Raw genomic sequence first — 72089 nt, 5'->3', positions numbered from 1 at the left:
ACCCCACTCTGACTCATCCCAAACCCATTCTACTACTTTCATCTCCAAAATAACCCTGCCTCAGCTTTTCCTTCCTCTACTACATCTAGCTTACCCCAAACCTCAGTTTACTACCATGGTCTCCCAAACAACCCTACTAAATTCTACCTCATTTATCTCACCTTTGATTCATCCAAAACCCCTCCTGCTACTATTATCTCCCTAACCCTTTCTACAGACTCTTCCCTCCTCCATCTCTCCTTTACTCATCCCAAGCCTCATCCTATTACTATAAACTCCCAATTAACACTTCTGGATTCTTCCTTCCTCTATCCCTCCATTACTCTAGTCAATCCAATTAACAAACTCACACACACTCTGCTCAAATTAACTCATACTAATACTAATACTGTACTCATAATTCCTCATACTAATCCGCTAATTCCCCTTGGGTTCCGGAGTAGCGTGCTACTCGCCGAAAAGCACTTTGACACCTTGTCTGGGGTAGTAAGTGCTATATAAATATAATTACAATTACAATTGACACCGTAAAACTACGAGTCCCTAGTGCTGGTAAAAGGATGATTTAAAATCTGGTTGATGGTGTCACACACTTGACATGGGGCTAAATGCAGGGCTTTAAGTAGGATGAAAAAACTGAGGGGTCTTTCAAAGGGGCGAGGCCCATGTAATTAAGGGCATGGCTTTAAACATGTATGCTCACTGGTATTTTGCTGCTTCTGTCATTGCAACACAAGTAACATTGAAATGCTCACTCTCTAAAGTAGCCACTTGGCAGCAAGCACTGTGTCTTTTAAATACCCAAAATAAAAGCTCTGCGTCTTTTAAATGTCCAAAATAAATGAATAATATCATGCAATAGTGCATCAAGAGGTTGTACCCGAAATACAGGTTTTAGATGCACCTTGAAAAGTTGCCTTGTTGTGTCATACTATTTACATATATGCTTCTTTTTTAAGTCATTGTTAACACTTGTGTCGTCTTATCTAAACGAAATGGACATTATCACTTTTGTACATTTTCTTTTGTGTCAATTCTGTTCTTCTGAATTGACGGTCACAGATATTCACATATATTTCTCAGTCTATCAGTCGTTATGTTTTTTAAATTGTACCACGCGCGCAGAGCCTTGCCCCCTTCCCTAACCACGTACAATGTTTGTTTCAGTATTTCCAAGAGCAAACACGATTTCGCAGGCCATTTTCTTTCTAGTTGAGGTAACCATGTTGGGTCTTTGAAAAAACTTAATTTTTGTGTCAGTGAAATGTGTTTCATTACACAAACGCACTCTACATATATATTTATTCCCCGGTCATTTCACGATTTACGTATGAGTGTTGGTTGTTGTAAATGAAATAAACCTCAGGTCACTGTATCAACGCGTATTTTGGAGCACTGCGTGATCTGGGTTTTCATGTTGATACCTGGAGGTAGGAGGCAGACCTTCAGATGGGCACTGGCAGCTTTTTAGGTTGAGCGTTAGCGTTCGACGTGTGGTATACTTTTAGTATACTTATACTGTGAAGAAAAGCTATTTGATTTGTTAGTTGCAGTGTCGTTCAAAAATCCTTGCTTGCTAGTGGTCAGTTCTGCCTCTTTGTCCTGCCTTTTTTCACTTTGGGAGCAGCACAAACTACTGTGCAATTACGCTATGTCCTGTTTATCTCTTCTGTAAGGGACTTATTTTTTTAGTATTTGCCTGTTTGTCTTGCACTGTGGGTGCTTGTTCAGTCCCTACTCCCCACCAGCTCCCTCTGTAAACATAAACCAACAGCAGAGGGGGGCTTTTTCAGGGCCAGCTCGCTCTCTTCCTCTTGTTATTTTCAGTCTGTGTGGCAAGAAACGTCCAATCAGTAATTTACAACTCTAACAGCTCTAACTCGAGCAAACACGATACCATTGCATTCTAAATGCTTTTTTTTCTTTGTTGCCTGCTCGTGTTCAGTGAACCTTCAATTTACATTTGCTTTGCTTCAAAACCCCTCCAGACGGCCCATTCCCGCAATGATAACACCACAGTTGGGTATGTGTTTGGAAAATCTTTTGGCTGCAGTTTATTGAACAGTTAGTTTACAGCATGCCCGCCCTGCTGTTATGAGGGCCATACATCATTCTGTCAAGTTATTGTTATGAGCGATAAATTTGCCATAATGCTATATCTCTTCTGAGATTAGCCGACCTAGGGTTTGTGATTCACATTGGTACATTTGTGTCATACATCACTTTGCATTTCTGAGAACTTTAAACTTGACAATAAATTCTTGTTACATGCCGTTCATTCCTTTGCTTTCAATCAATCTCCCGTTTGGTCCTTAGCCGTTATTCTTTTTCAAGTAGGAAGGTACTCCTTTCTCTTTAGGCTTAACTCGCTACCTTGTTTAGTTCTTGTGTCCAGCTCTCCGGCGGACCCGGGCTGCGAGTGCTGTGTTTTCAGAGTACCTCCGCTGGCTGCCTTACCCTGCCGTGAGGCATCCCAAGGTAAGTAGCCCTGCCACCCCGCTGCGTTGGGTGTGGCCTTTGTAGTTCTTTTTTATCTCTCCTTTCCGCCACGCCGCCCTTTGGGCTACCACTCGAGGGCAGCTCCCCCACTTCTTCTGAGTTCATTCGCAGCCGGCCAACTGCAGGGCGGCCCACAAGTTGTTCCAGAAGACCTCGGTCCCCTGGCGGGACAGGTGTACCCCGTCCTTCGCAAAGTATTCCGGCCTCTGTAGGTTGATCAGCCCATGTCTGATGCTCTCCCAGCCATTTTGGATACAGAATTTCTTGGCAGCCACATTCAGCTTTTTTCTTGATCTGTCCAGCGCACCTGCTGACACGGCCCCTCTCCATGTCTTCCTGGGAATGATTTCTGACCACCTCAAAGTCGCTTTCCCTAGCCGCCTAGCTGCTGACCCGAGGTTTGCCCGAATGCTTGCCAATAGTTCCCTCCTGCCGAGTTGTGCTAATTCGTTTCCCCCTAGGTGGATAATCATTACGTCGGGTTCTGGGTGTTGTGATGCCAAGAGCTCCCTGAGTCTGTCTTGAAAATGTTCCCATTTCATGCCCGGGAAGCCGAACCATTTCACCTTTGTTCGATGCGGGCGTTGCGCACTCGTGGGGTCGCCCGATTCCCACCATGCCCGTGCTCTGTGCACGAAAGAATGTCCCATTATCCATGCCGTTCTGTGTTTACCTGTGTGTGTAAGGCAAAAAAGAGTGTCTAGTTTTGGCTAGCACCGTTCCTCCTTGTGCTGCCCCCTGATGTAGGCGTTGGAGCTCCATCTCCCGATTGCTTTGATGCCATGCTCCGGCATGCCGTGGCGCGCTGCTGTAGTTGCCGCCCCTATTCTGAATGAGTGGGTGCCAAATTTGTTAGCGGGGCGCCCCACACTGGTCAGTGCCCTCCTGAGTACTGCTTTGAAATGGAATATACTCAGGCTGTCTCCATTCTCGTGCTTCAGTAGTGTGCCCTGCCCCTCTGGACTTAATTGGATGAATTCCCGGGTGCTGCATACTGGGCATAGCTCGTGGTCATCTAGGCACTTCAGCTCTATTTTTTCCCCTTTTCCCAGCTGATCAGTTTTTGATTTCCGTAGTAGGATTTGCATGTTTCTTTTCCCTAACTGAACGTCTTGCCTCTGGATGCATGTATCTGTATGCCCGCTTTTTGCTGGGGCCACCAGCTCGCTTACCCTAAATGCCCCAAAAAAGGCCAATGTGAATGCTGCCTTGAATAGGGTATATTCGAAGATCTCGTGGCAGATGTGCCTGAGGGCTCCCACCAGCTGCCTCAGGGTACTAAGTTCGATCGGGCGCTGTTGGTCCCGTGCTGGCTCTTCCAACCGGCGCCACCCCTTCATTGCTGTCTTTATGTAATGGGAGTTCGCAGGGTCTCTGCCCGTTGTCAGTTTGCTGTAATGAGCTACTGCTGTCAAATGTGCTTGTGCCCAAGACTTGGTTTTCTTCTGTGTGTAAGCCCATTGTATGAAACACTCGTTTGCCCTTTGGGACTCCTCATGGTCCTTAAAAGACTGTAGACCTGTCACGGCTAGCACTCTGTCTGCGTATGATGCATAACGCCTCGCTGTCTTGGGTGCCAGGGCGTGTTCTATTAATGTTGTTAGGTCCCCTCTACCAGGCCAAATAAGCTTGTGGGGAATGGCGTCATCTCTTTCTCTGCTCCCGGGGCCAGGCTCCTGAATTTCCCCATCTGGAATCGAGAGAGGGCATTGGCTTTAGTGATTACTGCGCCCTGCACGTGTCTCGCTCTTATGTCTAGGTTGTTTTCAAGCTGCATAAACACCATGTATCTCAGTAGTTTTAAAACTAATGCGCACTGGGATGCCCCTCTATTGATGGCGTGCACGACCGCTTGGTTGTCAGACCATAAGGTGAGTTTCATGTTTCTCAGTTGCTCCCTCCAGATGGTCAGGGACACTGCGATGGGAAATAATTCTAAAAGTGTGATGTTCCTTGTGAGACCTCGGGCTGCCCAGGACTCGGGCCACTTTTTGGCGCACCACTTGTCCTTCAGCAGGGTCCCGAACCCTAAGCTGCCTGCTGCATCGGTGTACAATTCGATCTGTCTGGCAGACACCCAACCCTCTCTCCAGATCAATGTGCCATTAAAATCTGCAAGGAATGCCTGCCATGTCTGCAGGTCCTGTTTAACCCCTGGGGTCAGCCTGACGTGGTGGTGTTTCTTCCCTAACCCCTGGGTCAGCTGGGTTAGTCGTCTGGCGAATACCCTTCCCACTGGGATTACTCTTGTGGCAAAGTTGAGTTTTCCTATTAGCTCTTGTAGATCCCCGAGGGTGGCCTTCTGTTTGCCCAATAGCCTCTTAATGTTTCTTTGGAGGTCCTTAACTTTGTCTAACGGCATGCTGGAAGTGCCTGCTATGGAATCCAGCTCTGCCCTTCTGCTTTCACCTTTTCTGTTGTCTTGTTCTACCCCCTCAGTAATGGAGTTCGGAGGCTGCTGGCGTTTTCCATAGTGGTCTCCTACTGTATTTGAGTAATGTATCTGGGCTGAGTGTTCTATTTTTGTAGCTGGGAGGTACTTATCGATGCTGGTACTTGATTTTGATGTTTCTGGGCTCCATTTGGGATTTCCATTGACTAAGGAGTCGTTTGCCTCATTTGTCCCATGATTTGTACCAGGATCTTTTTCAGACCTCCTTCTTTTATCTAAGTCATGCCCGAATGCTTGGTATCCCCTGGGGCCAATGGGTATACGGTTTATATGGGAATGGTGAGTGCAACTTTTGTCGCACAGTAATCCAGGATTTTTATTTATGAAATTAATGACTTTGTCAGTAGGTTTCTCGAGACTCTTGAGACTCTCAAACTTGATTTTTTCATCTCTATGCTGCTGTTGGGCAGGCTCAACACCTATGTTCCTGATTTCCGCTATTAGGCTTATCTGTTGTGGCATGTTTGAAGCCTTTTTTGCTAGTAGTTTTTTATTTCTTCTAGCTTTTTTCCATGTGTTTTTCCATCTGCCTATTGGTTGAGACCTTTTACTCGGGGTCCTTTTTTCTACTGTATTTGAGGCTTTGATTCCAAATTCAGGACTTCCGTTGGTTCTCTCCATCTTGTCTGACTGGTTTTTTGCATCTGGGCAATTCTCTCGTCCTGGGCCAGAGTGCCCTTCTCTATCTACTCTGTCTCTTGGCTTTTCAGTTAATCTAGATTCTGTTTTTCCTGACTCGTGATTGCACACCTCTGTGCTTTTAAGGCTATGTTTGCAATCTTCGATTATGTCTTTGATTACTTTCGGGACTTCCAGTAATATTTCCGGCAGTGGTCCACAGGCTTGTCTATCCGTCTTGTCCATTTTGTCAGCCACTGCCTGATGCAACAGGTTTTCCCTTATTACGCCCTCTACTAGGGCCATCCTGTAATCTATAGTCTGTATTGAGGTTGTAAATTGTTTAGTCAGCTCAAGTTGATCGTCAAATTTTTGAGACTGGGCCATGATCGTTGTTGCAATTGAGCCCAGTGTTGTACATATAACTTTCATGATGCTAAGAATTGGTTGATCTAATGAGAGATCATCTCTGTTTTCCCAATTTTGCCCACTTTGCTCGTTGGTTATCTGGCCTTCTAAATTCTTGTCGTCCTCTCCTCTGTGGCCTTTTATTATGCTGCCTTCCAGGAAGTTTAGATCTTCTGACGTTATACTGTTTAGTTGGGGGTCTATATTACCAATAATGGAGTTGTCAGGCGAGGACAGCTCCAGACTAAAGGAACTACTATTGAGTCTGCACAGCTTTAAATTAGTTTTTACAGTTTGGCTTTCGCAGTGAAGCTGTGGCTCTGAGAGTTTATGGGTCTGTTTAGGTGGTAATTGTTCTGTTTCAGGACCCATTATGTTTTGGAGTACTATAACTTCTGCTTGGGCACTTCGTGGAGGGAGTGTTAATGAGGAATTCCCGAAGTTTAATAGTCCCATTTGGGGTTCAGGATAAGGTGAATCATTGCTTTTTCTTTGCTCTCCCGGAAAATTGCCCCACTCTGGGAAGTTATTTGACTCCACTTCGCCGTCCCGAGGGGGTTATTTATTGGACAGGATAGTCACGATAAACCATCCGATCACTGCTGGAATAGGCGAGTATCCTGGTGCCCGGTCTCTGAGAGCTCTAGTTCACCCCCCCCATGTTATTGCCACCCTTTTCCCCCGATGACTGTAATGGGAGGTCACTAGCTTTGGAACTTTGCGTTTGCAGCTGTTCAGAGTTTAAGTTCACTTGGTTATAGTAGTTAGTAATGGTGTTTATCATTAATTTAGTTTTCCTTACTCCCGCGGTCCCACCCGGGCCCAGGTGCATCGGTGTATACTGTTGTCTCCTGCACAGAGGACTTACAAGGCCCCCCGCAGTTTATCCTGCAGTTTCTCCTGCGTTCAGTATTGCACACTCCATATCATCGGAGTCAGTATGGGCTGGCAGCAGAGACACTGACACCGCTTCTGGTGTCCCACCCAACTCTCCTCCTGGTTTGTTTTCGTCGCCGGGAATCCCGATTTGGACACCCTCTGCTGTGACCTCTCCTTGGTTTGTGAATCCCCCCTGGGATATCTGGACGATTCCTGGTCCTGGTCCTGGCCCTGATCTAACCCCAGATCTTGTGAACTGTTGAGTTCCTGCTCCGAACTTTGGAATTTCACTGGGTGAACGAGTGCCTCATTGGCCTCCCTGGCCTTCTTTGTTTTTCCTCTTGTCCCAACCATCTTCGAGGGCTTTGCCGTTCTCCGTTCACCGTCCGCCATCCCCCCCCTTGGTTCCTTACTTACTACCTTACTTTAGTCTTAGTCTTTAGGAGAGACCACCAACCGGACCACCAACAACACCGGGTCCGAGGCCGAGGCTAGAGCGGGGGCTGGGTGTGGCGACGCGACTAAACACCGGCACCAGGGCCGGGACCGTAGCTGAAGCAGAGGGTAGAAGTGGGGTGGGGGGATCAAGTGGCCAAGGAGTGGCCAAGGAGTGTCCCGCACGACAAGATCCGACCAGGGAGCCCCCAGAAACAGCAGGAGTAGCTGCTCACCCGGTCTCTCCCAGTCTCTCCCGGTCTCTCCCGGTCTGCTCACCTGGTCACCTGGTCTGCGGGGGTCCACCGGGGAGGGCAGCAAAACTCCCTCTGACTCTCCTTCGGGTTCCTCCTGGCTCCTCAACCCGGGTCAAAACAGAAAAGACAGCAAATCTGGCGCTGGAAAGGAGCAGGGGAGGCACCCTCAGCCGGAATGCAGCCGGGACACACAACGGCAAAATAAGCAGTCCTCCCCCGGCTTGCATCCCCCCAAAATCGCCACGGCAACAGCAGCAGCGCGTCCGCGTCTTGCACTCCGCAGCAGATCCGAGACGTGACCCACCCGGCACCAGCGGCACCAGCGTCCACCAACCAAGTGGGGATTCTGATGATACAGAGTGCATAGGAAGCAAACAAAGTATAAGAACAACCAAGTGCGTGGACAACACAACGGCCCCGGTTCCCGCACCCCGGTCAAAGGTAAAATACTGCTCTCAGGTTAGCGCTGGAAACCTCAATTTCAGTAACCAGCCTGGGTGGATCACTGATTCGCTTGCCCTACCGCGCCCAGCGCTGGACCTGGAAACTAAAGGAAAAAGGGATAATTGGCCCCCAAAAAGGCAACCTTATGAAGAACATAGGAACAAAGAGTTGCAACTTGGGAGGGAAAAAGGCCAGGTAGAACGAACACTGACTGGTCGGGCAGTTACCACTCATAACAGACAAAACGAAGACAATCAGCTCCAAGGAAGACGGTTGCAGGGAGGTAGCGGGCATACTGAGATCCGCACTGAAATGACTAAAGACCTTGAAGCCACGATCACGTTTATCCCTGAGTACTCCTCAATAGGAAGTCATGACATCCTGAACAGGTCTAATATCCTACATTTGGTCAATTCCCTGCCAGCCGTACAGAATGTAACAACCAAAGACCTCCTCTCAGTAAGATTCATACCAAAAAAAGAATTAGAGAACGGGGAATCAACAGAAACAGTCTGGGCCTCACCTTGGATAGCAGAACAGATCTTAAAATGTTCTAACATGATGAAGACCTGGGGAATATCTATTGCTATTCCACAAAAGGAACCATTTCCAACAATATTTCTTGAAAAAGCTTCAAACCAAAATATGTTGGGTAGGCAAGAGGTAAAAGGCAATTCTGGTTCGATACTCCAGGGAGCAATTAGCTCCAAACAACAACTCCCTGAACGAATAAATCTGAGCAATATGAGGTTCTGCCTGTCGGCCAATTCCCCTAGAAACAGCAGGGGCAATCCCTCACAGTCGCAGAATTACGAAGATCAACCATCTAGAAGCTTATAGCAAAAAATGGACAGCTTGAACATAAAAGATAAAACTAGTCCCATATTAAAAATTCTAAGCTGGAACATTGCAGGCCTAAAAAGCAAAATGGAAGATAAGGACTGGGTTGAATTCATTAAAAAACAAGACATCAACTGTTTCCAAGAAACTTGGTCTATTAATGCTATTGACCTAGACGGGTTCTCCACTTTCCACTCACCCGCTATCAAGCAAAAAAAAGGAAGACCAACGGGAGGCCTGATCATTTGGATCAGAACTTCACTACTGGGAAACTCCGTAGTAACCAATGCTGTATTAAGCAAGGAAATCCAGAAGCTTGCAGTAAAATATGAGGAGTGGTCACTCGAAATAGTAAATGTGTATTTCCCTCCTATTAGCCGGGTCCAAGTCATGCCAGGTGTGCGGCTCCTTAAGGAACATATCCTAAATAAAAGAACTACGGGTTGGAGGAACCCAGCACTAGGTCATACGAACAACTGCTCTCCCCAGCCTTGTAAAACCTTTTTACTGATATGCGGTGACTTCAACACTAAACCGCATTCTATCCTCTGGGATGAACAAGTAGTAGAGGAAGACCATGCTTGGAATATTCCAACGCCCCGCATCCAATGTTGTAAAGACTCCAAGAAAGGAGAACTAATCTTTGAAGCATTAATAGAAGGAGGAATCTGCACCTTAAACGGAAGAACAAATTCAGATAGAACTTTCAAATCTACCTTTCGAACTGGAAAAAGGCAAAGTGTAATCGACTACATGGCAATAAACATCGAAGCCTGGCATTATGTCATCGATATGGAAATAAGGGACAGGATTGAGAGTGATCACGACCCACTGCTAATGGAGATAGTCCATCCGGACATGAGCCCAGGGAAGGCCGAGTCTCCATTCAACGGAAATAGCTTAACAATAACTATGAGACCAAATAGGAAAAACATATTAAGGTCAAATGAGGATGAACCTTATACGAGCACACCTAGTCAAACCTGGTTGCTATTACTTAGCACGTTTTTAAATCTACCAGTTAACGAAGCCTTACCCCTCCTGCATAACTTTAATAATCTGCTATTACAAACAACAAAGGAAAAGACCAAGCATCTTCAAATTAATCCTAAAACAATGGAGGGCTGGTTCGATGAAGAGTGTTTGAAACTAAAAAAGACCTTATCACAAGCACTAAAGAATCGGCATTTGAATGACTTTAATGAGCAATATTTTCATGAATGCAGGCAACAGTCCAACAAATTACTGAGACACAAAAGGAAGACATTCCCACATAAACTCTGGAAAATTCTACTGCAGGCAATATCGGCAGGGAACTGCAAAAAGTTTTGGGAGATAGTCAGGTGGGGTTGCGAAGGTCCTTCGAAAAACCTAGAACTGAATATCAACCCACAACTTTGGGTAAAGCATTTTACCGCCTTGTACCAGGAAGTTGCCAAGACGGCATCCGGGAGTACCAATAACCCAAACAGTCTTATTCAAGGGCTGGCAGGCAGAAATAAAAAATCAAGTAAGGTACTCCCACTTCAAAAGACCTATGCAGTACCTTCAAATCGGCTTGCTAGATCAGTAAATGAATCCCAGAATGAACTAGTCCCTAACGAACTCCCCAGCACAAATTCCATGCAAGTAATCCATGCCACTCCACGTACAATGGAGTTAATACCGGAATTCAGTGAGAAAGAGATTAAACAAGTTATTCTCCTCCAAAAGCCGCACAAGGCTCCAGGCCCAGACAGTATTCCTTCAGACGCTTACCGTAACCAGCTAACGTTATGGCTACCTGCTCTAGCCCGTCTATTCAACAGTGTTTGGCACCACGAGGTAATCCCTACTTCCCGGAAGAAATCAATAATTGTTCCAATTCACAAAAAAGGTCCTCGGGACATGGTGTGCAATTACAGGCCTATCTCACTGCTTGATAGTGTTGGAAAGATTTTTGCCAAAATGATTCAGTCGCGCCTAGACCAATGGCTAGAGGATGGAGACTTAATATCAACACACCAAGCTGGTTTTAGGAGAGGCCAAAGTACAACAGATCAACTTTTTAAGTTAAACATGATCTGTGCTAAATACGCCACCCTAAAAGACTGTCCATTATATCTGGTCTTTGTGGATCTTCAAACAGCCTTTGACAGCGTAAACCGCCAAACATTATGGCAGTTATTGTCGGAAATGGGCACACAGGGAAAAGTTTTAAGGCTGTTAATTCTACTGCATACAGGAAATACTGCCAGGGTCAGATATACTACGAGAAATGATTATACGGCAGAAATTCCAATCGAGCGAGGCGTAAAACAAGGCTGTGTTTTGGCCCCAACCTTATTCAATTGTTATATAAATGAAGTAAGTCAAGACCTGAGGGAATTAAATCTGGACGTACCAAAACTAGCCAATGAAAGTATACCTATCCTGCTCTTTGCTGATGACGCTGTACTACTGGCAAGAACGGAGATAGCAATGCATCGACTACTCAGGGGTTTCTAATCATTTTGCACCTCAAGGAGCATGGTAATTAATGAGGGGAAAACAAAGTTTATGATTCTTAACCAAAAACAGACGATGCAATCGACCTTTAGGGCAAACAACAAGCCTTTGGCCCGAGTGGCTACTTATGATTACCTGGGTTGCAGATTAGACGAAAAACAGACATGGAAACCACAAATTTATAAAAGTAGCATCTCCTTGGCCCAACAAGCTGGAGCAGTACTCAGATTTGCAAAAGCTACAGGCAACCATTCTGTGAGTTCTGCACTGCTCGCATACAAAACAAAAGCAAGAGCCGCAGCACTTTACAGTGCAGAGATCTGGGGATTCAGTAAGACTCCATCAATACAAGTAACCGAGAATAAATTTCTACGCCGATTACTTTGTCTAGGCAATGCCACAACAATGAACGCAATAAGAATTGATCTACAAATGAGAAAGGTTGAGGACTACATTGCTCTGGCTCCAATAAGATACTGGATCCGTATTTGGTCAAAAGAGGAACTCAAACCATACAGAGACGTACTTAAGGACATCATGAAGCTACAAAGCCATCTGAAATTGCCCTGGTTCAAACACATCTCAACTACCCTGGCTGCTATCGGCCAGGAAGACCTCTGGCTCCATCCAGAAAAAATCAGAAGGCCTAGTTTAGCTGTCATAAAAAAGGCATATTGGGAGCAAAAGACTGAGAGTATGTGTGAGACACTTAGCCCCTTATTTAAGCGCTATATTTTGTTTAACCAAGAGCTTAACCTCTTAAATGCGGGCGTCGGCCACTGGCCGACGCCCACACACCCTCCCTGGTGCGGGTCACGACCAGTGGCCGACACCAGGAAGGGCATTAATAAATCCTCGGGTGCGTCGCACCCGAGGATTTATTTTTTATTTTTTTTCCCCCCCCGGGAGACACGGAAGCTACCGTGTCTCCCCCCGCCCCCCACCCGCCCCTTTGTGACGTCAGCGCGCCGCGAGGCGCGCTGACGTTGCAAAGGTGTTTTCCCCATGAAAGCAGGAAGCAGCCTTGCGGCCGCTTCCTGCTTTCATGGGGAAAACGGCCTTTTTCACGTTCGGGAAGGCCTCGTAAGAAAGGGGAGAGTCTCCCCTTTCTTACGAGGCCTTCCTGAAAGTGTTTCCTGGCCCCCGATCGCAGCACAGCTGCGATCGGGGGCCAGGAAACACTTTCAGGAAGGCCTCGTAAGAAAGGGGAGACACTCCCCTTTCTTACGAGGCCTTCCTGAAAGTGTTTCCTGGCCCCCGGTCGCAGCTGTGCTGCGATCGGGGGCCAGGAAACACTTTCAGGTTTCCTGGCTCCCCCGATCGCAGCACAGCTGCGATCGGGGGGGTCAGGAAACATTTTGAAAAGGCCTCGTAAGAAAGGGGAGACTCTCCCCTTTCTTACGAGGCCTTCTGAAACTGTTTCTGGCCCCCGATCGCAGCTGTGCTGCGATCGGGGGCCAGAAACAGTTTCAGAAGGCCTCGTAAGAAAGGGGAGAGTCTCCCCTTTCTTATGAGGCCTTCTGAAACGGTTTCCTGGCCCCCGATCGCAGCACAGCTGCGATCGGGGGCCAGGAAACCCCACTAGACACCAGGGATTTCACTTTTGGGGGGCAGCCCCCCCCCGGAAAACAGGCCGCCCCCCCCGGATAATTTTCCTAAAAAAATAAAAAGGTAGGTGCCCCCTGGGGAGGGGGGGGGGGGGGCGATCGCACCCCCCCCCCCCAGGGGAATTTTTTTTTTTTTCAAAAAAAAAAAAATAATGAAATGACAGGGGGTCGCCCGTGGGCAGGGTGACCCCCTGTGGGGGCATTTTTTTTTTTAGATGTTGTAGGGTTTCCCTGGGGGGCATTTTGGCCCCCAAGGAAACCATACAACAACTAAAAAAAAATATATGTATATATCTATATATCTATGTAGATAGATATATCTAGGTACATGGATATATCTATAGATATATCTATGTAGATATATATTTATATATATATATATAGGTAGATCTGTATCAAAGAGATTTATAAAGCGCGCTACTCACCTGTGAGGGTCTCAAGGCGCTGGGGGGGGGGACGGGGGGGAGGGAAAGGGGCTAGGAGGTTCACTGTTCAAAAAGCCAGGTTTTGAGGCCCTTCCTGAAAAGAAGTAGGTTTTGGGTCTTGCGAATGTGGGTTGTGAGTGCGTTCCATGTTTTGGGTGCAATGTAGGAGAAGGATCTGCCCCCGGTGGTGGTGTGTTTGATGCGGGGGTCAGAGGCGAGAGAGAGGTCAGCTGAACGGACGTTTCGTGTGGGGGTGTGGAAGGTGACTCTCGTTGAGGTAGGCAGGGCCTGTGTTGTGGAGTGATTTGTGTGTGAGGATGAGGATCTTGAAGGTGATCCTTTTGTCAATGGGGAGCCAGTGGAGGGATTTGAGGTGTGGAGAGATGTGTTCGTGTCGGTGGAGGTCGAGGATGAGTCGTGCTGCTGAGTTCTGGATGCGTGTAGTTTGCACTTGAGTTTTAGAGTGGTGCCGGTGTAGAGGGCGTTTCTGTAATCAAGCCTGCTGCTGATGAGTGCGTGAGTGACAGTTTTTCTGGTCTCTGTGGGGATCCATTTTAATGTTTTTCAGTATACGGAGTTTGTTGAAGCATGAGGAGGTAAGAGCGTTGATTTGTTGGGTCATAGAGAGGGAGGAGTCTAGGATGATGCTGAGGTTGCGTGCGTAGTTGGCGGGGGTGGGTGCAGGGCCTAGCGTGGGGGGCCACCATGGGGGGTCCCAGGTTTTTTTGGTGAGGGCCAAAGAGGATTATTTCGGTTTTGCTTGAGTTGAGTTTCAGGTGGTTGGCTGTCATATATACATCACTTTTGTCAATATGTGTGTGGTTTCCCTGGGGGGAAAAGGGTCCGACTTGTCTAGTGGCAGTTTTAGTGCCATAAAGAAGCGCAGAAGGTTTATATGCCTACTGCAAAGAGCACATCTGTATTTTATGTAAATAGCTGAGTACATTAGTAAAGTCTATGGAGAGATGAAGGGCACTTTTGCTGGGTGGTAATGAGGGAATCCGAGGAGGAGGGAGTGGGAGCACCAATAATGATTGTTGGACTGGGCGCAGGAGGTGCTAAAGACTGTGACGAATGGTATGTGACAAGGTGTTTTTTGAGTGTCTTGAAAGTACATGCTGATTGAGGGAAGAAGCGCAGGTAAGGTGGCCTCTACTGTTGCACGTATCTCACACACACCATCGATTTTGTGACTGTCTACGTAGGCTAGTGTTTTAGAGCAACAGTTTAGCCAATAGCAGAGATGGCATCTTGATGGATGACTGCTGCCTGCACTCGGGTTATAGAGGACCGCTCTGACATAGGATCAGAGACTGAGACATCAGATACTGAGACAGCATCTGAGGGATAGGACAATGGCGCAGACTCTGGGAGTGATTTTTCAGTCAGAGGAGTCCCATTCGAAAACTCCTCTTCCAGTACATTATGAGGGAGGTGATGAGGACAGTCCTGCTGTCCCTTCGCAAGCTGTTCGTGCAACTGGGTAATAGTGGGTTAGGCCAACCCAGAGAGCAGGTGAATGCGGCGGCAAGCAGAGAGAGAGTGCTCTCTTGGGAGCTCACCAATTTAGTTCAGCCCCAAATTCCACCACCCAAATCATATTGTGGAGACATCAAAATTGTCTATGGCAAAACAAACTGGTTTTGTAAGGCAGGCACCTGTGTTTTTGGTCCTGGATTCGGCGGCCATATAGAGAAACACACTAAACCCAAACATTTCTGGAAACTAGACATTCGGGGGAGTCCACAGAGGTGTGACTTGTGTGGATTCCCCAAAGTTTTCTTACCCAGAATACCCTGCAAAGCTGAAATGTTGAGAAAAAACTCTATTTTTCTCGCATTTCTGTCACACAAACTACAGGAATATGCTGGGATCCACAACATTCCTACCACCCAGTGACTCCTCACCTGTCCTGATAAAAACACTACCCCACTTGAGTGCCTACACCTAGTGCCTGTGTCAGGAATGGATCACCCCAGGGTCAACAGCTGCCTCACGTAAGGACCAACATTGACCGTTGTGTGATCTATTCCTGTCGCAGGCACCAGGCCTAACCACACAAGTGAGGTATCATATTTATCGGGAGACTTGGGGGAACGCTGGGTGGAAGGAAATTTGTGGCTCCCCTCAGATTCCAGAACTTTCTGTCACCGAAATGTGTGGAAAACGTGGTATTTTAGCCACATTTTGAGGTTTGCAAAGGATTCTGGGTAACAGAACCTGGTCCGAGCCCCACAAGTCACCTCATCTTGGATTCTCCTGGGTTTCTAGTTTACAAAAATGTGCTGGTTTGCTAGGTTTCCCCAGGTGCCGGCTGAGCTAGAGGCCAAAATCCACAGGTAGGCACTGTTTTCTATGAAAAAATGTGATGTGTCCACGTTCTGTTTTGGGGCATTTCCTGTCGCGGGCGCTAGGCCTACCCACACAAGTGAGGTATCATTTTTATCGGGAGACTTAGGGGAACGCCGGGTGGAAGGAAATTTGTGGCTCCTCTCAGATTCCAGAACTTTCTGTCACCGAAATGTGAGGAAAACTTGTTTTTTTAGCCACTTTTTGAGGTTTGCAAAGGATTGTGGGTAACAGAACCTGGTCCGAGCCCCGCGAGTCACCCCTCCTTGTATTGCCCTAGGTCTCTAGTTTTCAGAAATGCACAGGTTTGGTAGGTTTCCCTAGGTGCCGGCTGAGCTAGAGGCCAAAATCTACAGGTAGGCACTTCTCAAAAAACACCTCTGTTTTCTTCCAAAAATTTTGATGTGTCCACGTTGCGCTTTGGGGCGTTTCCTGTCGCGGGCTCTAGGCCTACCCACACAAGTGAGGTATCATTTTTATCGGGAGACTTGGGGGAACGCCGGGTGGAAGGAAATTTGTGGCTCCTCTCAGATTCCAGAACTTTCTGTCACCGAAATCTGAGGAAAACTTGTTTTTTTAGCCACTTTTTGAGGTTTGCAAAGGATTCTGGATAACAGAACCTGGTCCGAGCCCCGCGAGTCACCCCTCCTTGGATTGCCCTAGGTCTCTAGTTTTCAGAAATGCACAGGTTTGGTAGGTTTCCCTAGGTGCCGGCTGAGCTACAGGCCAAAATCTACAGGTAGGCACTTCTCAAAAAACACCTCTGTTTTCTTCCAAAAATTTTGATGTGTCCACGTTGCGCTTTGGGGCGTTTCCTGTCGCGGGCGCTAGGCCTACCCACACAAGTGAGGTATCATTTTTATCGGGAGACTTGGGGGAACGCCGGGTGGAAGGAAATTTGTGGCTCCTCTCAGATTCCAGAACTTTCTGTCACCGAAATCTGAGGAAAACTTGTTTTTTTAGCCACTTTTTGAAGTTTGCAAAGGATTCTGGGTAACAGAACCTGGTCCGAGCCCCGCGAGTCACCCCTCCTTGGATTGCCCTAGGTCTCTAGTTTTCAGAAATGCACAGGTTTGGTAGGTTTCCCTAGGTGCCGGCTGAGCTAGAAGCCAAAATCTACAGGTAGGCACTTCTCAAAAAACACCTCTGTTTTCTTCCAAAAATTTTTATGTGTCCACGTTGCGCTTTGGGGCGTTTCCTGTCGCGGGCGCTAGGCCTACCCACACAAGTGAGGTATCATTTTTATCAGGAGACTTGGGGGAACGCCGGGTGGAAGGAAATTTGTGGCTCCTCTCAGATTCCAGAACTTTCTGTCACCGAAATCTGAGGAAAACTTGTTTTTTTAGCCACTTTTTGAGGTTTGCAAAGGATTCTGGGTAACAGAACCTGGTCCGAGCCCCGCAAGTCACCCCTCCTTGGATTGCCCTAGGTCTCTAGTTTTCAGAAATGCACAGGTTTGGTAGGTTTCCCTAGGTGCCGGCTGAGCTAGAGGCCAAAATCTACAGGTAGGCACTTCTCAAAAAACACCTCTGTTTTCTTCCAAAAATTTTGATGTGTCCACGTTGCGCTTTGGGGCGTTTCCTGTCGCGGGCGCTAGGCCTACCCACACAAGTGAGGTATCATTTTTATCGGGAGACTTGGGGGAACGCCGGGTGGAAGGAAATTTGTGGCTCCTCTCAGATTCCAGAACTTTCTGTCACCGAAATCTGAGGAAAACTTGTTTTTTTAGCCACTTTTTGAGGTTTGCAAAGGATTCTGGGTAACAGAACCTGGTCCGAGCCCCGCGAGTCACCCCTCCTTGGATTGCCCTAGGTCTCTAGTTTTCAGAAATGCACAGGTTTGGTAGGTTTCCCTAGGTGCCGGCTGAGCTACAGGCCAAAATCTACAGGTAGGCACTTCTCAAAAAACACCTCTGTTTTCTTCCAAAAATTTTGATGTGTCCACGTTGCGCTTTGGGGCGTTTCCTGTCGCGGGCGCTAGGCCTACCCACACAAGTGAGGTATCATTTTTATCGGGAGACTTGGGGGAACGCCGGGTGGAAGGAAATTTGTGGCTCCTCTCAGATTCCAGAACTTTCTGTCACCGAAATGTGAGGAAAACTTGTTTTTTTAGCCACTTTTTGAGGTTTGCAAAGGATTCTGGGTAACAGAACCTGGTCCGAGCCCCGCAAGTCACCCCTCCTTGGATTCCCCTAGGTCTCTAGTTTTCAGAAATGCACAGGTTTGGTAGGTTTCCCTATGTGCCGGCTGAGCTAGAGGCCAAAATCTACAGGTAGGCACTTTGGAAAAAACAGCTGTGTTTTCTATAAAAAAAATAGGATGTGTCCATGTTGTGTTTTGGGGCATTTCCTGTCGCGGGCACTAGGCCTACCCACACAAGTGAGGTATCATTTTTATCGGGAGACTTGGGGGAACACAGAATAGCAAAACAAGTGTTATTGCCCCTTATCTTTCTCTACATTTTTTCCTTCCAAATATAAGAGAGTGTGTAAAAAAGACGTCTATTTGAGAAATGCCCTGCAATTCACATGCTAGTATGGGCACCTCGGAATTCAGCGATGTGCAAATAACCACTGCTCCTCAAAACCTTATCTTGATCCCATTTTGGAAATGCAAAGGTTTTCTTGATACCTCTTTTTCACTCTTCATATTTCAGCAAATGAATTGCTGTATACCCAGTATAGAATGAAAACCAACTGCAGGGTGCAGCTTATTTATTGGCTCTGGGTACCTAGGGTTCTTGATGAACCTACAAGCCCTTTATATCCCCGCAACCAGAAGAGTCCAGCAGACAAAACGGTATATTGCTTTCAGAAATCTGACATCGCAGGAAAAAGTTACAGAGTAAAACATAAAGAAAAATGGCTGTTGTTTTCAGCTCAATTTCAATATTTTTTTATTTCAGCTGTTATTTTCTGTAGGAAAACCTTGTAGGATCTACACAAATGACCCCTTGCTGAATTCAGAATTTTGTCTAGTTTTCAGAAATGTTTAGCATTCCGGGATCCAGCATTGGTTTCACACCCATTCCTGTCACTAACTGGAAGGAGGCTGAAAGCACCAAATATAGTAGAAATGGGGTATGTCCCAGTAAAATGCCAAATTTGTGTTGAAAAATTCGGTTTTCTGATTCAAGTCTGCCCGTTCCTGAAAGGTGGGAAGATAGTGATTTCAGCACCAGAAACCCTTGGTTGATGGCATTTTCAGGGAAAAAACCACAAGCCTTCTTCGGCAGTCCTTTTTTCCCATTTTTTTGGAAAAAACTAAATTTTCACTGTATTTTGGCTATTTTCTTGGTCTCCTCCAGGGGAAACCACCAACTCTGGGTACCATTAGAATCCCTAGGATGTTGGAAAAAAAGGACGCAAATTTGGCGTGGTTAGCTTATGTGGACAAAAAGTTATGAAGCCCTAAGTGCGAACTACCCCAAATAGCCAAAAAAGGGCTCAGCACTGGGGGGGGAAAGGCCCAGCAGCTAAGAGGTTAAACCAGCAATATTCATAGACAGTATTTATCCGGAGGAAAAAAGGCTTCTCTATTTTAAATTCCGCATGGGCACACTACCTGTGATGGCGGTGACCAACAGATGGCAACCCGTTCCTCCGGATAGATTAGAATGTTGTCCATGTCTTCACGGTGGCCCAGAAACACTTTCCCACTTCCTTTTATTATGTCACTTCACGCTTAAACTCCGCAAATTGTATTTACGTCCACTTTTTAGATCCTACGGAGTTAGGAAGTGCAATGAGGCGGAAGTGGTATGTATGTGATCAGACGAGAAACACATTGTGAAAAAAGTTTCAACTTATATATTGGAAGCATGGAAGCTACGCTCAACAATGCACCCACAGTTGGCACAAACATAACTACATGTGTTATCCCATAGCTATCTAGCCTGGGAAATTGGTGCAGGGTGTTGTAAAACTGGGTTAGGCATCGGGCTTTTATTAAACAGTTGGCAGTCACCGTAAGGTCCCAAATGATTTGTGCCAGAACAAGATATTTAAATATTAGATTTATAATGTTTTTCTAGAATAAGTTAAGTTTTATGCAAAATATGGCTATACATTAAGTTTTATGATAATGCAGGGCAAATCGGATACATTTCGACACATGTTAAATCAAAAATTCAAGCACAGTTTTCTCTTTTTATTGAGATGTTTTATTTAATGTGATTTTTTCCGAGTGTGATGGACTGATATTTATTGTGTGATTATTGTTATGGCCGGATAGGCTAACAACAATTAAAATAAATGGAAATGGAATCCAGCTCTATTCCTAGGAAAACTAGCCTGGTGGTTGGGCCTGTGGTTTTATCTCCTGCCAATGGGACGCCCAATGTAGCCGCTAGGGCTTGGAAGGAATCTAGTAGTTCTTGGCATTCAGGCCCGCTGGGCTGGCCTATGAATAGGAAATCATCCAGGTAGTGCAGCTTGCCGCCCCTTGGGTGCTGTTTGTGTAATGCCCATTCCAGAAATGTGCTGAATTTCTCAAAGTAGACGCAGGCAATCGAACATCCCATGGGCATTGCTTTGTCAAAGTAGGTCTTTCCCTCAAAACTGAACCCCAGTAAGTGGTAGCTCTCGGGGTGCACTGGCAGCAGTCTAAAAGCTGCCTCGATGTCCGCCTTTGCCATCAGCGCGCCCCGCCCTTTTGTGCGCAATAAATCAACCGCGTCGTCCACTGATGCGTAACCTATGGCGCAGTGGTCCGGGTCTATGCCATCGTTCACTGACCTGCCTTCTGGGTAAGACAGGTGGTGGATGAGTCTAAATTTGCCCACCTCTTTTTTGGGAACCACCCCTAAGGGGGAGATAATGAGATCAGGGGGGATGGGGTGTAGCAGGGGACCCTCCACTCTCTCTAGTTCTATCTCTTTTTTGATTTTTTCTTCTATGATTTCAGGGATCTCGCTTGTTGAGAGCAGGTTCTTTGGTGTTGTGTTGTGTGGTTGTATCCTGGACGGTATTTTAAAACCTTGTTCAAAGCCTTCGCATATTAGTTTAGCATCTTGTTTGTTGCCGTATTCGTTTGCCAGTTGCCTCAGCCTGGCTGTGTCAATGGGGGATGCTGCCAACTCTACCTTTCTCCCCAGCCAGGCAACCGTGCTGGCGTGCCTATTTCTTTTTATCTTTCTCCCTCTTGGCGCTGCTCCCTTCCCCTCTTTTGCATTCTGCTGCGGGGTGCCCTCCGCCGCATGCCGAGCACACATGTCTGAATTTGCACGCTGAACCCCATGTGCACTCGTCCTTCTCAAATTTGTAACATACTGCCGTGGTTGGTCTGCTCGCCTGCTGCCCCTTCCACTGTGTGTATTGTTGTCTCTTGTGATAGGGCTTTGCTTTGTCATGCTTGCCTTTTTGGAAGCTCCAGCGAAAGGGCTGTTCGCCTTTATTCGCTCATGACCTTGCCTCTCTCGCTATCATCATTTTATGCATGTACCCTGTTACGTCCTCTTCGTCCCATTCCATATCTGGGTGTGCCTGCATTTTCAACCTAAAGCCTTTGTCGTAGTCTAGCCATGCCTCTCCCGTGAATTGCCTCTGAGCCTCGTGTATTTTTGATTCGTAGAGCCACAGATCTTTTGCACAATGCGGGAATTTCTCAACTATTATACAGGCCATGATTCTAAATGTGTCTAGCCAGTTGTCAAAATTCCTTTCTTTTCTGACTCTGTTACGTTCTCTTCTCTCTTCTTCCTTTTTGTCAACTGTGGTTAGATCTAGGCCCTCCACCTGGATTTCTAGCAGCGTGAATATGTCTATGAATTCTCTGCGCCATATCCTTTCTTTTACTGCTAGTGGGATCAGGCTTGCTAGCCCTGGTGCCCTTGCCACCATGTATGGTCTCCCCAGGGTCCCCCTTTTATAAGCCTCTGGGGCCTGCCTGCCTGCTGATGGGCTGCGCCGCCTGCGTGCATTCTTATCGGAGACTACATCCCATACCTGGGTTGGCCTTGCTGGTGAGCTTGCAGGAGCTGTCTCCTCCCCCCCACTGTTGGGTGATGGGCTTTGCTCGCGCGTTGCTTCTGCCCTAGGTGCCCTTGGCCCTCTCCCCTTTGCCTTGCTGGGGCCTGGGTTGCTACTACCTTCCGTGTCCCCAAGTCCTTTCGCCTCATGCGCCCCCCCCGCTTTTACAAATAATAGCGGTGCCATTGATTTCAGACATTCTTGGACAATCATGCTGATTTGCTCACCATTGTTCGCCTTTGCTTTCTTGCTGGGTCCCGGGGTCGCTGCTTCATTGTGGTCGGCCGCTTCCCTCTTGTCTCCCTTTTTCGTGCTTCTGCTCGTGTTCCGTTGCCGTTTCTTAGCCTCGGTCTGTGGTTCCTAGCCTTCCAGTGCTGCGCCACCTGCTCCATTGCCGTTGCGCTCTTCCTGTGTCCTCCCCTCGTCTGCGCCTATTCCTTTTATTTGATTCAGGATCCAGTCCTTGCTGCGCGTTGTTGCCGCTTCTCTCGCAGCTTTGATGATCTCCTCAATGTCAAGCTCCATAATAGCCCTGCTGTTCTCCATGGCGCCTCGTTGGCAAGCCAGCTCACAGGGTCGCGTCACCCCGACTGGGTTGTCCCCTGTTGCTGTCAGGCGCTTAACACAGGTTGCGTCGCCCCAAGGGCTGTCCCCGGTTGTGGCTGAGGGTGAGGTTGTAAAGTTGCAGCCAGGTCGCGTCGACCTGTGGGCCGTCCCTGGCTGCTAGACCTCCTGGTCTGTTGCTTGCCTAGCGTGTGGCCCCTCGTGCTAGGCTGTACTGTTGTAGGCCTCCTGTCTCTTTTGCCGGGCGAGGGAGGGGCGTGCTCCCCTCCTTAGAGTTAGTTTTCAGTTTGCACTCTTGTCTCTCCTTTTTTTTTTTTTTTAAACTTCGCAGCCGACGCGCTTTGCACCTGTGCGCTCAGCTGATCACTGGTGTTCCTGCCCTCGGGGGCCCGGGGGCTCGCCGCGGGAGCGGTGTGGGAGTTTCCCCTCCCTTCTGCAGTGGTCCTGACCTTGGGGGCCGGGGGCTCACCGTGGGAGCGGTGTGGGCGCTTCTGCCTCCTTTCTGCAGCGTTCCAACCCTTGAGGGCCGGAAGCTTGCCGCGGGAGCGGTTTTGGCGGTTTCCGCCTCCCTTCGGCAGTGGTTCACCTGCGAAGGGCCCCACCTTCACAAGCTCCGCCCCGCTTGGCTTGCGGCCGGAGTGGAATCCCCTTCTGCGCAATGGACGGGTACCTGGACTGCCACCGCAACTCGTCTAAGTGGCGAGTGAGTGATCCTTCGGTCTCCTTGCTTTTGCCGGGGGAGGGATTCGGGCGGATGGGTCCTTAGCTGGAAAGTCGCTTCCGCAGCAGAGGAGGGTCAAACTGTTGGGCTCCTTTCTCCTTCTCCGCTGCAGTTCCCCCGGTCGTCGTTGCCACGGTCGTGCTCCGGGCTGCAAGTTGGATTGTTCCGGCATCGATCCTCGTTGTCCTCGGTTGGAGAGTCGTTCCGGCGTCGATCCTCGTTGTCCTGTCGTCTTTCTTCTCCTTCCCGGTCTCCTGCAATCTTTGTGTGTCCTTTGAGCCGGGCAGCCCTTTTTATCCCCCGTTTCTGCCCTCCGGGCATTCGGGTGAGATTAAAAAAATGCTAGCGCACCCCATTGGGTTATGTGTCCATTTCCTGCCCCCCCCCTTTCCGTTTCCGCCAAAACCTCCTGTTTGCGATCTGGCCGGAAAGGTTTTGGGGAGTGGGGTGCTTGTTCTTTGTTTTTTGAGGGCACTTCCGGACCCCCTTCTTTCTTGATTTTTTGCGCGCCGTATTCGGCGCGTTTCTTGCTCGGGCCGTAGTGTGGTTTCCGCTCCTGCCCTCCCGAGCTCCCTATGGTCACGGGCCTTTTTCTCTTTGTGGAGCTGAGTGTGCCTGCATGCAGTCCCTGGTGGCGGGAGGGAGGGCGGATGGCTGCCTGTTTCTTTTGTGTCTCTCCGCACTCATGGTGGCCAGGGCACTTTGAATCGTCTCGCGCTGCCGTCCCCCAGCACCTCCTGCCCGTCCAGAAGTTTCCTGTTTGTGTCTGCCCATCCCCATCTCCCCTCCCATTCCGGTGCTTGTTTCCCTTGCAATTTGCGTGGCAAGAAAAGTCCGGTTAGGAGTTTAAAACGCTAATAGCTCTAACTTGAGCAAATGCAAAACCCGTTGGATTGAAAATGCTTGTTTTTAATGCTGTGCAAACTGAAATGTTATCTTTATTTCAAGCTTGGGTGACGGCGCTAGTGTAGTGAGCAGCAGTCCTGAGCTGTGGCTGCACAGAGAGCAGCCAGAAAATCCGGGAGCAGGGTGGTGACACTCATTCCTCCTAGAGCTTGTGGGGTCTGTGGCCGCCTCCTGGAATCTGCACACGGTGGTAAACAGGGCCTCAGTCTTCTCTTTAAGCTCCTGTTTTCCATCGCGCCTAGCAGAGAAGAATCGCACCTCCGAACCCAGCCCGGGGCTCGGGCCAGGTCTGGACACTAACACCTCCTCTCCCACGAGGTACCAGTTTGCAGATTTCCCTCACGGTTTACGCTAGGTACACATTCTGTTTCCAGGCAGATGCGCCGTGTTCACAGCAACTTAAATGCTGGGATTACAGTTTGACAAGCAGCGCTGTTTTCTTAGAGTTAGAAAAATACACATTCATTAACACTCTATTACGAACCTATTAGTCAGGAATTCATCAAGTTTACAAAAAAGTCTTACCACAGTCCATAGATGCTAAAACCAATTATTGCGTGAATATACCAAACAGAAAGATTGGGGGTTTGAGTGTTTGTGTAGAAATGCGGACCCCTAGCTTCCACGGGCCTCTGTGTGAATCTCTTCTGAGCAGTAACTGCTGTTTTGATGTAGTGACGGGTAAATTCACACAAAATTTCATCATGATAGCATACACACATTGTGGATGAAGCATTAGACATTAATTTTTTACCACGCAATTTAGCAGTTCGCATACAGATTTCTTATTTTATATGAAGAATTGCAATGCCAGAGCCCTCGGAGTGTGAACAAACGTTATGTTATTGATTCCAAACTCACAACAAATAAATATGATATACTGAAATGGATTTAAAGCAACCCTCAATTTAACCAAACTATAGAATTCCTCTGTGTGTGTAACTTAATAAAAAAACATTAGCATTGATTGTTTCATTGCCCGGCTTCTTCGTGGATCTTGTGAAGATGTCTTGCGAGGAGCTGAGCTGCTCATACTCATTGCTCCTAGCCACTTTGCTACCTAAAGTGTGAAAAGAGTTAATGCGTTATTACCCCAGCATTTTGTTTGAGCTGCAAAAAAATTGCACAAGGTGAACATTTTTCTCCTTAGTGCTTGTATACTAAAATCGTGGGCTTTTCTGCTCATTGGCTAGATAAACGCTTTCTTTCTGTCGCCGTGGTTCTAATAGATGATTAATTGAAGCCATGTTGCTTACAGAGGCACAATAATACTGTAATTTGGCTTCGCTGGGATTTGGAGATAAAAGTTGCACGACCCCTCCAAGCTAATGCACTCTTTCTCTAATGCTGTGAGTTTCTTGCTCCTTTTTCTATCCGCCTGTATCCTTTCCACAAATGCATGTATTTATTTATTTTGGAGCCTTTTTTTCTTCCTTTTAGTAGCAACTGTAACTTAATCCACAATTGTTTTTTAACCTGCATGAATGGGAGTCGCCTTGAATGTGTATCCGAGTAATACTGAAATTACTTTTTTCACCCGCGCCTCTTTAGGTAGAGCCTAGGCAGCACGCATGCGCTGTTTGGAAGACCTGTTGTAGTGTTTGAAGCTCTAACCAAATATCATCACTCCACTGCATACGAAAAAAGTTTTAAAAAATTCAATTTTTAACATCAAGAGCTCTAACGTTCACAAATGCGAGACCGATTGCATTGCAAATGCTTGTTATATTAAGAACCCTGAGAATGAGGGCAAAAATGGAGAACCCAATAGGGAGGGACCCGTCTTAGCACCTCCTTTTTAGAACAGGCCGTGCTGATCACCGGCAGGACACGGCCCACTTAAAGCCCTGGTTACATGGCAGCATTACAATCACATGACAGTACAGTTTCTGAAAGAGAAGCCGAGCTGAAGCAGAGTCAACAAAATGTAGGAATTACCCTGGCAGAAATCAAGAATTGTCATTCACACGCATCAGGAGCAAAAGGTCAGAAGAGGCATGATAAATTAGGAAAACGTCGGTCACATCCCAAGAAGTCACATGCATGTGATTGACTTTCTACCTGCTATAATCTATCACATTCTGAAACTTAAGTATGCAATAATTGTGACAAATTTAAAAAACCTGTTTCTGAAATAGATATTGTACCCCTATTTTAAGAAAATAGGGCCGAGCGGAGACCTTGCTAGTCAAGTAACCTTACTGCATTACTCGTCTTGTGGTTCTTGTAATAATTTGTTTTTTTTCAGCCCCTAATAATGTACAAAGGTAATCATTAGAACGTAATGTTCTCGGTCAAACCATGTTTTTTAATCAAGCAGCAAAGCACTTTTCTGCTTGGCTGAGCCACAGCAAAAATAGACAACATTTAGGAATTACAATCCAGTCCCAGCTCTTACCAAAAATAGTATCCTTCTGGCTTGTAAGTCAAAAGAACAGCCACCACGATACCCCCACCCTTTCCATTGCTATTTCTAGAAAGCATTGAGTCTTCTGCTGTGCTCTTTATAACACTTTAGATGATATTTTTTGCATATGCTGTGGCAATGTAGCTATACATCTGCATACATACATACATACAATCAAAAAATATTTAGCTTTTTCTTGCTGTTACATGTTAAAGATGTTTTTGTTTCAAAACCAGTGTTAATCATAATAAATACTATGGTCCACATCACAATTGAGCCAAAACAATTGTGCGCACAGTGTGCGGTCCAGTTGTGGAGGTTTGCAAATTGGCAGGTGCACAATGTGTGCCTGATTAGCAGTGAGACACTTCGGAACGAGGAATAGGGCACAAGTAGTGAATGTCATTCCTCATTCCAGGGCACGCATATTTTGCATTTGCTCTATCCGTTCTCGCATTTTGCTCCACGATTCACCTGTCACAAATCGCGGGAGCAGACACCAGTGACTTGCTTCCACATGGAAATCCTGTTTTGAGGATAAGCAGGACTTTCCACCAAAAATGGGACTTCGATGTCTATTGTGATAGGACCTTTATGTTTCATAATTTGGAACTCGTTGCCAACAGCCGCAGGAAATACGGCAAACAATCATTTTTAAAGTTAACAATCTCTTGTTATTTGTGCTTATCTGAACAATGGAGAAACTAGTATAAAGCACGGTGAACATTTTAATGGATTAGATACACAGCAGACAATATTTTGGTGTTGTAGAATTTTTTAGCAGCACAGCTGGAAACTGTTTTTAAATACACATCTGATGTGCAGAAAGTCAAGGCTTCTAACCCTGTCTAATTTAGCTGCATGACTCCTGGTAAACTAAACTGACATTCCTCTAAGCGCTCTGTCATCGTCACAGGCAGATGTTATGGAAAATAAGGAATAGTGATGGATGGATTGTCACTCTAAAGGGGGTTGCCTCCGTTTCTGGCTATGTATCTTTTGGTCCAAAATGCAATATTTTGGCACTGTGCAGATGTCTGATTCGCAATGTCATACCATACCTAATTTCGAATTTCCAAACCATCTGCCATCCCCTAGAGTAAGCCTTACCTGTTCGTTTTAGTTATCTCTGGGGAGTCGAGTGTACAAATGGAATAACTTAATCATCCAGTTGGAGCACATTAGTACCTGAGGCTGTAGGAGACCAATGGTAAATGACAGTGCGCATTTCAGATACAATCCTGTAACCACTGTTTGCCACAGTAATAAGGCCTCACACATTAAAAGCAGTCTCATTATCCTATGAAAATAAGCAATGACCTATTGAAGCTCTATCAGTGGAAGAAAAGTTGAAGGGGTATCCTTTCAGACTTCTCAGCCATCATTGTGTGCCATTGACAGGTGAGAAGAGTTAACGAGCAAGGGTTTTTAGTGTGCAGATTACCTAAGAGCATTACAATGAGCGGCCTCCCCTCTCAGTCTGATAAGGTGTGAGACATCATAAAGTGCTAATTACACAATATAAATATAAGAGTATTGGGGGCCATAAGTACTTAAGGATTTCACCCAGAAAGAAAATAATGTTACTCCTACATTTTGGGTTCAAAGCAATTTATGAATATTTATCAGAAGTGAACATGATTGAAGCTGAACCATTAGATGAATGTAACGAAACAGTAAACAAAATAGCAATTTGTTTCGAAGTGTAACTGAGCTTTGAGGTACACAGGCACAAATTATTTAAAAGAGTTCAAAAGCCTGGAGAAGATATTAATTCCTACATAACTGCATTAAGTAGCCTGGTCGCTGATTGTCACTTTGACAGCCTTGCTGATCAACTGGTGAGACATCAGTTCATCAACCACTGTCCAGATAACAGCATGAGGAAAACACTATAGCCTTCATTTGATGACACAATGAAAACTGCTAAAAACATTGAAACATCTCAAATATCTGCTTCGGAGTTAGATGATAAATATCCTGATGCTGATACTGTAGCTCCTGTCAAAGGAACAAATGAGATACTGAAGTCAAATAACAGAAACTCTACAAAACCTTTAGTTTCTCAATAGAACATTTGTTTAGATGTGGTTAGCAATCTCATGGCATAAGTAGAATGTTTGCCCTGCTAGAAACTTTACTTGTAGAAACTACAACACACATTGGCATTTTGCTAAGGTGTGCCAGAGTTCCATAAATATAACAAAAATGTTGCACATGTTGTGGATGAAAATTTAGATGACTGAAGAAATTGTAAAAAATTACTTGTGTGATACGGTTATGGTCGGATGTGATGATGAGGATGTTAGAGGAGGTGGTACGAGTGAGTGTGTAGATCTGTTATGTTGATGTCAAGGTGGGAGATAAAGTCCTCAATCAATTCTGGTGCATGCATTACTATGATCACTGAAGAATTGTTTAAGTCAAAATGGGGAAATATGAATTGAGAGGCTTCTTATCGCACACCTGTTGCATATGAAGGTCGTAAAATAGTAATCGCAGGGTATATTGAGGATATTTTAGTATTTTAGTATTTTGAAGCAGACACATATCTGGCAAAGCTTATATGGCTGTAATATGTCTTTACATCCTAGGCAACATCCTAGGCTGGTTTCACCAAGGACTATTTAAAATAATCCTTAAACCAGGGGCTCGTGAACCTGTGCCAGTCGTCCATGGTGATACAATGTGTTCTTAAGTAAAGTAGGAAAGATCAGCCATTTCAAGCAAAAACATCAAAGTCAAAGTCTGAATTATTCCCGTCAAACATCAATTCAAGAGTGCACCTTTCACCGTCCATGGGGGTTTGGAACAATAGCTTGACTCTATGTAAAAAGGGAATTATCTCACCTATAGACCTGTGTCTGTGGTTATTCCCCTCGTAGTCACTCACAAATGAAATGGAGATTTGACGGTATGTGTCTGCTGTCTCAAAAGAGAACTATGAGTAGACTCTCACCCCTTGCCCAATATTATGGAATTATTAGCCAGTTTGAAGCTTGCTACGTGGGTCACTATGCTTAATTTAGCCTTGGTTTATCACCAGGTTCGACTTGATCCTGAGTCAAGGCATCTGACTGCATTTGCTTCACCTTTAGGAACTTGCCAATATTGCTGTGTGCCTTTTAGTTTGGCTTTGGTGGCTTTGGTATTCCAGAGACTCATGTGTCATGAGGAAAGGCATTGATGGTACTTCTGTTTTTCAAGATGATTTTCTTATTTATGCTCCTAATCAATAAACATGTGATGACATTTTAGATCTAGTTTAGAGCAGATGAAATGAACATGATGTGGTTCTGAGGTGAGACAAATGTGAAATTGTAAAGGATGTGATTGAATGCCTAGGTCATATTTTGTCAAGGGAAGGAATAGAGCCCAAGTCCAGACATATTTACAGCAGAGTTGATGCTGAACCTCCACATGATAAAATTACTTTTAAGTCAGTAGGACTTAGTGAGTTTTATACTTGCTTCATTCTCAATTAGGTTACCAGAGTTAAACTTTTTATCTAATATGTTGAAAACATGGACACAGTTTGTGTAGAGTTCAGAGTGCTATGAGCTGTTTGATTGGGTCAAGAGACAGGTTGTTTTAAAGTGCTGCAGCCATATGATCCAGCCTTTTTTTAAGAAACATTTTTATTGATTTTACCCAAATAACTCCCATGATTAGTACAGAACATATAGCAAGACATTACAAAGACATATCAATACTTTTCAGACAGACAGGTAAGCGTCCATGACAGGGCATCCAGAAAATTAAACAGAGTATGACACAGCAAGTCTATTCCCAGTTGCCTCATCTGATCTAATGCAGTCCAAATCGATCCCACAGGAATACATGTCTCCATGCATGAACCACGGCTTGGCTGGACAGGGATCCAACATTATCCCCCTATGGCCAGCCCTGTTCTTCCATATCTTATGGTGTTTCCTCAGCACCCTCTCACCAGGTAAATCGGGCGTTCCAAGCTCATACAATAGTCCATATTCACAGGCAATCTGTCAATGGAAGGAGCCTCTATATCCTTCCAGACATGCTCTATATCCCACCTGGCAATCATCAGAACCAGTCAGAGCAGCGCTCTCTGATATCTGTTCCCATCTGTATCCTCTGTGATGTGTAGGAGCAGTAGTTTTGGATCCCTGGGTATTCTCTAGCCCAATACTTACCCTAGGGTTCCCAACACCCTGTTCCAGAAATGTGAGAGGACAGGGCAGAGCGAAAACGTGTGCATTAGGTCACTGCCAGGGTCGTCGCACCACTGGCAACTTCCGATAGCGATCAATGTCATTCTGAACAACCTTGTTCTATTGAGGTAAGTGTGGTCTAGCAGCTTGAGCTGAATTAAACAAAACTGGGAGGTTATCACCGCCTCTCTAGGAGCCGCCACCCCCTCAATCCAGTCCTCGTCCTCCAGTCCAAAAGATTACGAAGGAACATTTGGTATATGGCGGACAATTTGTGGTCCTTGATATTAGTGAGTAGAATCTTAGCTTCTAAGAGCAGATATTCGGGAATGACCTCCTCAAACTGTAGGGGAGACGAAAGTGCATGTTGGAGCTGGAGGTAATGGAAGAACTGTGTGCAGCGCAAGTTGTACTCCACCTGGTGGTCCTGAAAGGATTTCAGTGACCTGTTGTGTAGTACGTCCCAGCAATGAAATACCTATAGTGTCCCAAGCAGAAAAGCTGTGGAGAGCCATAACCTGCAAGTGTCTGTTCCCCCTTTACAACAAATGCTCCAGCGTGAGCTTACCCTCCGGGCCCATGGATTTCACAGCATCCACCCATATTGTTAGAATGACTTTCGTAGCAGTGGGTAACCTCAAAGCTGTGCTCCATTCCCTGGTGGGACCACTTCTGCTTCCTCCCCCTTCTACCCTTCTGAGAGAAGGTCTTTCATCATGCAAAGTGGGACGCTCCTCCACCCAGTCCCAGGCCGCGTATGGGGTATCATGGAAAAAGGTCTTATTCTTAAAGGTGGCCTTCAGGCGGGCCGGGAAGAGGAGCATGTAGGTGATGCCCATGGCTCTAAGTTTTTGCTTCGCCTCATGGAAGGATCGCCGTTATTGCTGGACCTTCAGGGTATAATCTGGGAAGATCCTCATGGGGGAGGAGTGGAACATCAGTGAGCCAGCTTTGCGTGCTGCTCTCAGGATGGCATCACGATTGGCATAGTTAAGTACTCGCGCAACGAAAGAACTCTGCAGGGGCCTAGCGGTCGGTGCTCTATGAGCTTGCTAAGCAATAAAGCAGTTTGATACCTCCACTGTGGGCACCCAGCTCCTCAGCCAGTCCAAAATGAACAAGGTTGGCACAGTCCCTTTGGCACCCTCAGGGATGCCCACAATGCACAGGTTATTGCACTTTGACCAGCCCTCTGCATCTTCCACTCGGGCTTCCAACTGCCCCACCAAGTACTGCTGGGCCACCAGGCAGGATTTGTGCGACCTCAGTCTCGGAGACTCGGCCAGCCACCTCCTTGACCTATGTGTAGTGTTCCATAGGTCATGCTGAATCGGGGCCAAATCAACTTTTAGTTCCCCCATTTTGCCCTCTAACGTGTCTTTAAGATCTTGGATTGCATGCAGCATAGAGGAAGTCTGTAGCCCCCCTCCATCGCAGGAGTATCGCCCCCGGTTGCTTCAGCATCATTCGGGGGGGGGGGGGAGGAGGCTTGTTTAGTAAATGTTTCAATTTTGTCCTGCGATGTAGAAGCAGACGGTTTGTCTCTCGCTATGGTATGCTCCGATGGGTGATAGAGGAAAATAAGAAAGAGCCAAGGGGGTCCCCCATACAACAGGGCACACCCAGCACCTCCGGAGCAACAGCAGTGAGGAGCAGGGTCCCGGGTATATACCCATAGAGTAGCAAAGTGTCATTCACCTCCAGGTAAGTCACCCCTCAGAACCTTAAAATCACCAACCACCTTGGGCCATCCAGAGTGCCGCCCCCATGCAAGCAGGGAGCCTCTCGCCTCTGCTTCAAGTCCTCATAGTGGGTGACAAGTTGTCCCAGAGCAGGGAAGGTCCAAGCATTATTGGGTCGGAGGCCAGGCACTGTCCAGGACACTCTCCGTGCAATTGCAACATACTTATCGCTGCAGTGGCCCAGTTAACAAAGAAACATAGGGCGGCATGGCCAGGAGCACTGATCCACTCCAGACTACTTGGCTGTCACCAGCGACGCCTGGCCTCCAAGCCAGCAATGTTTCCCCCCACCGTTGCAACTCCAAGGCTTGACTTCTGCCTCTGAGTCAAGGCACCAGGGGGCGTTGTCTGCCATTGAGGACCAGCCACACGACTACGAACATGCCTGGGGTTGGGGGCTAGTCTTGCATTCCAGGCCTCAATGCCAGCAGCTGTCCAGGCCGCGCCCCTCTCAACTCTTGTGCACCCGGGCCCGTCCGCAGTCCCCCAAGGTCACATGCCACCAGGCTCCACTCAGTTTGCACATCAGGCCCCCAAATATCTGCGGTCACAGAGGCAAGCTAAGGATCTCCCAGTCGGGCTGTGGCGCTCATGCGGCATCAGTGCAGGCAGGAGGCCCCCGCCCGTTCAGCCCTCCAGGTATCCGGCGCGCACAGGGGATCAGTGATGGGGGAAGAAACGAAGGCCCCCGCCCCGTCCAAATTACGGGGCAATGTTGCAGAGCTCAGTTATAGAGGTCCACCATGTTCGACAGGTAAACCAAGCCCCCCATATGCTCCAGCCTTATCTTGAATTGTAACTGTTGAGGCAAGCAGTTTACTAGTTGTGTTACTCTATCTTAGAAAAGAAGTTATTGCATTTTTGGTGGTCAATTCTTTCATTTAAGAACTGCCTGTGGGGGAAGAAATTGTATTATTCAAACCGACCATTAACTGCTAATATTCATTGTTAGTGGTAGAAACATGAGAGGATGTGTTCCCAGAATTGCCATGTTGTCTACCAAACTTCTACCATTTAATGTTGACACTGTTTGCATTCCTGGAAGGAAAAATCTCACATACACATTACTTGGCACATTATCCCATATATGACAAGGCTTAAGAAACTGAAGTCTTGAATTATGATTTGGAAAGCTGTGTTGTTGATCTCAAAGATATATCTGCCATCTCTGAGACACAGTGGCTAGAGGCAGTTTGTCACAAAGTCATTGCCGGACATTTAGTATGTTTTATTGAAAGTAGTTGGCCTAGAGAGAAAAATATTGAAGCTAGTCTTCAGCCGTTTGCTAAAGTTGCTGATGAACTCTCACTCAAAGATGGTTGTGTAATGAAGAATGACAGTTTTGTGCCCCCCGAATCCTTTAAGGCCAGTGTTGATTGTTGGTGCTCATGAAGGACACTTAGGCTGCACTCTGACCAAATGTTATGTTTAATCTTTATTTTTTGTTTTTTTGGTGGCCTTCAACAGACAAGGAATTTTACCAAGTTGTAGGATAGTGTATTATATGTCCAGTTATGACAAAAGTCTGAAAGTCAAATCACCTCCTACCCATCCTATAGAACTCCCTTCAAAACCATGGGAAATAGTGGGGATTGATGTGATTAGACATTTCCAACTTGTTGCCATATCAGTTTCTGTTTGCACTACTCTTAGTTGACTGCTGCAGTAAATAGCCTGAAGTTAGATTTGTTAATCAAGTTTAACTGTAGTACTGGAATTCCTCAAAGATGTTTTTCTAAGAGAGGATTGCCCTGGGTGCTTGATCTCAGACAATGGAGTTCAGTTTGTGTGTTCAGTGATTTGATGAAACTAATGTAATTTGTTTAGGGTCAGGATCCAGGTGCAGACTACATATGCACAAGATTTGTGAATCATCAGTGAGGATATTATTCATCTTACAGGAGCTGTATGGTCTGAAAAGCCTCTTGGAAGGCACCTCGGACATCCTGAGAAGATCTTCCTGATTCATACTTTTTACAAAGAACAAGAGAAAAGCACAGGCAGACACTTCCCCTCCGTGTTAAATAGGTTGATGTGGCCAAGGAAGAAAAACATTGCAAAAAAACAAGATTTTGGGAGCTGCGCTTCAGAAGATTCACTTATACAACATACAGTGGCGGCCCGTCCTCTAGGGCGGAGGGGCCACGCCCCTCCACCTTTTGCCCCTCATGAAGAGTGTCTGTCAGGCTGAACAAAGGTCAGCCTGACAGACACTCTCCATGTTCAGCTCAGGCAGCCAGGAGCAGACATGCGCGATTTGCGCAGACTCCTGGCTGCCTGAGCTGAACTTTGCTGGGCTGAGGAGATCACAGCTCCTATGGGCATGACCTCCTCGGCTCAGCAAAGGTGCCACGAGGCCCTCCACTGGGTGATGAGGAAAGCGTCACCAATTGACACTCTCCCTGAGCGCTTCAGTTTAAGCCCTGAAGTGCCAAGGGTGAGTGTCAATCAGTGACACTTTGTCACAGAGGGGGGTGGGGTCAGCAGTCTCACTGACCCCATCCCACTCTGTGACGAGGCTGGGACTGCTGCCTTCCCTCATTGGCTGACCTAAGGTGATGTTTTAAATTGAATGTTTGGTGCGCACATGCATGCCACAAACTCTTGGGCTTGGCAAAGATAAAGCAAGGCTGTACGCTCAGAGATCCCATAGCAGAAAAGATCTAGAATCCTTCCTGGAGGTGAACTGATGATGTACTGGAGCGTAATCTGTATCTGACTGTGACGCTCGGGTTCTATCTTCCTCTGCTGGAGACACAGAGTAGAAGGTTCTCCCTTTATAAAGCACCTGTAAGCTCCGCCCGCTGAGCCACGCCCCGTCCACCCTCGAAGTAGGTAAAGGAATTTCCGCCTTTTACCAGGATGATGGACAGCTTTCCAAAACGACCCCAATGTGTTTACCACCGATTCCGGTGGTGCGTTGTTGATGCTCAGAAGCACAACGACATCTCCACAAAGACGCACTAGTAACAATCACATTGCCAAAGGCACACAAGGTTGCTGGAGACGCTTACCCCGTGGCCCATCACGTACCCTTAGTGTACAATATAAACGGGGCATATAAAACATGCTAGTTAACGCTTACTGACATACTCGTAGAAAATACTCCGGTTGGGTAGGCCACGATGCTCATTTTACAGAAACTAAACCAATAACAATAAAATACACACACACTCTTTTAAACCTGTCTGACTAAGTATTTTTTACCCATGATTCTAATTATGTATTGTATGTGCATATGTGTGTCTATTCATGTGTGTGTGTGTATAAATATATATATATATGTGTATGTATGTGCATATGTTGTTTCTGTGCCTGGCATGTTTGTGGATCATTGCATGGGTTGTTATACTAGATATCTATGAATTTCTGCTCTCTTTTTATCACACTTATCTACTCATCACTCTTATGTCATGTCTCTATCAAACTATCCTCCATTCTCACTCGGACTCATCCCAAATCCCTTCGACCACTTTCATCTCCTAAATATCTCTGCCTAAGCTCTTCCCTCCACCTCCACATCTAACTCACCAAACCTCACTCTACCTCTGTGACCTCCCACACAACCCTACTAAATTCTCCTGCATTCATCTCACCCTACTACTATGCTCTCCCTAACCCTTCCACATCCTCTTTCTCCTCCGCTCCCCTTTTATTCATCTCAAGCCTTTGGATTGAGTAAATGAAGAATAAACTCCCAACTAACACTTCTGGATTTCTTTCCTCCTCCACCCCTCCATTACTCCAGTCAATCTAACTAACAAACTCTCATATCCGCAACTCAAATTAACTCATAATAATACTAAAACTGTACTCCTTATTTAAATTATACTAATCCATCACTAATTCTTGTTGGGTACCGGAGTAGCGTGCTACTCATCGAAAAGCGCTTCGACGCCTCGTCAGGGGTAGTAAGCGCTATATAAATACGATTACGATTACAATTACAATTACAATGTTTGAGTGTTATGAGTGTTGTTTATGGATGTGCGTGCGTGTGTGTGAAAGAATGAGTGTGTGCAATCGTTTAAAATGAATGTTTGGTGCGTGCGTGCATGTTTGAATGGTATGAGTGTTGTTAATAAATGTGCGTGCGTGCGTGTCTGTGTGTGAAAGAATGAGTGTGTGTGTGTGGGTGTGTGTGTGTCCCGCCTGCACCCCTCCCGCCTAAAGCTGCCGGCCGCCACTGACAGCATATGTTGTAGAAAATCTTTTCTGTGGAACCTCTTAGAGGAGTTGAACCTGGTTGGCTCTACACATAGTGCATGACGAATGCAATGCATTAATTTAATGTTGAGTGTATGTAGTTAAACTACTGATTACGCATTGACTGCTATTCATTCTCAGCCTGACAATGGGGATAATTCAAGCTTGTAAATCTATGAAATATACAATGTTGGAGGGCTGACAACGTCTGTATTTAATGCATATGTGATTAGCTTCAACACTGGATCACATTGCCTGACGTTTACATGTTCAATGAATTGAGATTAATGTCTGTTTTATGGTGAAGTTACATTTACGTGATGTTTTCCACTACTTAAAAATAACTGAAATTGGATTTCAGGTTTGTTGTATTGATCAATGTGAGCTAATGACATTTTGTTAGCATTTTGTTTGACAAGTATCGCAGAATGAGTTTAGATCTTGCATGCCTTTCAAAAGTACACTGTTTTAGTTGAATAGGAAGGCTTCAGGAATAAATACAACAGGTTGTATTCCGAGGCCGTCTTCTGAGCGTAGCTTGTCAGTGAAAATTGCACTTTTTTTCCTGAGCCAGTTTTAATCCCAATGGTTTATGCATTATTTGAAGTATGTGTTGGTGCACGAGCGCAGACTATCTCAGATGCAGCATCATGTATCCACGATACCTCTTGGTCTGCCAAAGAGATCAGTTGAATTAATTTCAAGTGACAAGGTTGGTCGACAAGGGGGCAAGGGTTTGGGAGAAACAGTGAATTAATCTAATATCAAATAAAATACCAAGAGCGGACAAGACTAATTGAAGAAGATACAGCCTCAGTTACTAGACTTCCTATCTCTAAAGCATACCACAATACATCAAGAGCTCATATCAGCTGAAGATTCACCTACCTTGCCCACAAACAAGACCTACGTGCTGGATGTCTTTAAAATGTATGCTTCGTAGTTCCTCCTTACAAATTTCTTGTAAATCCTGGTTCAGCCAGTAGCAGGAGTCTTTCCTCCAGACATATTTTGGCAGTGGAAAGCAGGGAGAAAATATACTAGGAAAAGAATGAGAGCAAAATGTGCCAATATTTGTGCACAAACTGCAAATTACATTGTTACTCCCAGTTCTCGGGGATATATCTTGTAATTGTGTAGAAATACTGCATATTAAAGATCCTGTACCCCGTGATGTTGGTAATTTAAGGTGCATTATTACCACATCAGCTTTCTCACTTAACTTATCTTCAGTCTACTCTATTGTCATGGTGAACTCAAAAAATGTCCTCTTTTGTAGTGAACTGTGCTAAAGACTGATCATTTCAGTGATCTACAGGTATATGCCATCTCTTTAGTATTCCAATTTTTCCTATTTCACTTTGTCCTGAATTCAAGTCCCCTTCCTACTGACCTACTCTGTCTTTATTGGCTATACACTTAAACATTTTGTATTAAGTAAGTAAACCACTTACCTGTCGATATGTGCTGGAACACCCTGACAGCTTAGATATCAGCCAAAGCAAAGTACTATGCCATGATCATCAAAGAAGCCACCCATCGAAGCAGAACGTTGTTCAAGACAATTAAGCACTTCACCTTCATCAGCCCCTACCAAACCCACCTATTCATCACTCCACGGAAAAGTACAACGCAATCAACCCCTTCTTCAGTATTAAAATAAAGAACATATGACAGAATATCAATGATACCAAGCTTGCTTCATCTGCCACACGTGTCTTTGCCCGTAGATTTCTCCAATGGTTGGCCTTCAAAGCCCCATCTCTCTCAGATCTGGCTGGCATACTCAGGTCCCTTATAGCCACATCTTATGAAGATGTCTTACCATCCTCCTTCATAAGAGCTCTCTGTGGGGATGCTCTCTTATACCTACTTACCACTATCACAGTCTCACTCAACGCATCTTCCTAGAAACTCTCAAGTCTGGTCAGATCCTCCTCCTCCTAAAGAAACCTGTACCAGACCCTGATGACCTCACCAACTACTGGTTTGTCACTCACCTACCAATCATCAGCAAGATCGTTGGAAAAGCAATCTATGTTCAATCTATGTTCAATTCCAAGATCACTTCAATGCTAGCCATCTCTTTCACAAACACCAGTCTGGCTTCAGATCTCACTGTAGCACAGAGACCGCCACCATAAACATCTTAGACAATGCCTTCTTAGGCCCAGATAAAGATGACCCCTGCCTCCAGATGTTGCTGGACCTCTCAACTGCTATCAACACAGTCAACCATCCCACCCTCATATGCACCCTCAAGTGATGAATGGGTTTTAATAGCAGAGTCCTTCACTGGCTCTTTTCATATCTTACCAACCAATACCAGATTGTTCACATAGGCACCTCCAGGACACAAAAGATCCCTATCACATGTAGAGTCCCAAGGGTTCCATACTGTCTCCTGTCATCTTCATCCTTTACATGAAACCACTTGGTACTCTACCTACAGTCATCAACACATATCAACACAACCAATATGCTGATGGATGATACACAACTCTAGTTAAAAGTCTCTTTTGTTCAGACATCCAACACCTCAAACACAGCTTGCACATCATCTAGACCTGTATGTCGAGCACCCACCTGAAGCTCAACCAAGACAGAATTCCTACTATTTGCCAAAAACAAAAAATAAGATACAGTAGAAACCTGGCTCAATGGCATAAACCTTGATGGTTTCGAACCCCAATTCTCACAGAATGCCAAGTCACCTAGGGCCATATGTACTAAAGCATTTTCCCATAGGCACAGAATGGGTAAAACCCTTTGATACATCTGGCCCTGATTCATCTTGAACACCAACCTCTCCCTCTCTCCCAAGCAACACATTGCTAAACAAATAAATATGGCCTGAGACCATCACTCTCTCTTCTAAAGAAAGTCAAACAGTTTCTTCCAGAAAGTGACTTTAGAACTGCTGTTCAAGCCCTTGTACGCTCACATCTCGATGGTGGTAATGCCCTACTCTAGTGGTTCTTAACCATTGACTTCTGTGGTCTCACACTTAATGTAGGAGGCTGGACTGGCTTGTAGTGAGTACCAAGGGGTACTTGCACCTTGCACCAGGTCCAGCTATCCCTTATTAGTGTATAGGGTGTCTAGCAGCTTAGGCTGATAGATAATGGTAGCTTAGCAGAGCAGCTTAGGCTGAACTAGGAGACGTGTGAAGCTACTACAGTACCACTTAGTGTCATATGCACAATATCATAAGAAAACACAATACACAGTTATACTAAAAATAAAGGTACTTTATTTTTATGACAATATGCCAAAGTATCTTAGAGTGTACCCTCAGTGAGAGGATAGGAAATATACACAAGATATATATACACAATAGCAAAAATATGCAGTATAGTCTTAGAAAACAGTGCAAACAATGTATAGTTACAATAGGATGCAATGGGAATACATAGGGATAGGGGCAACACAAACCATATACTCCAAAAGTGGAATGCGAACCACGAATGGACCCCAAACCTATGTGACCTTGTAGAGGGTCGCTGGGACTATTAGAAAATAGTGAGAGTTAGAAATATAACCCTCCCCAAGACCCTGAAAAGTGAGTGCAAAGTGCACTAAAGTTCCACTAAGGACAAAGAAGTTGTGTTAGAGGAATAATGCAGGAAAGACACAAACCAGCAATGCAACAACTGTGGATTTCCAATCTAGGGTACCTGTGGAACAAGGGGACCAAGTCCAAAAGTCACAAGCAAGTCGGAGATGGGCAGATGCCCAGGAAATGCCAGCTGCGGGTGCAAAGAAGCTTCTACTGGACAGAAGAATCTGAGGTTTCTGCAGAAACGAAAAGGGCTAGAGACTTCCCCTTTGGTGGACGGATCCCTCTCGCCTTGGAGAGTCGTGCAGAAGTGTTTTCCCGCTGAAAGGACGCCAACAAGCCTTGCTAGTCGCAAATCGTGCATTTGGCGTTTTTGGACGCTGCTGGGGCCCAGGAGGGACCAGGAGGTCGCAAATTGGACCTGAAGAGAGAAGGGACGTCGAGCAAGACAAAGAGCCCTCACTGAAGCAGGTAGCATCCGGAGAAGTGCCAGAAACAGGCACTACGAGGATGCGTGAAAACGGTGCTCGCCGAAGTTGCACAAAGGAGTCCCACGTCGCCGGAGACCAACTTAGAAAGTCGTGCAATGCAGGTTAGAGTGCCGTGGACCCAGGCTTGGCTGTGCACAAAGGATTTCCGCCGGAAGTGCACAGGGGCCGGAGTAGCTGCAAAGTCGCGGTTCCCAGCAATGCAGCCCAGCGAGGTGAGGCAAGGACTTACCTCCACCAAACTTGGGCTGAAGAGTCACTGGACTGTGGGGGTTACTTGGACAGAGTCGCTGGATTCAAGGGACCTCGCTCGTCGTGCTGAGAGGAGACCCAAGGGACCGGTAATGCAGCTTTTTGGTGCCTGCGGTTGCAGGGGGAAGATTCCGTCGACCCACGGGAGATTTCTTCGGAGCTTCTGGTGCAGAGAGGAGGCAGACTACCCCCACAGCATGCACAAGCAGGAAAACAGTCGAGAAGGCGGCAGGATCAGCGTTACAGAGTTGCAGTAGTCGTCTTTGCTACTATGTTGCAGGTTTGCAGGCTTCCAGCGCGGTCAGCAGTCGATTCCTTATCACAAGGTGAAGAGAGAGATGCAGAGGAACTCGGATGAGCTCTTGCATTCGTTATCTAAAGTTTCCCCAGAGACAGAGACCCTAAATAGCCAGAAAAAAGGGTTTGGCTACCTAGGAGAGAGGATAGGCTACTAACACCTGAAGGAGCCTATCAGCAGGAGTCTCTGACGTCACCTGGTGGCACTGGCCACTCAGAGCAGTCCAGTGTGCCAGCAGCACCTCTGTTTCCAAGATGGCAGAGGTCTGGAGCACACTGGAGGAGCTCTGGACACCTCCCAGGGGAGGTGCAGGTCAGGGGAGTGGTCACTCCCCTTTCCTTTGTCCAGTTTCGCGCCAGAGCAGGGGCTAAGGGGTCCCTGAACCGGTGTAGACTGGCTTATGCAGAATTTGGCACATCTGTGCCCAAGAAAGCATTTCCAGAGGCTGGGGGAGGCTACTCCTCCCCTGCTTTCACACCATTTTCCAAAGGGAGAGGGTGTCACACCCTCTCTCAGAGGAAGTTCTTTGTTCTGCCATCCTGGGCCAGGCCTGGCTGGACCTCAGGAGGGCAGATGCCTGTCTGAGGGGTTGGCAGCAGCAGCAGCTGCAGTGAAACCCCAGGAAGGGCAGTTTGGCAGTACCAGGGTCTGTGCTACAGACCACTGGGATCATGGGATTGTGCCAACTATGCCAGGATGGCATAGAGGGGGCAATTCCATGATCATAGACATGTTACATGGCCATATTCGGAGTTACCATTGTGAAGCTACATATAGGTAGTGACCTATATGTAGTGCACGCGTGTAATGGTGTCCCCGCACTCACAAAGTTCAGGGAATTGGCTCTGAACAATGTGGGGGCACCTTGGCTAGTGCCAGGGTGCCCTCACACTAAGTAACTTTGCACCTAACCTTTACCAGGTAAAGGTTAGACATATAGGTGACTTATAAGTTACTTAAGTGCAGTGTAAAATGGCTGTGAAATAACGTGGACGTTATTTCACTCAGGCTGCAGTGGCAGGCCTGTGTAAGAATTGTCAGAGCTCCCTATGGGTGGCAAAAGAAATGCTGCAGCCCATAGGGATCTCCTGGAACCCCAATACCCTGGGTACCTCAGTACCATATACTAGGGAATTATAAGGGTGTTCCAGTAAGCCAATGTAAATTGGTAAAAATGGTCACTAGCCTGTTAGTGACAATTTGGAAAGAAATGAGAGAGCATAACCACTGAGGTTCTGATTAGCAGAGCCTCAGTGAGACAGTTAGTCACTACACAGGTAACACATTCAGGCACACTTATGAGCACTGGGGCCCTGGGTTACCAGGGTCCCAGTGACACATACAACTAAAACAACATATATACAGTGAAAAATGGGGGTAACATGCCAGGCAAGATGGTACTTTCCTACACAACCCCCCCCAAACGAAGGACAATAAGACTAGCCATGACCTGATGAGTCTTCATTGTCTAAGTGGAAATATCTGGAGAGTCCATCTGCATTGGAGTGGCTACTCCCAGGTCTATGTTCCACTGTATAGTCCATTCCCTGTAGGGATATGGACCACCTCAACAATTTAGGATTTTCACCTTTCATTTGTTTTAGCCAAAGTAGAGGTTTGTGGTCTGTCTGAACAATGAAGTGAGTGCCAAACAGATATGGCCTCAACTTCTTCAGACCCCAGACCACAGCAAAGGCCTCCCTCTCAATGGCAGACCAACGCTTTTCTCTAGGGGTCAACCTCCTACTAATAAAAGCAACAGGTTGATCCTGGCCCTCAGAATTAAGTTGTGATAGGACTGCCCCTACTCCTAATTCAGATGCATCAGTCTGGACATAGAATTTTTTAGAGTAACAAGGGCTTTTCAGGACAGGTGCAGAGCACATGGCCTGCTTCAGCTCCTCAAAAGCTTTCTGACAGCTTGCTGTCCATAATACCATTTTAGGCATTTTCTTGGATGTGAGGTCATTAAGAGGGGCTGCAATGGAGCCATAGTTCTTAATGAACCTCCTGTAATACCCAGTGAGGCCTAGGAAGGCTCTCACCTGAGTCTGAGTGGTAGGGGGAACCCAATCAATAATTGTTTGGATTTTCCCCTGAAGTGGTGCAATCTGTTCCCCACCAACAAGGTGTCCCAGATAAACCACCTTACCCTGCCCTATCTGGCACTTTGAAGCCTTGATAGTGAGGCCTGCCTTTTGCAGGGCCTCCAAAACTTTCCATAGGTGGACCAGGTGATCATCCCAGCTGGAGCTAAAGACAGCTATATCGTCCAAATATGCTGCACTGAAAGCTTCCAGCCCTTGCAGGACTGTGTTCACCAACCTCTGAAAAGTGGCAGGTGCATTTTTCAAACCAAAAGGCATTACAGTAAACTGGTAATGTCCTCCAATGGTAGAAAATGCAGTCTTAGGTTTAGCATCTTCTGATAATTTGATCTGCCAATACCCTGCAGTCAAATCAAAAGTGCTTAGATACTTGGCAGATGCCAGTGTATCTATAAGCTCATCTGCCCTGGGTATAGGGTGAGCATCAGTTTTGGTTACCAAGTTGAGACCTCTATAGTCTACACAAAACCGCATTTCCTTCTTTCCATCTTTAGAATTGGGTTTTGGTACCAGTACCACAGGAGAAGCCCATGGACTGTCAGAGTGCTCAACCACTCCTAGTTCCAACATTTTCTGAACTTCTTGCTTTATGCAGTCCCTGACATGGTCAGGCTGCCTATAGATCTTACTTTTGACAGGTAAACTGTCTCCAGTATCTATAGTGTGCTCACACCAAGAAGTGGTGCCTGGCACAGTAGAGAAGAGTTCTGAAAATTGTCCTAGGAGATTTATGCAATGGTCTTTCTGCTCAGTAGTAAGACAATCTGCCAAAACTACACCTTCCACAAGAGCATCTTGTTCTGTGGAAGAGAAGAGATCAGGTAGAGGATCACTGTCTTCTTCCTGTCCCTCATCAGTTGCCATGAGCAGGGTGAGATCAGCCCTGTCATAGTAGGGTTTCAGGCGGTTGACATGGAGCACCCGAAGGGGACTCCTGGCAGTGCCTAAGTCAACCAAGTAGGTGACTTCACCCTTCTTTTCAACAATTGTGTGGGGTCCACTCCATTTATCTTGGAGTGCTCTTGGGGCCACAGGCTCCAAGACCCACACTTTCTGCCCTGGTTGGTACTGAACCAAAACAGCCTTCTGATCATGCCATTGCTTCTGGAGCTCTTGGCTGGCCTGAAGGTTTTTACTGGCCTTTTTCATGTACTCAGCCATCCTTGATCTGAGGCCAAGTACATAGTCCACAATATCCTGCTTAGGAGCTTTTAAAGGTTGTTCCCAACCCTCCTTTACAAGTGTGAGTGGACCCCTAACAGGGTGTCCAAAAAGAAGTTCAAAGGGGATGAAGCCCACTCCTTTCTGGGGTACCTCCCTGTAGGCAAAAAGGAGGCATGGTAGAAGGATATCCCATCTCCTGCGGAGTTTTTCAGGGAGACCCATAATCATGCCTTTGAGAGTTTTATTAAATCTCTCCACCAGTCCATTTGTTTGTGGATGATAGGGTGTTGTGAACTTGTACGTTACACCACACTCCTTCCACATGGCCTTTAAGTATGCAGACATGAAATTGCTTCCTCTGTCTGATACTACTTCCTTTGGGAAGCCCACCCTGGAAAATATTCCCAGGAGGGCCTTTGCCACTGCAGGAGCTGTAGCGGTCCTTAAAGGAATAGCTTCAGGATATCTTGTGGCATGGTCCACTACCACCAAGATAAACCTATTGCCTGAATCAGTAGGAAGGTCAAGGGGGCCAACTATGTCAACCCCTACCCTTTCAAAGGGAACCCCAACCACAGGCAGTGGGATAAGGGGTGTCTTTGGGGTGCCACCTGTCTTGCCACTGGCTTGACAGGTTTCACAGGACTTACAAAATTCCTTTGTGTCCTCAGACATCCTAGGCCAATGAAACAGGGGAACAAGCCTGTCCCAAGTTTTCATTTGTCCTAGATGCCCAGCTAAGGGAATGTCATGTGCCAGTGTTAGGAGGAACTTTCTGTACTCCTGAGGAATCACTAATCTCCTGGCAGCTCCAGGTTTAGGATCCCTATGCTCAGTGTACAAGAGGTTGTCCTCCCAGTAAACTCTGTGAGAGTCACTGACATCCCCATTAGCCTGTTTGACAGCTTGCTGTCTGAGACCCTCTAATGTGGGACAGGTTTGCTGTGCCACACTCAGCTCCTCTCTGGCAGGCCCCCCTTCACCCAAAAGCTCAGCAGTGTCTGCTTCCAGCTCCTCTGGTGTAGGTTCTGCACAGGGAGGGAATTCTTCTTCCTCAGAAGTAGAATCCACTGTAGAGGGAGGGATAGTAGGAAGTGGTTTGCTTCTACTAGCCCTAGCTTTAGGGAGCACTTGGTCCATTGTTCCAGGATCCAAGCTTCCCTGTCCTTTTTGCTTTTTGGCCTGAGCCCTTGTCAAAGCAAAAATATGTCCTGGGATGCCCAGCATTGCTGCATGGGCCTCCAACTCCACATCTGACCAAGCTGATGTCTCCAAATCATTCCCTAATAGACAGTCTACAGGTAATTCTGAAGCTACCACAACTTTCTTTGGACCAGTTACCCCCCCCCAGTTGAGATTTACAACAGCCATGGGGTGGCTTTGTGTTATGTTGTGAGCATCGGTTACTTGGTACTGGTGTCCAAGTATGTGTTGTTCAGGGTGCACCAGTTTCTCAATCACCATTGTGACACTGGCACCTGTGTCCCTGTAGGCCTGGACCTCAACACCATTTATTAGGGGTAGTTGCTTGTACTTCTCCAAGTTATGGGGGCAAGCAACCAAAGTGGCTAAATCAATAGCCCCTTCAGAGACTAAAGTAGCCTCTGTGGTCTCCCTAATCAGACCAACCCCAACTAAGTTACCAATAGTGAGCCCAGCTACTCCCTTGGATTGGCTATTAGTAGGTTTGCTCCCACCACCACTGCTATTAGTAGGGACACTAGGTGTAGCAGTAGGGGTTGTAGTGGTAGGAGCAGTGGTGCCTTTCTTTGGACAACTGGGATCTGTTGTCCAATGGCCTTTTATTTTACATAAATAGCACCATGGTTTCTTTTCCTTGTTCTGATTAAAAGAGGATTTGGGCCCACCACCCCCACCAGAGTGTTTTTGTGGGCCTGATGAAGACTCATTTTTAGCTTTGTCCCCACCCTTGTCAGAAGACTTACCATCCTTCTTTTTGTTGCCATCTTTGTCACCCCCTGTATGAACTTTTCTGTTCACTCTTGTTCTGACCCATTTGTCTGCCTTCTTTCCCAATTCTTGGGGAGAGGTCAGATCAGAGTCCACCAAGTACTGGTGCAACAAATCAGACACACAATTATTAAGAATATGCTCTCTCAGGATTAAGTTATACAGGCTGTCATAATCAGTAACTTTACTGCCATGTAACCACCCCTCCAAGGCCTTCACTGAATGGTCAATGAAATCAACCCAGTCTTGTGAAGACTCCTTTTTGGTCTCTCTGAACTTTATCCTGTACTGTTCAGTGGTTAAGCCATAACCATCCAGGAGTGCATTCTTAAGAACTTGGAAATTATTAGCATCATTTTCTTTCACAGTAAGGAGCCTATCCCTACCTTTTCCACTAAATGATAGCCATAGGATAGCAGCCCACTGCCTTTGAGGGACATCCTGTACAACACAGGCCCTCTCAAGTGCAGCAAACCACTTGTTAATGTCATCCCCCTCCTTATAAGGGGGAACTATCTTGTGCAGATTCCTGGAATCATGCTCTTTTGCAGGATGACTATGGGGAATACTGCTGCTGCCACCATGGGTATCTAAACCCAACTTCTGTCTTTCCTTCTCTAATTCAAAAGACTGTCTATCCAAATCCAGCTGTTGCTTTTTAAGCTTCAGTCTGGTTTGTTCCACCCTCAACTTATTGAGTTCCCTCTCTAACTTTCTGTCATCAGGGTTGGTGGGAGGGACATTCCTAGGAACAGAGCTATGATGGGAATGAACAGAAGGAGACCTGTCCCTTACAGAAGCCACCCTAACAGCTTGGTTAACAGAAACATTACTACCAGTATGGTGAGAATAAATGCTTTTGCTATGATGTGAGACAACACTATTTATATGGTGTGGCTCATCATCATTACCATCTATGCTAGATTGTCTAGTAATGGGCAGGCTAGGAAGTTTCTTTCCTGAATCTTTTCCTGGGGGAGTCCCTGAATCAGATTGAGAACTATTAGGTACTTTTTCAACAGATGAGGCACCTATGGCCTTATCCTGTTCTCTAAGCATGTTAAGTAACAGTTCCAAGGAAGGATTCTTCCCTACACTCAAACCTCTCTCTATACAGAGACTCCTTGCTCTTTTCCAGCTAAGGTTGTCATATGCAAGTTTGGACAGATCAACATTTTGGCCTGTGCCAGACATTTTTAGAGAGAGTTAAAGTGATAGAAAAAGAGAAAAAAGTTTTCAGAACTTTTTGGAAAGACAGAAAAAAACTTTTAAAACTTTTTAAGAACTTTTTGAAAGTTTAGAGGTACTTTTCAGCACTTAGAAAAGAGTGAAAAGAGGAAATGCAAAACTTTTTGGCTATGTGTATATACACTGACCTTGTTTTGTATATTTTTCTCTTATGAAAAGTACAATGACAAGAGTGGTAAGTAGTCTCAAGCACTTATCCCACCACTGCACAACCAATGTAGGAGGCTGGACTGGCTTGTAGTGAGTACCAAGGGGTACTTGCACCTTGCACCAGGTCCAGTTATCCCTTATTAGTGTATAGGGTGTCTAGCAGCTTAGGCTGATAGATAATGGTAGCTTAGCAGAGCAGCTTAGGCTGAACTAGGAGACGTGTGAAGCTACTACAGTACCACTTAGTGTCATATGCACAATATCATAAGAAAACACAATACACAGTTATACTAAAAATAAAGGTACTTTATTTTTATGACAATATGCCAAAGTATCTTAGAGTGTACCCTCAGTGAGAGGATAGGAAATATACACAAGATATATATACACAATAGCAAAAATATGCAGTATAGTCTTAGAAAACAGTGCAAACAATGTATAGTTACAATAGGATGCAATGGGGAAACATAGGGATAGGGGCAACACAAACCATATACTCCAAAAGTGGAATGCGAACCACGAATGGACCCCAAACCTATGTGACCTTGTAGAGGGTCGCTGGGACTATTAGAAAATAGTGAGAGTTAGAAAAATAACCCTCCCCAAGACCCTGAAAAGTGAGTGCAAAGTGCACTAAAGTTCCACTAAGGACAAATAAGTCGTGTTAGAGGAATAATGCAGGAAAGACACAAACCAGCAATGCAACAACTGTGGATTTCCAATCTAGGGTACCTGTGGAACAAGGGGACCAAGTCCAAAAGTCACAAGCAAGTCGGAGATGGGCAGATGCCCAGGAAATGCCAGCTGCGGGTGCAATGAAGCTTCTACTGGACAGAAGAAGCTGAGGTTTCTGCAGGAACGAAAAGGGCTAGAGACTTCCCCTTTGGTGGACAGATCCCTCTTGCCTTGGAGAGTCGTGCAGAAGTGTTTTCCCGCTGAAAGGACGCCAACAAGCCTTGCTAGTCACAAATCGTGTGTTTGAGATTTTTGGACGCTGCTGGGGCCCAGGAGGGACCAGGGGTCGCAAATTGGACCTGAAGAGAGAGGAAACGTCGAGCAAGACAAAGAACCCTCACTGAAGCAGGTAGCACCCGGAGAAGTGCCAGAAACAGGCACTATGAGGATGTGTGAAAACGGTGCTCGCCGAAGTTGCACAAAGGAGTCCCACGTCGCCGGAGACCAACTTAGAAAGTCGTGCAATGCAGGTTAGAGTGCCGTGGACCCAGGCTTGGCTGTGCACAAAGGATTTCCGCCGGAAGTGCACAGGGGCCGGAGTAGCTGCAAAGTCGCGGTTCCCAGCAATGCAGCCCAGCGAGGTGAGGCAAGGACTTACCTCCACCAAACTTGGGCTGAAGAGTCACTGGACTGTGGGGGTCACTTGGACAGAGTCGCTGGATTTGAGGGACCTCGCTCGTCGTGCTGAGAGGAGACCCAAGGGACCGGTAATGCAGCTTTTTGGTGCCTGCGGTTGCAGGGGGAAGATTCCGTCGACCCACGGGAGATTTCTTCGGAGCTTCTGGTGCAGAGAGGAGGCAGACTACCCCCACAGCATGCACAAGCAGGAAAACAGTCGAGAAGGCGGCAGGATCAGCGTTACAGAGTTGCAGTAGTCGTCTTTGCTACTATGTTGCAGGTTTGCAGGCTTCCAGCGCGGTCAGCAGTCGATTCCTTATCAGAAGGTGAAGAGAGAGATGCAGAGGAACTCGGATGAGCTCTTGCATTCGTTATCTAAAGTTTCCCCAGAGACAGAGACCCTAAATAGCCAGAAAAGAGGGTTTGGCTACCTAGGAGAGAGGATAGGCTACTAACACCTGAAGGAGCCTATCAGCAGGAGTCTCTGACGTCACCTGGTGGCACTGGCCACTCAGAGCAGTCCAGTGTGCCAGCAGCACCTCTGTTTCCAAGATGGCAGAGGTCTGGAGCACACTGGAGGAGCTCTGGACACCTCCCAGGGGAGGTGCAGGTCAGGGGAGTGGTCACTCCCCTTTCCTTTGTCCAGTTTCGCGCCAGAGCAGGGGCTAAGGGGTCCCTGAACCGGTGTAGACTGGCTTATGCAGAATTGGGCACATCTGTGCCCAAGAAAGCATTTCCAGAGGCTGGGGGAGGCTACTCCTCCCCTGCCTTCACACCATTTTCCAAAGGGAGAGGGTGTCACACCCTCTCTCAGAGGAAGTTCTTTGTTCTGCCATCTTGGGCCAGGCCTGGCTGGACCCCAGGAGGGCAGATGCCTGTCTGAGGGGTTGGCAGCAGCTGCAGTGAAACCCCAGGAAGGGCAGTTTGGCAGTACCAGGGTCTGTGCTACAGACCACTGGGATCATGGGATTGTGCCAACTATTCCAGGATGGCATAGAGGGGGCAATTCCATGATCATAGACATGTTACATGGCCATATTCGGAGTTACCATTGTGAAGCTACATATAGGTAGTGACCTATATGTAGTGCACGCGTGTAATGGTGTCCCCGCACTCACAAAGTTCAGGGAATTGGCTCTGAACAATGTGGGGGCACCTTGGCTAGTGCCAGGGTGCCCTCACACTAAGTAACTTTGCACCTAACCTTTACCAGGTAAAGGTTAGACATATAGGTGACTTATAAGTTACTTAAGTGCAGTGTAAAATGGCTGTGAAATAACGTGGACGTTATTTCACTCAGGCTGCAGTGGCAGGCCTGTGTAAGAATTGTCAGAGCTCCCTATGGGTGGCAAAAGAAATGCTGCAGCCCATAGGGATCTCCTGGAACCCCAATACCCTGGGTACCTCAGTACCATATACTAGGGAATTATAAGGGTGTTCCAGTAAGCCAATGTAAATTGGTAAAAATGGTCACTAGCCTGTTAGTGACAATTTGGAAAGAAATGAGAGAGCATAACCACTGAGGTTCTGATTAGCAGAGCCTCAGTGAGACAGTTAGTCACTACACAGGTAACACATTCAGGCACACTTATGAGCACTGGGGCCCTGGGTTACCAGGGTCCCAGTGACACATACAACTAAAACAACATATATACAGTGAAAAATGGGGGTAACATGCCAGGCAAGATGGTACTTTCCTACACTTAATCATTATAAAAATTCAGGGACCCCCACTGAATAATTATTGGAATTTGGAGAGCCCCACTGAGTCATTCCTGGAAGCCAGGGTCCCCAGCCCAAGCAATTTTGATGCTTTGAACCACAAAACAATATATGCATGGTGATTTTGTTTTAATTTGTAAGCAAACATAAAAGAATCACAATTTAAATTTTAATGAGAAGGGTAGAGCTTTTCTAAATTCAGTTGAGGCAGCCAGTCATCAATACAATGTCCTGTTTGATGCATTTGCACTTTCCCACAAATTAATCTGAGAATACCACCTTAATTATTAGCCTCTCATTTCAAATTCCTACATACTAACAGTTTTTCAATTTTCAATTGTGATTCTTTATTTATATGCACTTTTTAATCTGCTAATATTATTTAACTTTGTGAGCAGTCATGAACCCCTGAGTAGGTTTCGCATACTCTCAGTGATCCCTGAACCACAGGTTAAAACCATGGCCTTCCTCTATGGCCTTCCAGATGCCACAGTGGCCCCTTTGAAGGGTATCTTAAATGCTGCAGCACCTCTCATCCCAGTCTTGAAGAAATATGATCACACCACACTCCACCCAGATGGAACTCCATTAGCTCCAATTGCCAGCCCACACCATCTTCAGAACTAGGTTCATAATTTAAAAAGCCATCACAACCAGCACCCCATTTATCTTGCAGACAGGCTCACAATCTCAGGTGGTTTTTGCCACACCCGAAGCCAGGACAACTGACTAAGAAGTGTAAAAAAGAGAAAACAAGACAGGATGCCTTTTCCATCTATGCATCACAGATCTGGAACACATCCCCATATCCATCAGGGCCACCCCAACCCTGCTCCAATTTAGGAAAGAGTTGAACCTATTTAACCCCTTCACTGCTAGGCCTTTCCACCCCCCATTGATAAGCCTTTTTTTTTTTTTTTTTTTTACTATTTGGGGTAGTTCGCGCTTAGGCCTCTATAACTTTTTGCCCACATGAGCTATCCCTACCATATTTGTGTCCTTTTTTTCCGATATCCTAAGGATTCTAAAGGTGCCCAAGGTTTGTGGATTCCCGTGGAGGGGACTGAGAAAATAGGCAAACAATAGCAACATTTTGAGTTTTTTAGGAAAAACGGGGTAAAAGTGCTTTAGCTAAAGGTGTCTGTCTTTTCCCTAAAAATTGCACCACAAACGGTTTTCTGTACTGAAGTCACCATCTTTCCGGCTTTCGGGAACACTCTGAACTAAATCAAAAAGCCTAATTTTGTATCACAGTTTTAGCATTTTTCTAAGAGGTAGCCTATTTTCCCTATTTTGTGTGCTCTCAACCTACTTCCAGTTTGTGGTGGAAACCAGTGTGAAACTCATGGGTGATCCAGAAAAACTATAGATTTCTGAAAAGTAGACAAAATTCCAAATTCAGCAGTGGGTCATATGTATAGATCCCCCAAGGTTATCTCAAGGAAAATATCTGTTGAAATAAAGAAATATTGAAAATGAGTAGGAAAAAAAGGGTCATATGACACTTTCATCTGTAACTTTCTGTCCGATTGACAAAAACAATACACCATTATGTCCGCTAGACCCTTCTGGTTGTGGGGATATGTAGGGTATGTAGGTTCATTGAGAACCCAAGGTACCCAGAGAAAACAACTGAGCTGTACCGTACAATTGCTTTTCATATAGTACCAAGTATAGACCAATTCGTATAGCAAAATAGGCAGAGTGAAAAATTTGTATCAAGGAAACCTATGTACTTCTGAAATGGGCACAAGATATAGAGTTTAGTAGCAGTGGCTATTTCTACATCTCTGAATTTGTGGGTACTTGTACTAGCGTATGATTTGGAGAGTATTTTTTAAAATGTCATCTTTCTTATACACTGGCTTACATTTGAAATGCACAAATCAAGGGAAATCCAATTGGTAATAACAAATATTCTACTATTCTATGCTCCCACAAGTCTCCCAATAAAAATGTTACCTCACTTGTGTGGGTAGGCCTGGTGCCCTTGACAGGAAATGGCCCAAAACGCAACATGGACGCATCACATTTTTCCACTAAAAACAAACCTTTTTTCCCAATGTAGATAGCTCTAGATTTTGGACCCTAGCCAACCTGTACATTTTAGAAAAGTAGACACCCAGGGGTAGCCAGGAAGGCCTGACTTGTGTGGCTCTTACCACATTTCTTTTTATCCAGAATCCCTTGCGCACTTCAAACGTTGACTAAAAAACACAATTTCCTCACATTTCTGTGATGGAAAGTTCTAGAATCTGCAGAAAGCCACAAACGTCTTCCCACCCGGCATTCCTCCAAGTCTCCAGATACAAATCATACCTCAATTGTATGGTTAGACCTAGTGCCTGCGACAGGAAATGGCCCAAAACACAACATGGATGCAGCACTTTTTTCCACTGAAAACTGACCCTCTTTTCCGGATGAGGGTAACTCTAGATTTTGGACCCTAGCTCAGCTGGCACCTAGGGAAAGCTAGCCAATCTGTATATTTTTGACAACTTGCCACCTAGGGGTACCCAGGGTGGGCTGATTTGTGTGACTCTCACCACATTTTCCACACCTAATCCCTGGCAAACCTCAAAGTTTGACTAAAAAACACACATTTTTCTTGCGTTTCTGTGACGGAAAGTTCTGGAAACCAGCAAAGCTACAAACTTCCTTTCACCTGTCATTCTCCCAAGTCTCTCGATAAAAATGGTACCGCATTTGTCTGGGTGGACCTAGTGCCCGCAACAGGAAACGGCCCAAAGCGCAACATGGATGCAGCACATTTTTCCACCGAAAAATTACTCTCTTTTTCTGATGTGTTTAGCTCTAGGTTTTGGACCCTAGCTCACCTGGCACCTAGGGAAAACTAGCCAACCTGTAAATTTCTGAAAACTAGACAACTAGGGGTATCCAGGGTGGGGTGATTTGTGTGACTCTCGCCACATTCTTCTACCCAGAAACCCTTGCAAACCTCAAACATTGACTGGAAAAACACATTTTCCTCATATATCTGTGATGGAAAGTTCTGCAAAGTTCTGGAAACTGCGGGTAGCCACAAATTTCCTTCCACCCAGCATTCCCCCAAGTCACCTGATAAAAAATGGTGCCTCATTTGTGTGGTTAGACCTAGTCCCTGCGACAGAAAACAGCCCAAAACAGAACATGGGTGCAGCACATTTTTCCACTGAAAACTTACCCTCTGTTTCCGATGTGGGTAGCTCTAGATTGTGGACCTTAGCTCGGCTGGCACCTAGGGAAACCTATACATTTTGGAAAAATAGACACGTAGGGGAATCCATGATGGTTTGACTTGCATGGATCCCATTAGTTTGTTTTTTACCCACAGTGCTCTGCAAACCTCAAACCTTTCCTGAAATCACACATTTTCCTTACATTTCTGTGATGGAAAGTTCTGAAATCTGCAGGAATCCACAAAGTTCCTACCACCTAACATTGTCACACCTGTGGCAATAAAAACGCCGCCTAACTTTTGTAGCTGGGTCTAGTACAGTGACAGGAATGGACCACACCAAGGACAATTTCTTGTGTGGAAACTCCTATTGACCTTGGTTGGATCTGTTCCTGACGCTATTGCCCCATCTGCCTCCTGGAGGCAGACTGAATTAACCCAAAATACTGAAAGGGGGAGCAAAAGACCTTACCCATCATCATGATCCTTAAGATCCGCCAATGTGGACTGTGCCAACAAAGCATAGAGTGGATCATACCATATATGATAATGTGTTTTTCCTGATATATATATATATATATATATATTTATATATATATATATATATATATATGTGTGTGTGTGTGTGTGTGTGTGTGTGTGTGAGAGAGAGACAACCTGGTTCCTGGGGCATCACATCAGGCATGGATTACTGGGCTTGTGTTGCATCAATTGGAGTCTATAATATCTCTGTGCCAATAAAACGATCAAGAGGTTGAATAAAGTACATTTATAAAGGAAGATAGGAGTCAAGCCACCACAGAGCATGTAGGCTGGAGGTCAGCACCCAACTCTGAAATCTAATGTAAATCAACATTCTAATAACATGGAGTGGCATGGCAGAACTTGTGATTGTAACAAAAAATATCATGTATAGCACATGCTCTACATAACTAAGGGACCATTGGTACTAATACAACAACAACTACTACACAAACAGAAAGTACTAACATTTGTATCTTTACCTAATGGGGATGTTCCTTCTAGGAGAACTTCTGCACAATTTCCAAGCACACATCTCTTATCATTGCTTTTCTCTACACAGGAATATTATTGACAATTGCCAAAAGCATTTGCTACTTTCTCACCACTTGTCCTTTCATTTCCATCCATACAGATAGCATTTCCACATACTTTATCAATTTTATAAAGCTTCCCAAACTTTGAGTCTCCCTTCTGTACATAACCAGGTTTCACAAACCCAATCACCCTCCTTGAAAGTAACAGATTTCACACCTTTTCTTCCATCATAGCATTACTTTTGTGTATCTTGAACATTTTGGACATTCGCTCTTACAGAACTATCCAATTCTCTCACACTTGTAGACATCCAAGTTGTTTAATATATCGTGTCTGGTTTCCACCCCCCCTCAGCAACACAAAAGAGATAGTCCTGTCCCCGAGGTGTGATGCAATAGAACCAGAGCATAGACCTAACTGCGTTAGGAACCACACCATTATTGCAAAGAGCCCTCTGTACACAATGTCTCAGGACCTGGTTTATCTTTTCAACAAGTCTATTCTTCTGCAGTTGATAAAGTGAGGTCTTGAGATGATCCACAGCACTAAGCTTGAGGAAAGCAGACACTTCTGAACACACAAACTGAACTCCATTGCCTGACATCAAGCAATTTCACTCCAGGAGGAGAAATAGGCTTTCCAAACAGTGAAACGTGAACCAGAGTGCCCCAAAACAAAATCTCCATCCTAGAAGTCTAAGGTGGCCAAACAGCCCTGGTCTCTAAGGTTCAGACTGCTGATCAACCATCCTCATCTGTGTCTAATTCACTGGCAAGAGCTGTTCTATTGACTTTTACTTCCGGGTCTCTTTGGAAGCAAACACGCACGTAATTTAAAGATCAAATGTCTCCTGTTTCAGAGACTTCTCAAAATGAAAAAAACCTGACAGCACCAATTGCCTTATCAGCAGTTACACCGCCTGCTCCTAAACCGTCAGTTGTTATCACATCAGATGCTGCCAACCGCCAGCTTTCTACTTGAAATTCTACATCAGTGTTGGTCATCAAGCCAGAGGAGTTTAATAACATTATTTCCTGCTTCACTGTTAGTTGCATCACTATTGGTTCTTCTGTCAGACGTGAGAACTTCAGCAGGACCCCCGGGTCAGGACGGTTGCCGCTGCCAACATCTCTGTGTGCTTTGTGCCCGTCATTGCTCTGCCATCCAGCAATCATAACTCTGTCAGCAGCCACAGTGATTTTCTCATCTGCTTTTCTTCAGTTCTCTTATTATCATTTGTGGCCTTGTCAAATGTTTTGCTGCCAACTGCTCCTGATTCAGTATTAATATTGCCTACTGCAGCAAATATAGCACTGCAGACTCTATGTTTGACCAACTAAGCTTTCTTTGCAGCTTCCAAAGCAACTGCAACAAGAACGTTGCATGACGTGAAAGTATGATGAAAGTAGTGATGTAACATAGGTCCCCGCTGGCCCTGTGATGCAGGAGAGGGGGCTGAGCCCCAGGGGGCACTAAGCATCGTGCCCTGGCCAGAGAGCTCCTTACTGAGTCTGGAGGGGAGGCCCTCCAGGTACCTTGCAGCCCCCCCCTTTCAAGTTACGTTACACCACTGGATGAAAGAGCAGCAGATCAAGATGAAGAGAAACATATAAAGGATATTTAGGCATTCTTTAGTGATTATGAAGCTCAAGCCAAGTGTGCATTTTGGGTCTGTGGTCCTGAAGACCGTAACATGTGATTTGTCCATAAGACTCTAAATAAGGTGACTTATATCCATGCTTTTGTAGGCACAGCAAAACCTACCACTATGTGTGACCTCTAATGCCACATCAGCGGGTCAACGTATATCCATGCTTTTGTAGGTAAAGCAAAACTTACTGCTATGTGTGACCATTTATCCCACATCTCAGGGTTATTAGGCAGTATTACATTTCTCATTCTCCTGTCGTCCAAGTAGCCACTTCACTATAAAGCATGGTTAAGGAGCTTTACAAAAGGTTTCCAGCTCCCTCTTCCGTGCGGGTACAGATACCACCAGGAACCCTTTGCTAACACAACTGTCATTACTGCCTCAAAGTTAGACTTTACAAACAGCGGTACCTCCTCTAGCTCCTTCACTTACACCTTCACAATAACCTTCTGAGCATTTATCCAGTCCCTTTTGTACTAAGGTTAGAGAATGGAATGTCTTTGTAATTCTTGAAGTGTCTGTCCAAAGCCACTTCCCAAGGAAACTCCACCAGATGTTATTGGTTGATTTCACTGCCTGCTGGAGAAAGCTTTTCAAACAGTCTGCTCATATCTGATACAGAAAAATCCTGATACCTTTTTATTTTTAAAGGCTAGGCACATAAAAGCAGGTGAGCTATTCCCATTTAGAACTACTTATGAGAATAGGGTATTGTACTGATGTAGAATACAGCTTTTGCTTCACTGAATTCTTCTTGATTGAAGAAGAATTGCAAGGCTTCAGATGCATCTTCCACTTGTCTTGTCAGTCAAATGAAAATCGACTTAGTGTTCTCAGCCGCAGCAAAGCGCCAGTAACTACCTCAGTTAACTTTGCTATTATTTCAACATTTCTTTCTTCGCGTGTCTGGTAGACATGGCATAGCATCTACCTTTTATAGGCAAGCAGTTTTTGGAGTACAAGATTCAGACTAAAGCTGTTCTGAAAGAGGATGAGCTCACTTCATCAGCATTAACTGATGCATTACTGGATCTGTGACAGGTCTTTGTCATTATGGATGGTTAAAAGGTACTTCATATATTGCTTAAGACTGCATACGTATCATGGGCTTGCAATGAGAGGGTTAAATATACAGACAAGTTCCTTAGGAAAACTACAATGACATGAAGGATATTACACATGCAACCTTAAGTATCATCAGAAGGGCTAACAGCACCAGTGTGGTGTTTTCGATCCTACCACCAACATGGGTCATATAAACCTAACTCTTCATTAAGATGCTTTGGAGGTCAAGAGAGGAAACAACAATGAGGAATGTAAAAGAATGAGTTGGGCACAGTCCTCTGGGTCCCAGGGACAGAACAGGTGACCTTGACTACCTCGATCTTTCCACCTCCCTTCTGACCTTCTGGTGGTAGACAGGCTTTAACATTACATTCCGAACTGACAGGACATAACATCAGATAGCTGGGTGTTCGGTACTGTCCATCACAACACACTTTTCATTTCATGTTATGGGCACCATGAAACGGTCCTTAAGTGTAACGTCGCAAAATCCTTAAGAATTAAAAGGCCACATTTTAAAGCTTCTAATAAAAAGCACCATACTGCTGGTGTCCGAAGGGCATGAGGGGCATGGTTTTACTCCGCGTTTCTTCGTGGCACCTAAGAAGTCTGGAGAATGTCATTCAATACTGCACATTTGCAAACTTAACATAATTCTGAAGAAAGAGAAGTTTCCGATGGCCCCCTGTCTGGAGAGACTTCCTTTTCCTATGCTCCCTGTCTTTCATTGATTTGGATGAATCCTATTTTCATATCCTTATCCATCCATGTAGTGGAAATGCCAATATTTATGGACAACAAGCACTGCTAATGAGTTAAAGGTTCTGCCTTTCGTGCTGAACTGGAATGTCTGCATTTTCACCAAAAGCAAAGCAGCAGTGGTGGTGCAGCTAGGAGTGGCAGTGCACCTGTATTCAGGTGATGGTTTGCTGTGAGTGCATTCCGTAATGGTTTTGATGCACATGTTAAGTCCTGATGTCCCCCAATAGTAGGACACTCACAGTGCTGTTAGGCTGCAAGCCCACCTGCTTCCATAGTGCTGCCTTTGCAAGAGGCCAGTTGAGGAACAACTAAGCATACAATGCTTACAGGTTGACAGAAACACACTAGGCTCGAAAACAGCTCTACAGTGTTGGCTATAAAGTGATAATATCTATCTCCGCAGTTATTACTCAAAAACGTGCATCTCTGACTGGAATGGGACTCGCCTTCAAGGCTTTCACATCAGTGGCTTATGGACACTGAGAGAAATCATCCTCAACGTCAAACTGCTACAGCCTGGGGCTCAAAGCCTTCCTTCACTTTTAAGGAACTCTTATTGATGCTAGGCACAGACAACATGACACTCATCCTACTGGGACAAGTGAGGTCCCAACAGCTGCCTCTGAAAGCGTAGTGTCTTTGGCAAAACGCTGTCATGTTCAAAGTCAGCATTTCAGTCGTGAGCACTCTTGAGCAGGCATCGTACTAGTAGTCCTAAAGAGCAGATTGACAGAAGACAGTGGCGTCTGGTAATCAAACACTGGGGCACTCAGCAAAGGGGCCTCTTTCCAATGAATCGGAATGCCAAGTGTCCCCTCTTCACTAAGAGATAGAAGTGTCAGAGAAGAAATTTGTAACAAGCTGGTTCAGCAACTTTCTTTATGCCTTTACTCCCACACAACTGATCCGAAAGGTGTTGTGCAAAATGTAGATGAAGACCAGTAAAGGATCGAATAGGCTAGACAACATTGGTTCCGTGAACTATGGCAGATGTGGTTAAAACCACTGAATGAGTTTTAGCTGGATTTTATTCTGCAGTCTCAAAACAGAGGACAAGTTCTTCACAACTACCTGGCTTCTCAGGGCTTGGAATTTAGCTCCCTGGACGTGCTGGATGATTATAAGCAGCTTCTGTTGATCCCAAATAGCGATTTTTACCGAATCGCTGATTGGGATTCACACAATGCGATGTAACAAGGCAATCGCATATTTTTTGCAATTACCCAAAATTTGCAATCGCAAATAGCGAGGACCAAATAGTGATTCGGTTAAATAGTGAATCGGTATTTGGAAATTGCAAATTGTGACTTATGTATTCTGGAGCAGCCTGATGACATCACAACCAGGAAGTGAGTCAGTGCATGCTGTTTCCAGAAGTCAGAGCCACAGGAGCAGGGAGATATACCCAGCACAGCGCCAGAGAGGCACTCAGGAGAGTCAGCCAGGACCAGAAAACACAATGGCCACTGATGGGAATGGCAAGGACACAGGAGGGAGAAAGAGGAAACTTAAATTGAGTGAGCAGGAATTGGAGGTACTCACAGAAGACATGGTCAGGAATCATGACCAGTTATTTGACAAACACTCATTACATGTCCCAGAAAGTGTGAAGAGGAAATTGTGGACTGACATTCAGACTAAAATCATCATGGTGGGTGTTGCTCAGCGTATAACTGAGATATGCAAGCGCTGGTACAACTTATGGTCACGTGCCAAGGGGAGGGTAGCAAGCAGGCTGAAGGAAGCATCGAGCACTGGCAGTGGACCATCCTGTAGACACTATCCACCCCCTTGGAGGACATGGTAGAGTCAACACTGCAGCCTGAAGCAGTAGGAGGTGTCACAGACATAGACACCTCAGGCACACCAGGCACCAGCAAAGGTAAGGGCAGTAATGATTTGAATCACCATATTTACATATACAATTGTGCTTTAGAAAATTGCTATGTCACCATGCACTGTAAAAACAGACCATGCCGCATTTTCCATTATCCACACAATGCCTTAAGGGAGTGGAAGTCCATACACCAAAAGTGCACCTACTACATAAATTTCAGTATTGTGCAAAAACAAACATAGAGACAACACAACAGACAATTAGAGACACTATAGCAGGAAAAATGTTTACTATAAACATAACTGTAAAATGGAACATGGAAAAAGTACATCATGAAAGACATGCTGCGCATTGTTGTTGCAAATGTTCCTGCACCTAATGCAGCAGAAACTGAAATGGGGGGAATGAGGAAAGCCAGCCACAGTCTGATACTGACATCATCGAGTCCATTTCACCAGCACCACCCAGATGCAGGGCAAGAGTGGAATCCCTCCCTGAATTTACTCAGGACTCTGATGACTTGCAAGAAGATGTACACACACCACCTTCTGATGGTAGATGCACCCACAGACTTGGGTCCCTGTTCTGATGCCAGTATACTCCCCTCAGGAGGCAGAGTGAAGAAGTCAGAGCACAGAGGAAGGTGAGGGTCCAACTCTGTTTGGTGGTCTGGAGGCATCCATGTTAAAGGTGCAGCGCCTACAATGTAAGCAGATAAAATCAATGCACAGGCGGTTGGTGTCTATTACTCACATGTTCAAGCTGCATGAAGAACAGCAAGCTACAGCAGAAAAGCTAAGGGAGATGACAAATACAATTAAGGAACTCTGCACTGTAATGCAGGAGGACCATGTCACTCACTGTAGGCGCCATCACCAATTGACGGGTAGGTTGGATGGGTTTAGCAGATCTGTTAATCGCCTCACTAATGCAACTGCTTTGCTGTCACGATGTGCCGTGAGCATGCAAGTGGAAATGGCACATTGCATTGGGGATGTTGCATGAGGATTGGTGCAAGTCACCAATGCATTGGAGACAATGCAGACAGCCCAGAGTGCTGCAAACAGCTAGCTGGGTGGTGGGGATAGTGAGGAGCTCTCTAGCCTCAGTAGTGTCACAGCCGCTGTAATGGATCTTAGTAGTTGCAGTTCCAGACACAGAACTGTCTCAGAACTTTCAAGAAGAGGTGCTGCTGAGCCCACTGAGTGTTTTAGCGGAGTGCATGGACGTAAAAAGTAATGTGGACATGTTCTAGGCCACGCATATTTTGTGTCAATGCATTGATACTATGATGTTAATAGTATGATGTTGTACTTGGGTACTGATTGTGCTTTTGGACTACTTATGTCCTATGCCCACATAATTGACCTGAAGTTAAGGAAATAAATGTGATTTGTGTTGCAAATAATAGAACAAGACATGGTGTTGTCATTACTTACATCAGAAATAGTTGTGCGTAATCTCAGCATATCTTTGCCTGCCACCTGCTGCTCTGGTTCGGTCTGCTGGGTGAAGGGGTGGCAAAGGGTCGTCATCCTCATCTAAGTCCGTATCTGTGGGTTCCACTGGTATGCCTCTTGTTGTAGTGATGTTTTGCAACATAGCACATGTGGCCACAATCTTACAGGAGGTTTCCGGACTGTATTATAGTGCGCCCCCACTTTTATGCAGGGACCGAAAGTGACTCTTCAGCAGTCCAAAGGTCTTCTCAATCACACGTCATGTCCTCCTATGTGCCATATTGTATCGCCGTTCACTTGGCGTGGCTGGATTGAGGTATGGTGTTAGGATGAAGGACTGTACTCCATATGCACTGTCTTCTACAATGAGAGGAGTGTAAAATTAGTTATTGTTATCTGTGACGTCACTTATATAGTGTGCTGCATTGTTCTCTGTTACATTACCAAGTAGGTATCCTTCTCCAAACTCCCCACCAAGAATTGTTATGTATATTCACTATGTCTAAAGATGTGCGAATCATGTGTGGTCTCAGGGTATCTGGCCACTACATCGGTTATGATATGGGAGGCATTTCAAATGACCTGTATGTTAATCGAATGGCTATTTTTTCTATTCCTGTATATGTACTCAGTTTCAGATGGTGGATGGATTGCCACATGTGTCCCATCAATGCAGCCAATGACGTGGAAATTGGGCTACCTGGTAGAAATGTAATTTAGTTAGCTGCAAGTCCTGTGGGGTGTTGGGGAATTTGATGTGGAGATTCATTTTTGATAAAATTGCATTAAGGAATGCATTGAAGAAGCGTACTTTGAGACTCACCTCCAGCTGCTGCTATGACCCCCTTGATAGCTTCCTGAGGCTAAGAGGTGCAGGGAGCATAATGCCTGCACCTGCGTGGATGTGGCATTAGTTCTGTGTGTGCGTGGCTGCAGCTGCGGTTGTAAATCTGCTATTAGGTCGAGTATCATGGCAGAGTTCAACCTATACTTATCAAAGATTTCCTCCTCTGTCTGATCAAAGAGAGTAATGGGCACTCTGAAAATGCGCTCCTTTTTCCTCCTCCCTCTCCTCAAACCTGCCAGGATCCACATCCTCCTCGCTGTGATGTAGAGTGCAGCCATTGTTGAAAAGTGCTGATGCCTCTGGGCTTCTTTTTATAGGTTGCACCTGATTACCACCCGATTTGTGTTAGTGGTGAATTGCACATGCAAAATCCCCGTTTTGTAACTATTCGCAATTTGCTGATACTTCGTACATTTAATTTGCGATTCCTTATTTGCGAATCGCATTTTGCAATAGTACTTTGATTAAATGAATGAGTTCCGTCAATACTACTAGCTCTTTATAACGGTTGGCCAACCAAGCAAGGGAAAAGCCCTGCCAAAGTAAGGTGTGGGTAGAATAATAATTTCTTGCATCTCTTCAGCCCATGTTCAAGAGGACAGACTGCCAGTGCTCATTCTGCCAGAGGCATGGCAGCTATATCCTCTATTTTTACCAGTTTTTACCAGAGTACCCTTGAAAAATATCGGCAGAGCGGCTAGTTGGGGGACAACTCATTCCTTCACCAAGCATTGCAGAACAGAGTCTGCAGCGAGACAGGTGATGGTTTCAAATTTGTAAGCTTACAGTCAGCCTCTTTCTCGCTGCCCACATTTTATTTCTCCTCTGCTTTGTTAATATGGAGAAGAACAATGCTCGGAAGTTCATACCTTTATTATATTCACATGCAACCCACCCTCCTTCTCTTTCCTGAGGCTCTGGTAATTAGTTACGAACTTTAAAAGTCAGACATGTGAAACTTCAGGGAGAAGACCAGGTATGTTACTCTATGACACATACCAGTGCTGAAGAACAGTAGTTACAGGTAGGTAACTTCGTTTCCTGTACATGGACATTCACTAGTAAATGCAGTTTTTAGAGATTTAGAGCCAGATGTAGCAAACATTTGCGAGTCGCAAATTGCCCAAATCGCAATTTGCGACCCCGCAAAATTGGAAATGGGATGCAAAAATCCCATTTCCGACTCGCAAAATGCGACGCGAGCCATTACCGACTCGCAAAAATAGCAACCCCATTTTGCGACTCGCAAATAGGAAGCCGCAATTTGCGAGTCGCAAACCAAATGCAATAGCCACTCGCAAATTGCGACCAGTCGCAAAAAGCCTGTTTTGCACTTCCAATTTACCACTAACTCAGAGCAGGTGGTAACCAGAACCAAAGTATAAAAGGAGACCCAGAAGGCATCTGGGTTACTCAAGATGGCGGAGATATATGTGATAGGAATGAGGAGGAGAGCCCACGCCGCACAGCAGAGGAGGAGGAGGAGCCAGAGACAGGAGAAGATATACAGAACCAGGCAGACACTTTTCCAACAAACAGAGGAGGAGATATATGATAAATATAGACTCAGCAGTGCAGCAATACTAGATTTAATAGATTTACTCAATCCGCAGCTTCAACGCCAGACTGTGCGCGGCTGCGCCATCCCTACGCATGTGTAAGTGCTATGCTCACTGCACCTCTTGGCCTCGGGTAGCTATCAGGGGGTCATTGCTGTGGCAGGTGGGGTATCCCAAAGTGCACTATCACGGTTCTTTAGAGCATTCCTTGATGCCTTACTCACACACATGTCCAGATACATATACCTACCCAGGAATGAGGCAGAAATCAACAGCACCAAGTTGGAATTCTACAGGATTGCCAACTTCCCCCATGTCATAGGGTGTGTGGACGGGACACATGTACAGATCTGCCCTCCTGCAAATCTAGAATATCTGTTCCACAACAGGAAGTGTACCCACTCACTGAACATTCAGGTGGTATGTGATGCCCATTATGTTATCACTGACATGGTTGCTAAATTTCCAGGGAGTACACATAACTCATACATTTTCAGGCACAGTGGGATACACCAACGCCTAGAACGTGGGGAGTTTGGAGACGGATATCTCCTAGGTATAGCTGAATACACCTTGCAGACATACACACAGGTCAATGTGGAACCCATCTATGCCCAGCTAACATTGTACATTTTGTGCCAAACATGTGACAGTGCATATGCACTACGACCATGGATACTCACCACGTACTTAACACCCAGCAATGAGACAGAGAGGCGATACAACAATGCCCATAGGAGGACCCGAAATATCATTGAGAGGACCTTTGGACTGCTGAAGTCAAGATTCCGATGCCTCCACAGAAGTGGAGGTGCCCTCCAGTATAACCCAGTAACAGCATTCAAGATAGCTCGCGCATGCGCTATCCTGCACAACATTGCAACCAGACGTGGGCTACCTCTCACCCCAGAAGACCCTGATTCGGAGGATGAAGAGCAAGAGCTACCACATCGCCATCATGGGGATAGAAGCATTGCAAATCAAGGCAGACTGAGACGGGACCACATTGCAAACCAATACTTTGGAAGGTACGTGCTAACTGTCACCACACTCACTAATGTCACACACAAAGAGTCCAGGTGTGAAGTGGAACTAACAAGTGATTTAATTATGTGCACCAAACAAAACTATATACATTAACAAAAGTTCAGAGGCTGTAAAAGTCCACCTGGCATGAGGACACATTGAACTCATGTGCCTCTACCTCAGGACAGTGTGGAGCTCATATTCTACGCCGGCCTCGGCCAGAATGGCTGGTGCCGGATGTGTCAGCAGTGCCCTGCCTTGCGCTTCCACTGCGCAACACCCTGGTGTGACTGGCTGAGACACTGCTGATGGTGGAGCCCTCCTCGCTGTCCTGCGGCGTGTCAGCCGCGCCCCTAGCCACCTGCTGTGCCTCCATGATATCTACGGCGTGGCTGAGACGTCCCAGTCCACGTGCCACATCACTGGCAAAGTGGCCCATGCCTACTTGGAGGCTGACCGTGAGCCTTGAAAGGCCAGTAGTGTTCACTGCCAGCCTGACGATGGAGGCAGACATGCGGTCCAGCCGGTTCAGTAGCTGCCTGTCACGACGCCTTGCACCCTCTCTCTCAGTTATGAGTTCTGCCACCAGTTGTCTAATTGAGAGTGCAAGGTCGCCGACATGTGTGTTGAGTTGTGGCAGCTCTGTGTGTACCAGCGCCATACCACTGTTTTGGTTTTGCTCCATGCGCCGCATTGCCACTGATATTCTCCTTATTTCCCGTGTTTGCAGGCGCTGACCCCGTAGGAGTGCGGCCTCGGCGGGCGACATGGAGGCGTCCCCTGACTCAGCCTGAAGCTCTGGTGGTATATTTACACGTCGCCTGCGACGCAGTGGAGGCTCTGTGTCATCTACAGTGGCACCGTGGCTGGGACCAGGTGCTGGCTCACTCACCAGTATGGCAACTGGTACATCATGAGGGGACTGTGTGTGGGTGGTGCAGGTCTCTGTGGTGGCTGGTCCTGACTCCTCTGCAGGCTGGTGGCTGACCTGTGGCCCCTGGATGCTTTGGTTGGCGGTGGTGTCGTGTGGGAGACCTGTGGGACATAGGGAACACACTGTCAGTATCTACCATCTGTTATATGCTTCCTAATAAACTGTTGCCTATCAGCTGCCTACTTGACTACATTGCCCATAATGCACCATTCTGGTTGTTGCTACTCTGAAATGGAGCAATTTTGGTTTTGCATGCTACTGTGTACAAGGAGGGTGGGGGTATGGCATATTTGGGTGTACATGCATGTCTCATGGTACTCACCGGTTGATGGTCCTGGCTCTGAAGTATCCAGCTCTCCCATCCCGCACACTGCCTCTGGCTCCAAGGTCTCCTCAACTCTTTCCTCCAGGGGTGTGGGTGGTGGTGCTGTGGACAGTCCCCCTCCATTGCCCCTCATCTCCCGGAGCCGCTCTGCCACCCTCTCCTTGATCCAGGAGCGCAGGTCATACCACCGTTTCTTTAACTCTTCTATGCTCCGGTGGCTGACACCCAGGGAGTTCACCTTGTCTTGGATTTCCGTCCAGATTCTTCTCTTCTCCACCTCTGGCACACTGAGGGCTGCCCTCCCAAAAAGTTGTTCATGCTGCTGGCAGCACTCCTCTGTCAGCACCTCCAGCTCTTTCTCTGCAAATTTCAATTTGCGCTTCCTTGGTGTCTCAGCCGTGGTAGCTGCTGTTCTCTCTGCAGTGTAGCAGTTGAAAATGGGTGTGGTCCTCCCTCCTCCCAGGTGTATTTGTAAACTTCCTAGCTGTGATGTCATCATCAAGAGCCAGGAAGTGTTTTCCAGAGTGTTCTGCTGCACCTGCATTCAATTTCCAGCACAGTCGCAATTTGCGACACCCACTCGCAAATTGCGTGTTCGTTTTTAGCGCGGTCGCAAAAAGCTACCTCGCAAACAGCAGACTCGCATTCTGCGGTGCGACTTCATTTGCGAGTCGCAAAATGAAGTTGCTTTTTCTACTTGGATACCATTTAGCGAGTCAGAAATTGTGAGTCGCACCGACTCGCAATTTCCGACTCGCTAAATTTTTCCTACCTACATCTGTCCCTTAGTGAAGCCTTCTATGCTCTTCCTGCACTTTGTAATTGCTATCATACACTGCAGTTTACTGTGCCAGTTAATTATTGAGTAAAATGTGTTTATGCTGTAAATGTTAGCTTACAAGAAGGGAGTTGCTAGTGTATGTTTTTTAAGAAACTTCAGTGCTTTTCAAAAACGTTTGAAATTGCGGATTTGTAATTCATACCTTAGACACTTTAGAGCTCATAGTGTAGTTCACCTTTCTATGTTTTTGTTGCCTTTCCACAGACAACAAATGCCTTACTTACTTACTCTGTGACAGCTGAATACCCCAAGATCTTCACTCTGACATTTTAGTCCTTGTTTTATAAAAAATATTAACTTGTGACAGTGTGAATTGCAGATGGGATTTCTTTATGTTTTGCTAATTGTTTTTGCAGTACACACCTGTCCGACAAAAACAGCTCCTGTATCCTCTTTTCTGTCGGAAGGTTGACACTGTCTCTGTATTCCTCCCATATTGTCTAATATTCACCCTTGCTTGTCTGTTGAATCAGCCTTAGCTCCTGATTATATTCCGAAGGCAATTTCGTTTGTGATTTTTAATTATCTTTTTCCTCTCTTAGTTGCCCCAGTGAATTTTTTGCCCCAAAAAGAGGATAGTATTTGAAGATTCGATCCTTTTTCTGACATCTCAGTGCCAACCCGGAAATCAAAAATTATTTATTGCATCCACAGCACAAACACCCCTTCCCTGTTCTTATGTTTGACTGCGTGCAAGGTGTTCCTTTCTCTTCTACGTTTGTTTCCCTTCCACTCTTCTGTTATATTCCATGTATATCTATAACTTCATTATGTTTACACGTACAAGCACCACAGCATGGATTTATTAATGGAAACGTGCCTAATATAATATACAGACTCTGGCCCTTCTATGGGGCTAAGTTTAGTAGCTATTAATAACTCTATTAGTAATTCTAATTCCACCACATGACAGCACCTCTAGACACACAGACTTCATCTAGGCCATGGCTTCGTGACCTTTTGACTGCTGCCGTCCCCTATCGACTACCCGGCTGGAAGCAGGGGACTCCGCCCAACGCAATTTCTATGATAATACAAAAATAAGTTTATATGAAACAAATATACAAATTGTTGTTTTTTATTTTAATCCAAACCAAAAATATGCAAAAGTCGAAACTTTAATGGGAAAGTTGGAACTTTTAAAATGTAGTTTTACTTCTAAAAGATGATGTGATGTGCCAGATTTGAGCATATCATTTTTGTCTTTTTCGCTCTTATCGCAAGATCTGTTTGTGTCCGTGCATACCAGGGCTTCCATTGTGGCCACCAATGGCCCATACTAGTTTCTGATTTCTGTGCTGTACTGCTCCCACAAATCAAGATACTATCTTAATGTTTAGCCTCCAGTTTCACATTCTTTTACACATCAGGTAAAAATGTGCATTTTTATATGCATACTTTATTAATCTGCTAATGTTAGTTATTTTCTAATAACTTGCCGACCCCCAGGGGGTCCACAGATTCCCCCAGTTAAGAACCCCTGCTCTAGGTACTTAAAATGGATTCCAAAACTATAGATGGAATTACCTCTTTCATCTCACAAACGTATTAAATGAAATATGACTTCTATTGGGCAGGAAGCATAATCAAGGACAGTCTGTGCAGGTGGCCAAAACAGATACTCAATCACTCACATTTTATGACTTCTTTGACAAAGCAACTGAAAGGAAAGTGACTTTAACTAGCAATGGGGGGGCGGGGTGAGCAAGCCAGTATCCAAGATGGCTGCACTGTAGCAGAGCTCTGATCCTCCAGCTCCAAATAAATACTATTTGACTGCCTAATGCTCACTGCTGTGCACCCTCGCTAGTGCCTTGGGGCTACACCACTGCTCCGCGTCTGCTGTTGCAGCAGCCCACTCATGCCCCCTGGTGAGGTGGAGGCTGGATCTGGCGCGGGCCTGTGGGCTGCAGTGCTCAGGCTGAGGCGCGGCTGATGCATCCTGGTGCTTCAGGCCTGGATGGTGTGAAGCTGGGCCTCCCCTGTGCAGATGCCCATGGAGCAGCAGGTACTGTAACTGACTCCTGTTCAGATTCCGATTGTACTCAGGGTGTTCTTGTGAGCAGTCCTTAACTTGTAAATAAAAAGGTGCCAGTGCCCAAAGCTCCCCTTTGAAACATGCGTATGCAGCATTTAAATGTGCAAGCATGCAGCGTAATCCTGAAGCCATCTCGGCAGGGGCGGCTCCTCCATGAGGACGGAGAAGCGTCGCCCCCCAGCTGCAACCCTTTTCAAGAAAACGATAATAAACTGTGTTTATTATCGTTTTCTTGAAAAGGGGCATGCCACATTCTGTGACGAGCACTTGAGCGGAGTGCACAGAGCACTCCCCTCAGAGCGCAAGTGCGTTTGGCAGGCAGACTCGGCCGGCCAAACACACATGTGCAGTGGGCTCTCTGCAGCCCAGCAACACAGTTGGTGGCGCCTGCACGGGCTCCCAGTCTGCCTAGTAGTGCCCTGGCTTGGCGCTCCCTGCCAATCCTGACACTGCTTTGAGCAGCGTCAGGATTGGCACAGGACAGGCGGCAAAGGCAGTGGCGGTAAGAGTTTTTTAAAAATATTTTTAATTTAATTAATTTGATTTTATCCCCGACCACCCCCACGCGCGCCTCCCTACCCTGCCCCTTCTGCTAGTCGTGAGCCGTGACCTTATTTCTGGCCTCTTTAATCCATTTAGAGCCACTCTCTGCCCCTTCAGCTTACTCTTGCAGCTTTCTGCTTTCTTCCTTTCTGACGCCTTTTTGTTTTTATTTTCCTCTGCCTTTACCATATGTGCCTTCTGCTTGCAGTAAATACTTGAGGCAGAAAAATAGGTGCCAGTGCCCCACCCCAGAAACCACTGGCTCAAATTTAGCACTGCTTGTGAGTGTTGTGAGATGCAGACAGGCCATATTGGCACCTGAAAGTTGTGGTGCTAGGCTACCTTGGTGCAGAGCTCGTGGTCCGAATAACCAAGGAGAGTGTGGTGAGCTTCACATTTCCCAACAATCACAATGGCACATAATGTTGAATTACATTATTCAACAAGCTGGCGCACAAGAGGGACTTAGGAGCAGCAGAAAGGGAGAGGAATGCAAATTAGTAGGTGCACTAAGTGAGAGAAAGCACATTATTTTTGGAAATAACCCATATTTTTTAAGTATTCCCCAAAAGATTGAGGGGAAGCCCCTCTACTCAACTACTTATCACAAGTTACATTTGTTAGGGGGTGTAACACCCCACACACACATCCTTGAAGCTACGCCTCTGCTAATTGTATTGTATTGTATTGTATTGTATTGAGTATTTATAAAGCGCATTCCGGCCCTAGGGCATCGAAGCGCTAACTGGGTGAGGCAAAAGAACTAGGCTGAAGAACTCCCAAACTTATTGAGGAAACAGCCAGGTCTTGACCAGTTTCCTAAAAGTTAAATAATTATGTTCTTGCCTTATATTCAATGGTAGAGAGTTCCAAATTTTAGCAGCTGCAATGGTAAATGCTCTATCTCCCCATTTTACTTTCTTGGTACGGACTGTTTGAATTTGATAGGCACCGGCCGAACGCAACAGCTAATAACAAGAGCAAACTTACACAAGTCCCTGCCATCTGACAAGATACACCATCTTCACTCCCACCTGCATTTGATGAAACCATCCTGCCTGTCATTGATTCAGTTAATTAACAGTGGCTACTGTAGCGATGCATTTAGGTGCAGATGCTCTTCTCCATTGGAGGCCAGTCAGTGCATGATGAGCAGTGGTACCAACTACATCCAGGGGCGGCTGCTTTTATTAACGCTGGGTGAGGTGGAGGGAGGGGTTTCGTGGGGGCAGAGGGGTAGTAATAAAAAAAAAAAAGAAAAAAAAAAATCCTGCTGCATGCCTCCTTGGTGCTTCTCTCCGTCTTCTCTCCCCACCCAAACCAGATGCTTCTTTCATGCTTTTACCCAGCATGAGAGAAGCACCTGGATTGGTCTGAGCGGCCTGAAATGCCGGTCAGCTGGGGCCTGGGAGCCTGCACTGGTTCTTCACCTGGGTTGTGATACACAGCCCGGGTGGAGAGTTCTAAGTGCGCATGTCGGTTTGGCCGGCTTTGGACCCTTGGCCAAACCGACATGCACACTTAGAGTGCACACTACTCCTCCTCCCCCTGCTGATGACGATCACCTCATCATGTCCTGCCCTATGAGGAGGAAGCAAAAAATAAAATGATAATGCAATAGTTGTATTATCATTTTATTTTTTTGCTGTCTTTCTGCAGTGGGGCGACGCTACTTCTCTGTAGCCGAGGGGCCACCCCTGACTACATCCCAAACTTAATTCAAGTACCTTCAGATGGCTCTTGCCTTGCTTTCCAGCAAGCTATGTGCTTGTGTACATGTGTATCGGGTGATACCTACATATACGTTAGGTGCTCGACCCTTGTATAAATCATTACAGTTTATGATCCAGTCCTGTTTAAATGCATGGAGCGTTGGGTGCTACGTGGACACCTGTCTCAGTGGTGTATGCCCTGGGAGATCTGAGGTGGCTGACCGGAGTTCAACTTGGTTGTGCTGTTTGAATTAATGTTTTATGGCCTCTGAGCACCAACTTGTTTGTCCTGAAGAGACACCCAAACTTTCCAGCTAAGGCACCTCCTGATCTGGGGAAAATGGTTTCACAAGTAAGCCTACACATCACGTTCCAGGCCCAGCACTCCACTTGGGCGGTAGGATACTGCTGGATCACTGGAGCAACCTGATGAATCCAAAACAAAATCGAGCTTGTGGACAGTTCACTTCAAAACTGATCATTTAAGAGCGCATGTGGATCTTATGAAAGACTGCCTCGATAAGAATGGAGATAA

This window comes from Pleurodeles waltl, chromosome 3_1 (assembly GCF_031143425.1).
Source record: "Pleurodeles waltl isolate 20211129_DDA chromosome 3_1, aPleWal1.hap1.20221129, whole genome shotgun sequence".
Classification (NCBI taxonomy): domain Eukaryota; kingdom Metazoa; phylum Chordata; class Amphibia; order Caudata; family Salamandridae; genus Pleurodeles; species Pleurodeles waltl.
Note: the sequence above shows the minus strand (reverse complement) of the source record.